At 40.6% G+C, this 72,089-nt stretch overlaps 1 pseudogene; it reads right to left on the minus strand.

The window, feature by feature from the left end:
* Positions 1-36,322: 36,322 nt before the first annotated feature.
* Positions 36,323-36,439, minus strand: LOC126471778 (5S ribosomal RNA; annotated as a pseudogene).
* Positions 36,440-72,089: the final 35,650 nt, after the last annotated feature.

A 72,089-nucleotide genomic window follows, 5' to 3' on the forward strand; every position in this document is an offset into this window, starting at 1 on the left:
TGAAAGTTTCGCCTGTACCTACCATCACCCATTTTTCTTGTTTTATCAATAACGAGAAATTGAAAGTTTCGCCTGTACCTACCATCACTCAGTTTTCTTGTCTTATCAATAACGAGAAACTGAAAGTTTCGCCTGTACCTACCATCACTCAGTTTTCTTGTTTTATCAGTAACGAGAAACCCATACTGTGAATGATTCGAGCAATCAGCACTTATCTTTACAAAATCATTGAACGACATGTCAGTTCCTACATTTGCTTGATAAATGTGTTTTAAATTCAGATTGTCTTGTTTGAAGGATATAATGAGGTTTGCATTATTCCTAACCAACTGTTCCGGGATTCTGGAATATGTTTGGCTCAAATAAAATACAGACGACCGAAACAGATATATTTTCGAATTTGGTTTTCCACAGCAACATCGTCAAATATGAAGTCAGTGTTTGTCTTTGCTTTTTCAGGCGGGGGATATCACCGCTTTCACTGAATGTCGTGTATGTAACACTATCTACACCGCGCAATATCTCCTGTAATAGCTGATACTTGGGCTTAAACAGTGTTTTGGAAAATAAACAAACTTGTTCAAATGGGACTTCATCTACATGTGTTACCAGCGTCATGAGGACATTAGTCTTGCCACAATTTGATGGACCTACAATAATTGCTCGCATATTATCAGGAAGGAGTATTTTTCTTCTTCTTCTTGTTCAGATCTTGTTTTGAATCTTCACAGGCCCAGTCACCGACAACAAAGTCCTTGTGATGAGGATGTTTCACACACACTGCCGTGATACTAACTTCGCCAAGTACTGACAAGTAGTTGGCATATGTACAAAGATACACTTAAAGGGATGTTAATAGTGTGTGTAGCTACTACAGTTCCATCACTTAATCAACTGAGCTATATTGGCTACACAGAGAAATCGGCTATATATATTTTACCCATGAAGAGTAACTTGATCATTCATTTCATCAGTGACTGGTGAGGAGATGTTTGGGGTAACTGTCTGCTGCTGCTGTATCATTATAGGTGTAGCATTGAAAAATAATGATATTAATAGGCGTAATACTTGGACCATAATGAGAGAGGTATCAAATAATACACAAAAACAGTTTGAGGTTATACATATATTATTTATTGAAATATCATACATCAGATGCAGTATTCCAAAAAAATCATCAGACTCTTTATCTTCTTCTTCACACCTGTACAGCAGGAGGACGACGGTTCAATACCGCGTCCGGCTATCCTGATTTAAGTTTTCCATGATTTCCCTAAATCGCTCCAGGCAAATGCCGGGATGGTTCCTTTCAAAGGGCACGGCCCACTTCCTTCCTCGTCCTTCCCTCATCCGATGACACCGATGACCTTGCTGTCTGGTCTCCTTCCCCAAAACAATCCAACCCCCCTGTGCAGCATTTCCGAAATAAAGCTTTTTGTTATGCAATACATTCCACGCGTATCTCCATCAAGCCTATAACTGGAAAAAATTTACCACAACTGAAAAAGTGTTGACTAATTAGCTGGCTTATCAGTTAGTTCTTATGACTTAAATTTTATCATTTTCCTCTGCTCTACCTGCTGATGCCCAACATTACAACTTATAATATGACAAAACTAGAAACATAAAAGAGCACAAGCGAACCTTGCCATTTTTTCGGTTTTGTTTTAGGGGAACAGCGCGTGTCTCTGTTGCATTCAGTTCTGCCCCGCTAATACATTTTCTAGGTACAAACAAATAAGTAAATGCTTCTTATCTTTCTTATCCTGTTGTGAAATTCTTATCAGTACATCTTTCTCATTTAGTCCCTAGACCTCAGGACATAAGGATGCTTGTTTATTAAAGCACGTGCTGGTAAAAGCTTATCTTTCTTCTTTCTCTGCTTCGTTCTTCAAGTGGCTCTGAGCACTATGGGACTTAACATCTGAGGTCATCAGCCCCCTAGAACTTAGAACTACTTAAACCTAACTAACCTAAGGACATCACACACATCCATGCCCGAGGCAGGATTCGAACCTGCGACCGTAGCAGTCGCTTGGTTCAAGACACAAGCGCCTAGAACCGCTCAGCCACCGCGGCCGGCGCTTCGTTCTTACGACACCTTTACCTGTCAGAGCGACTTTAGGGTAGGGGCAGTCGGTGCTGCTTGAGGTGGCACAGCTGGGCCATGATATGGCATTAGATGACCAGAGTGTACTATTGTAGTACGATCAAGTAACTGAATTTAGGCATTCATTGGGGAGGTAATGTGCAATAGAGGGAAGCGGCCCTCGTACCGAGGAGTTAACTTTTTAGTTCGTCCCTTTTTTACCACAGGATTTCAGAGCGATACCAAATCACCAGGTTTATAATGAGGGAGTGTAGTACCTTTGTTGCTGCGTTCTATCTGTTTTTGTGTGGCTTTAAAAAAAACTGCGTTTAAATTGGATCCTTATGGCCTTGAGACGGCGGCTAGCCTTTTTACTTCGCCTATGCTGACGTGAGAAGGCAATTTGTCAATCTCAAATGGTGAATTCATGGGTCTCCCGTAGACTACTTCGTATGGGGAGTACCCCGTTGTCTCGTGGACACGACTATTATATGCTGAGGCGACAAATCCAACATATCTGTCCCTATGTAACTGAGTCTTCCCTATATAATATAATAGCATTCGCTCAACAGCTTTGTGCATTCGCTCTAGGCGCCTGTTGGCTTTTGAAAGGGATACTTCACCGTTTTTTGATTCGTAACATTTTGCAAATTTGTGCAAACAGTACTGACATAAAATTAGAGCCTTGGTTGGTGAGTATTGCGTCAGGACTTCTGAAAGGCAGAACCAAGTGACTGACAAAGGTGCAAGCAACAGTTTCAGCGGTCATTCCTCAAGTGGTGTGAAAATTACACTACTGGCCATTAAAATTGCTACACCAAGAAGAAATGAATATGATAAACGGGTATTCATTGGACAAATATATTATACTAGAACTGACATGTGATTACATTTTCACGCAATTTGGGTGCATAGATCCTGAGAAATCAGTACCCAGAATAACCACCTCTGGCCGTAATAACGGCGTTGATACGCCTGGGCATTGAGTAAAACAAAGCTTGGATGGCATGTACAGGTACAGCTGCCCATGCAGCTTCAACACGATACCACAGTTCATCATGAGCAGTCACTGGCGTATTGTGACGAGCCAGTTGCTCGGCCACCATTGGCAAAAATGGTTCAAATGGCTCTGAGCACTATGGGACCTAACTTCAGAGGTCACCAGTCGCCTAGAACTTATAACTAATTAAACCTAACTAACCTAAGGACATCAGACACATCCATGCCCGAGGCAGGATTCGAACCTGCGATCGTAGCGGTCGCTCGGCTCCAGCTGTAGCGCCTAGAACCGCACGGCCACTCCGGCCCAGTCGGCCACCATTGACCAGACGTTTTCAATTAGTGAGAGATCTGGAGAATGTGCTGGCCAGGGCAGCAGTTGGACATTTTCTGTATCCAGAAAGGCCCGTGAAGGACCTGCAAGATGCGGTCGTGAATTATCCTGCTGAAATGTAGGGTTTCGCAGGGATCGAATGAAGGGTAGAGCCGCGGGTCGTAACATATCTGAAATGTAACGTCCACTGTTCAAAGTGCCGTCAATGCGAACAAGAATTGACCGAGATGTGTAACCAATGGCACCCCATACCATCACGCCGGGTGATACGCCAGTAAGGCGATGATGAATACACGCTTCCAATGTGTGTTCACTGCGATGTCGCCAAACACGGATGCGACCATCATGATGCTGTAAACAGAACTTGGATCATCCGAAAAAATGTTTTGCCATTCGTGCACCCAGGTTCGTTATTAAGTACACCATCGCAGGCGCTCCTGTCTGTGATGCGGTGTCAGTAGTAGGACGAAGTATGTGTCAGAGCACTCTGCATTGTTGCCAAATTTAATCAATATGGCGGAGATGACGTCATCCAAGATGGCCGATTTTGGCGGGAAAATAGGAAAATTGGGCTACGTCCACTAACCTAAGCCTCTAGAAAAAATAGGCGCGAAATTCAAATTCCAACATTATAATGCATCAAAACCGTACTTGTCTTTATTAATATTTATCATTTATTATTATTACTTGGCTGCCTCCACTAACATAGAATCAAGGTGTCCAATTTCCGCGGTCAGAAAACCATTTCCTTTACACCCACAGCAAAAATCTGTCCCAACTTCAAATTCCAACACCATAATCTATCACACGTACGAAATAGCCCACATTCCCACTCACTTATATTTTTTCACTGCTAACCTATCAAAATCTAGTCAAATAATAATAATAATAATAATAATAAATTGCACTTGTACTAACGTAAGTCACCTCCTATGAATTGCTAGGAAAAGAGGATGGAAGTCTTTATTTCATTAAGTACGCTCATCATACGTTCTCCATCTCACTTAGTACACACATCTTGGAGATGGCAGCTGCACCCAATGCGCTCACCAAGACGTTCACACAAGAACTGGTTTAGCTGAAATCGTCGCCAGCAGAGGGACCTACTGCTACCCGCCACGGTTGCCGAAGGTACGGGAGCGACTGCATACCCCCACGTCACGGCCGGTCCAGTGTTCTCGTCAACAACAACAACAACATATTTTCCCGGACAAGGGAGTCTCCCCCCTGCCCAAAGCAGCACATTGAAACCTGCACATCTCTACGAAAGAAAGAAAGCCATGCCACACGTTTCCCACCAATTTTCTTTCTGCAGGACACATTGCACCCTGTCCATACCTATCTCACGACTGCCCTTGTAAAAACCTGTTTTGCTCACACATGCTGACGTTCCAACTGTCCGTTGTCTACACATTCGCGCCAAAATTGTTTTTCCCGAACAAGTTAGTACCTGCAAGACCAACCGTTCACCATCTACCACGTGTATTTCTCGGACAAAGAACGCCCTGCCACTCTTTTCTCGCCAAAAGCTATTTCCTTAAGACTGGAAACTTCCACAGCGGCACGTGTGTTCGGCCCTAACTTAACTAATCACCCTATTCTCATTATCCAAAAATATCCTTCCATTACCAACACACTCCTGTATACGTGAGCGATCGCACGTCCCTATTCACGTGCGCAATCAATTTAATTTAACACAAAGTGCCCATCACTACTTAATTAAATCGACCAATTAATTAACGCCTCTCGTCCGAAAATGCAAAGTCCACTTCGACCTTGAATCAATTTTCGTCCACCTGCACTTCGAAAGAAATAGTTAAACTCTCTACTGACCACTACGTCCCCTTACCGATCCATGTTTATTCGCTAACATGTACTAATTGTACTCCACTTCTAGCAAACAAAGCCACTAACCTAAGTCACCTTTGCCTCTCTCTCTCCTGCCACGAGCGCGAGGCCGCCAGCGTCATGGTCTCCACTTTTATACTCTCGTCCGACGTACTCCTCTGTAAATATTCTAACTATGAACCGAATACTGTCGTTCAATCCACGCCATCTAGACATGGCCAGAGCACGCCTTCCAGTACCTAAGCCGAGAACATCGCTCGCCCAGCATGTAGTTAACCGCGAAATACTGCAGTCCATTGTGCGCTCATAGCTACTCCCCTACGCAAGTCGATCTAATGCGAAGTTCGCAACTCAGATCCACATCTACACAAAATAAGAACTCAACCAAATTCTATAGATCTGCTCACAAATACTTAACCTTCTCTTTACCAAGAAAAAAAATAGCTAACGATAATCATCTCCATACTTTCTAAATCATGTACTTCAGCCTTACTAACGCTGTTCTTAATATCGTCAACATCCAATTACACCTATATAACATACTTTTAATAATAAATCACCCATCCTAACACACTTTATAATTTCAAATCCTCAATTCACTCTCCATTCTAAATACGATCAATCATTTTTCTATAATTTAATAAAATGCTCTGCTCTCCCCCATGTCCTGGAAGCATCTGCGTAGTTCAGCTTTCAGCCAACAGAGTTGCTAGTGAACTCATTCACCACTCCCACAGAATCCTCAACACCCATTCGTTCACCCTACGATCACGTGATACTACGTCATCACACTTAGTTAAGGAGTCACCCCCTGCTCATCTTTCTCACTCATCCGTTGTCCACCGCATCGTTCGTTTTTTTTTGCCATTAATTATATATCTCGTTTTTATAGTGGACCTCGTACATTTTATCCTGTATTGCGAGGAACAGACAGGAACGCAACAGGCTTCCCAGCCTCCTGTGCTCGATGGACTGCCAGACTTGCCTTGTGAGTATAATTTTAATTCTAGCCTGTTCATCGTTTATATTAACCATTTAAAAATTCGTTTTCTTATTTTGTACTTGTTATTTTTTTATTTGTTTCTAGATCACTTAAGGCAAATCCAACTCCAGTTGGAAGCACAGCTTGGGGGGGGGGGGGGTGGTCCATGTAGTGCCCTACATAATTATGTTCAGCCCCCAGCTCCTTATAGCCCAGAACACCACCATCACTCCTGTAAGTATAGAGAAAAATAAATCGATCTCTATGATCTTTCACTCTAGCTAACCTTTCAAAGTAACTAAAATTATATCTCATTCTGTTACAGAAAATGCTATTCAGGACCTCGATTCTATCGATAGGCAGGTCGAGGCCATTCAGCAACAGTTCCAACAGCACCCTATTTGTAAGTAAAAAAAAAAAATACCTATCTCTAATAATATTAATGTACTTATGTCTTTCTTTAACAATTCCATTTATATATATCTTGTTTGTTATAGGTGATTGTAAGTCCTTATTGGATGATGGAGTCGATGAATTTTTTGAGGGGGCAATAGACTGCCCAGATCAATTATTCATGCCCTGGAGTCAGTGCCAGAAAGGTAATTACTCACTCTCATTATAACCATGTTTGTGTTCGTTAGAATTCATCGCCATAGACAGTGTACTTATTTTACTTTATCTCTACAGCGGCCGACTCCCAGCTTGCGGTCGCACGCGTGACTGTCGCAGCTAAACTGGACTGTCAACAATGCCCGCGGAGACGTGCGTCGCCGGCTAAAACGACCCTGGTCGCTGCGCGCGAAGCTGCGTCTGCCGTCGCCAAGGTCACGCAGCCAAGCGCCTCCCGGCCGCCACATGCATCACCTGCACCTCCAGCCGCCGCACGGGAAGCGGCTGCCACTGCGGTTTCCAAGGTCACAGAGCCCACCCCCGGCTGCTCTCACTGGGGCACGCCCGCTGGTCCCTCACAGTGGCCAGCACATGCATCACCTCCATCGTGCGAGGTACAGCCCACCTCACCTAGTTATAGCTCTAGTATTAGTGATCCTGTGGCTAGTGGCAGTTCTCTCTCCCGCCCTTTTAGTGAAGGAGATCAGGTCGGCGATACCATACCTCAGTTGCAGTACTCGGCGATTGTGGATGCCTTTGAGGAGCGAATCTGGATCACTAGGATCGAAAACCTGGTGGTGGGGTACGGCGATCATGTTGGATTTTTAAACGCATGCCCCCTGTCCTAGAAACCGAGCTCCTCAAGTTTGTCCAAAATCCACGTTATCCCGCCGTTAAGTGCAGTGCAATGCTCTGCATTGAATTATAACCCCCCCCCCCCCCCCAAAGTTCAGTCTGGTGATGGAGAGACCAGCATTCATTATCTTCGGGGGGGGGGGATAATGGCTTTATAACACGCAGCACATCAATCGCCGAGTGGTTTCGTAAATCCACCTTGAGTGTCATATTGGGCCGGTTTTCCGAGATGGAAGTCAATGGCTCAGCTAAGGCACTCAGCCGAATTCTACACCTGGACATCCAAATACATGTCCACGATCCGTTAAATGGAGGGTCCAGCTATATTAATCTCCCTCAAGATATTGCTACCAAGAGGGCGTGCATTAATGTCCAAAATAGGAAAGATCACGCTTGTTTTGCATGGTCAATCCTGGCTTGCGAAAGAAAACATAATTATAGATATTACCCTTATCGTCTGGGTACATGCGAAGCCAGTAATATTAACACATATTATAACTTTGATGGTATTGAGTTCTCCGTCAAGATCCAGAACATACCTAAATTCGAGGCACGAAATACCGGAATATCGGTACAAGTTTATGGCCTGGAGAAGAAGAAAAGCAAGTCAGACAAGCAAGACAAGCATATCGTAGTCGGCCCCCTCCATTTCTCAAAATTTGCCGGTGAGCGAGAGCTGCATGTAAATATGCTTCTCTTTTCTGAAGGTGACAATTATCACTATGTCTGGATCAAGGACATGTCCAGACTCCTTTTCTCCCAACTGTCAACTAATTGTCATGTAAAACATATTTATTTAAGGTGCCTCAATTATTTCTCATCTGAACAGTTATTAGCTATGCATCTAGTAGACTGCACCTCCAAGGATGTGGTACGTGTTATCATGCCCACCCAGGGAAACAAATTCATAAAGTTTAGAAATGCTCACCACCAGGAGCGCTGCCCGTTTGTAGTGTATGCCGACTTTGAATGCCTCCTCGCTCCTGTGACCCGCTGTGAAGGCGATCCTACCACCTCACACACTACCTTTACAGAGAAACGCGTACCATATGCGGCAGCGTACCAAATCGTATCGTCATATGACACCAACCTTAACCAATACAAATCTTACGTCGGGGATAATCCATCGATTTGGTTGCTTTCTGAGCTTGAAAAATTTTCACTGGAAGTTGATACGCTGTACAGCGGCAATGTTCCCATGACCAAATCGAAGGAGAATGAAGATTAGTATAACAACGCCACCGAGTGTCATATTTGGGGGCTGCTGTTATACAGACAAGCGGAAACCCCTCGTAGGGATCACTTTCATCTTACAGAGAAATTCCGCAGCGCAGCTCACAATGCATGCAATTTGAAATACCAACTACCTAGGCACATACCAGTTTTATTCCATAATTTAAGTGGGTAGGACGCTCACTTTCTAGTTGAGCATTTGGTCGATTTCCGTTGGGAGAGAAATCAGGTGAGTGTCCTACCTGAGAGCGTCGAGAAGTACATTTCATTCTCCAAATGAATGACGCCGAGAATTACGCTGCGCTTCCTCAATACACTACGTTTTATGCAGGCATCACTACAGAAACTTGTTGAGACTCTACCTCGTGGGGAAATGCATATCACTTGAGCTGCATTTCCCGACGAGGAAAAATTTCAACTTGTGACTAGGAAAGGGGTTTTCCGATACGAGGATGTGGATAGTATGGACAAACTCGACGAAACCAGGATACCCGACATAACTGCATTCTCCAGCAACCTCACAGGCGACAATAATGAATGCAGAGTATGAGCATGCCGTGAATGTCTGCCGGGAATTCAATATTTCTAATTTAGGAGAGTACGCACATCTTTACATGGACACAGACGTGCGCTTGCTTGTGGACGTTTTCGAGAAGTTCCGGAGTCTATGTATGACCACATATTCTCTGGAGCCCGCCTTTTATTACACGGCACCTGGGTTGTCTTGGGACGCAATGCTCAAGAAAACGAAGTGCAGTATCGAATTATTGACTGATCCTGACATGCTTCTTTTCTTCGAACGGGGGATCCGTGGGGGCCTTTGCCAATGTATTCACAGACACGCAACAGCAAACAACCCACGGAAGGGTGACAGGTTCAAAGCATCCCTTGATTCAAGTTGCATAATGTATCTAGACGTCAATAATTTATACGGGCATGCTATGATGCAATCGCTGCCGATTGGCGAGTTTACGTGGCTGTCCGAAGATGAACGCAAGGGATTAGGTGGAAAAATCGGGGGGGGGGGGGGGGGGGTATGGCCGCCGATTCTGATGTAGGGTATGTTGTGGAGGCAGAATTCACATATCCTATTAATTTGCATGACGCGCATGCCGATTTGCTGCTGTGTTCAGAGCAACTAGTTCCACGAGGAGGTTCCACACCGAAACTGATGACAACGCAGGGGGACAAGCAGAGGTACATCATTCACTATCGTAACCTCCAGCAATGCCTCAGCTTGGGTATGGAGCTGGTTAAAATCACCTGGGCCATCTCCTTCAAGAATGGGTTGATCGTTATGGCGTAAGAAAATGCATTTCCAGACCAAATTTTAAACGGGTCACCGTTTTCAATAAGAACTTTGTTGTTGTGGAGATGGCTAAAACTGCAGTAGAGTTTACTTAAACCTATCTATGTTAGGATATGCATACTAGACCTATCCAAACTCTACATGTGCCGCTTTCATTATGAGTTCGCGAAAACTCATTTTGCAGATCCTAAATTACTTGATATGGGTACAGATAGTTTGATCTATTGGGTGAAGAACTGTGATCCATATGAAGTAATTAGGAACAACACCAATGAATTCGACAAATCTTCTTATGCAGCCAATAATCCTTATGGTATTGTTCCACAAAACAAGAAGGTTATCGGTCTCATGTAAGACGAGTCAAATGGCTTGCCGATTGTGGAGTTTGTAGGTCTTTGGTCCAAGATGTATGCATAGAGCACATTGGAAGGTCCCACTCAGAGACGGGCTAAGGGGGTACGATGCATGGCATCACGAGCTCTGTCTATCGAAGACTATTTGCAGTGCCTACGTGGTGGTGTTCACGGTGCTGAGCTGCAGCCGCCGCATATGGTCCGGCAAACTAGTATTCGATCGATAGCGCACGAGGTGTACACTGTGCTGCTGTTTAAAATCGGTCTGTCGCCTCATGACGATAAAAGGGTCATCCGTGATGACGGCATTGAAACTCACCCGTACTCACACTATTCATTTGTAGCGAGAGAAGGGGTGGGGGACCCTGATTGAGAGGGAGAAAGAGATAGTGAGTGAGAGAGAGAGAGAGAGAGAGAGAGAGAGAGGGAGAGAGAGAGATGGCGAGAGTGTCTGCAGAGTAGTAGTATGTCCATTTTATCATAGTGTAAATACTGGATGAGGGTGTTTTGTAGTGTGTATCAGCTTGCATACTTCCGTGTATATCCGAGTGTGTGAATGTGTACGAGCCTGTGTTAAGTATGTAAATATAAATATTATTTATTCTACAAAAGAAAAAAAATCATGAAAACAGAAAAAAATTAAAAAAACAGAAAACTAAAATTAAAATTATTAAAAAAGTTTTTATATATATTTGTATATATTTCTTGACAAGTATTACTAGTTAATGCATATATGAGCAAAAAGATAAAATTTTAGACCTTCAATTCCTCCTTTTATAATGAAGAAGAAGAAAATACAATTTTACGCAGTTCATATCCGCTTCGATCTGAGTAGTTGTTATAGATTTTAGTTCGTACGTTTCACCTGCCACTAGCCATCCAGTCAGAACTAGTTTTAAGTATGTGAGTTCCATAAATTAATTTTATTATATATGTTCATTTTATTGGATCAAATGTTTATAACGACACATATATGTTCACCTGGTTGTTGTAGTGGAAAAAAATGTTTAGACCAACTTACTTGAATGAAATTTATTTTCAATTGGTCTTTGTAGTGGAAAATGTTTTAGATCCACTAACTTGAAGTAAAAATAAGTTTGCCATTAGTTAAAAAAAAAGTCTTTCCCGTGGAACGTCACTAGCTATACTATTATTTACCTTGTAAGATACTGTAAGCAGCTTGTGATACCTCTGCTTTAGTTGTAATAAATATATATAGTTATCTCACCACACTGCTTATGAATAATGTAAAGCACGTATCTGCAAAAGAGCAGAAATTTCATTTTTTATGTTAACAGAAATAATGTATCTGCAAACTCATATAATGTGAAACAAACTCTACGATTGTACTGATATTTCGCAAACACCGTAAAAAAAATTATGATTTCGAAAATAAACTAACTTATTTTATTGTAAAAAGAATTTCTAATGGTCTAATTATTTCACCCGCAATCATGATCTTTTTTTCTATTAAAAAATGATAAATATATACAAAACGTTGATAGAGCCACAGTGCACTGCATGGAAAGAGGTATAATGTTTTTACTGCTTTAAAGACAGAAATGTGAATGACGAGTCCTGGACTTCGTCCGCCGGTTGCTAACAGACAACAGCACTCTCTTTCAGGTCCTGTCACTTTAAATGGCAGACGTCTGATGAAGTGGACCCTACCACTTTCCCTCTTTCAGGTCCTGTCACTTTCACCACCGAGCAGGCGAGGTGGAGGTAGGTAAACTGGCTCAGACAGCTCCTGTGGAATGCGCTTCACGCACAGTATCACCAATAAACTTACTTCTATGGATGTAGGTGTCACAGAAAAAAAACAAAAAAATTCTTATGGAGAAAAAAAATTATTTATTTATTTGTGAGCCATTTTAAAAGTAATTTTACATTTTCACATGCAGACACAAAACTATTTTTTTCTTCTTCACACGTTCACTGTCTAAGTTGATGGATAGGTGGACAATGGTAGAATTCCAGGTTCTGGATAGCCGCATATTTGAAGATTCGACGCAGCAAGCTAATCTTCTCATCGCCTTTAACGAAGATTATTGTCTCCTTGTGATCAAATACTCTCAACACTTGTAGCAAATGTTTATGAGATGCCAGGGTCATCCCACTGAATACCATGATATAATTTTGTTAGCCACATTGTGCTTCTGACTGTCTTATTGCACTTGACGTCTTTCAATGGTTTCGGCGATTCAACTCTTGATGCAAACGTTCCTATTACTCCATCACATTGCGTGACTGCTATTAATGCACATTCTTTAATTATGAATCGCCTGCACTCATCATAGTAAAATCCTTGAACGTCAGCTATGATCCTCACACCTTCAGGTAACATCGTGATCTGCCCTAGAGCTAGCAGAGTGTGTATTAATTTATAGAACTCGTTGCACTACACCAGTGAGCGGACAGTAGTTAACGAGACGATTATGCAGAACGAGAGCATATGCCGAAGTCTGATCAGGTAAGTTTGCTGAAGATCCAAATTCAGTCCGTACATCTACAGGCCCTGATTTAATTATCTCTTTCTGTTTTGAACAGTCAATCAAGATTATTGGCGTTAGCTTCTTGAAACTCTGTGGGCTGAGTAGGCATCCTTCATTTTCAACACCTTCGTAGTAAGATGCTCGGAATCTCGCATACATGTCAAATGCCTGACTGTATACAATGCTGTCCCTCTGTAGATGTAGATTCTCATATGGGTAGTATTCTGAATTAAAGTAGACTCTGGCGTTAGTTAACTTGCAGTGGTCAAATTCAGTTGAGACCTTTGATACATTAGCACGCCTTTGAGTTTGAAATGCGAATATGATGAATTGAGGTGCTTCCAACTGCACTGATGTTTTAATAGACCAAGTATGTCTGGACGCTGTAGGTAGGACTGGGTATTCATAAAGCTCCCCTGTTTGGAGAGTTAGTGGTAGGTAGGTGCCAGCATTCAGAACTTTTAAGAGCTTCAAGTGCTCCTCGCCAGCAACGGTGATGTGAGGCATTTTCCAAGATATGCTATTAATCGTGATTTGAACATTCTCTGCAGCTGTTTGAGAGAATGAATTCACATCACTTGCACTCCTCACCAAAATAAGTTCTTGTTTAGCGTCGATAATTATTCGCTGCATATCCTCAAAATAACCCATAAGCATTTTTAGTGGCACGCACGTGGTAAATCGGCTTTGTCCACCCTCCCCATCCGCTGCATCTATGAACCACTCAGCATTTTCCAAACTGTTTGAATCAGAGGGTGAGGCTGAAACATACGTCTTAAGGGTTGATATAATACCGACATTGCGTGTGCGGTCGATTTCAATTCCATAGAGTTCATAATGTATCTCTTGAAACAGGAATGCTACAGCATTTCGAGTGAGCTTCGAGAGCGCTACGGTAGCCCCGTCAGCTTTCTTAAATGTGTAGTTCAGATAGAGGAAGCTCTTACTAGGCAGTGTTACCGTGTCCTGATGCTGGATAACAATCCTAATTTCGTCATTTTTGTTGAATGTGCTTGAAGTGTAGGGTTTGTGTGAGTGGTATTCATGACGAATAATTCGGTCATCATACTCTACTGACTGAGTTACGTTGAGCGACGTCATTCTGCGGTTTTAAACCTGCTGAAATAAGGAATTCGTAATTAATGCGTGTTATCAACTTGCCCTTCCACGTTGCACTGACGGGTTGTGAGCTTGATGTGCTAGCTTTATGCCTTATTGCAATGTCGCCTTAGATGCAGCCGTACAATGATCTCTTCTCCTCTAAAGTTAAAAATCTGATTATTCTGGTCCACAATACGCAGTTCAAGGTAGTCCAGTGTCTGAACAGTCACCGGGAGATATATAGCGTTTGTGGGGGCTTGAACTATTTTATACCTTGTGCCGACTAAAGGAAAGAATCCGTAAATTGAGCGAATCAATTTATCGTTCAGGTATGAGTTTGTGGCAATATTAGACTCAACGTGGATTGTACCTACTAGGAGTATATCTACAGCATGATCTGATGCGTAAAATTTACTGGCGTCCTTCACCAAAACACGATCCTTCGCAACACCTAGCAGTGGACCAACTGAATGTCTCTGTGTAAAGTCGATCGTAGCACTCTCTGTCCGTATTTCAGATTTTAATGGTATTAATGTTTGCCCATAGTTCAATACCTTTTCTGGACTGTTTTAAGAGTTCGTTTAAATCATCAATATCGCAGGCACCAGGTTGTATTTGTAGAATCTCCTTCTGGCCGTCAATTACAAGATGTAGTTTATTGTTCGTCTGTGTGATATTTGGAATGCTGTTATACGTCTCTAGACCAATTAGTGCAATACTCCAGTCCCCTGCACTTAAATCAATCGGCGGAAAGCAATATGCGCGTAATACTGATCCTCGCTCTTTTAAAATCAGAATATACGACATTGCATCTAGACATCAAAGTATGGTCATCTCTTCAATGACAGCTCTTTTATACATCGCACGCATGATCTGATGATGACACATTCTACAGGGGGGGGGGGGGGGGGGGGGGGGTTTCGCCGTCGCTGTGCTGCGTAACCCAAAGATGACCACACAGGTACGTGTTAAAGTCCTGATATCGCCGGAAATTGTAGAAGGCGCGTCTTTTGCTGGTGAAGTAGCGTTGTAATTCTTCAGGCGGCTGTAAATCGCCGAATGAATCGAAATCTGACCTGTATTTGGACTTTTCTTAACATACGCCACCCAGTGGGTCCCTGGACCCCCAGCAGCATCTAAGTTTACAATTCCACACTCATTATTCCTCCACATGATCTTCGGTAATGTATCGCGCATAAAGACCCCTCGGAACGCGCGAATGAGAAGTTTTTCTTTAACAATTTTATCTAGATCTTTATTCGTGAGCGCTCGGTCAGGTAGGATAACTAACGGACTTTTTTATTTATTTATGAAAAGACCTAGTCTTATCCTGTATGGCTTCAAGTAGAGTCCTTTTCCGATAGCCGCTGCCTCCATAGTGCGATTATGTCTTTTGGCTTCCTCTAGTTGGGCTTGTGCATTCTGGGCGTTTTTGAGCGTTTTGGCGACAGCTGCAGCCCCGCCTGTAAGCGACCCTACAGCGGACAAGGCTGCAAGGGCTGGAACGAGGAACGGGATAATTCCACCTGAAGTCTTTGGTAGTGGTAGGACCCTAGGTGGTTTAATTGAAGTGTAGTTCTTCTTCTTGTTCTTCTTGTTCCCACCGTTCAACACACGTTTTGCCGCACACATCGAAGTGAGAATACAGTTTTTCAAACAACCAGGTTTGTTCTTCACACTCAAAGCTGTTCGAGTTGCATTCATAATTCGTTTGAAATTCATCACGCCCAAGCCCAACTTAACTTTTCCACGCACTGTTTTATCAACTACGTATGCGGCAACGCGTTGACCTATTCCTAGATCTTTTCTTCCCCTTATTTGCTTGGCTGTATCTGCTAATATTCGGTCAGCGACGTGACGTGCTGGGAGATCCTTATATGCAGCGTATGTGAGGTCGTGCTCAAGGCAGGCTTCGTCTAGTAGGTTAATAGCTGTATCACTGCGTGCCAGGCGTTTCTGAAGCTTTGTTCCAGGCCCATAGAAGTTATATCCGGGAATGTTCAATTCAACAGGCAATTTGTCGAGAATACCACCTCCACCTCTTATTATGGCGTGCCTCCTGTGATGCATGGTGCGCTACTGATGAGATAGAGGTCCACGCACCCTGTTATATACTAACTCGTCAGCGTCAATGTAACTGTTTTCTGATTATGGAAATCCTAACCATTTAACTAGCGCTCTATTCCCGCGACGTCTTATCACGCGTTCGATGAGAAATACACCTGGTTCAGAGCTCTTCTGCAATTCCTCCGTGTAAAAGCATCCTGCAGTTTCTTCACCCTTGCCATCCTTTAAAATATATGTCCTAGGGTTCGATCTCTGCACTTTGGATACTGTGAATATCTCCGCCGACCAGTTTGGTAAGTACGATTTCTCGAACGCTGTCTCATATTTTGAAATACGAACTAAGTCGCCTACATTGAAAATCTGTTTGCGCAGGTCCAGCATTTTAATGTGGAAATATACTGTGTCCATTAGTGAATTATCGCGAACATCGATCGGTCTCATTTTTATTGTACTATGTTTGGTTCGATTATACCGTGCAGTTATCTGTGGGAGGATATCTAGCCACTTGTACGAACCGCGAAGATTAAAATGCATCCACATTTGAGCTTTGACAGTTTGTAACCTCCCACTCACTTATCGATCTTATTGACAGTGAAAAATTAAACCGCGTGCACCTAATGGAAATTTGGGAAAAGCAATCGTCACCGAAGTTAATTAGTCGGTAAGAGGGAGGAACGGGTTATATCTAAATGAAAGGAAAAATGCAAATGAAATTAGTGGAAATTAATTTTGAGAAAAGGGTAAAATTAATAATGAAAGTAACAATTAATTGGCGTTAACTAGATATTTGAGATTTGGGGAAAACTACGGTCGCCAGTCCTATGGACAACTACTATAATAACTGAAAATGAAAGATTAATGCACATATAATTAGCACTAAAAGCGTGGCAACTGAAGGTTGACACGTGTTGTGTGAAAACTGAATGTTTGTCAGAAGTAATAAATGTCACTACACTCTGACTTAATTTAGGAAAAGAATTTAAAAAACTGGAAAACTGAAAGTTAATTTAGTGACTGAAATGAATAGTGAACTTTGTTTCTGAAGCACTACGAAATTCAATAAAATAAGGTTAGTCTTGGGCTACCTCAACAATAATTTCTAAAGCTACTTGAATCTATGCAATTTAGAAATAAGAGATTTAACTTTGAACTTGAACTAAATGATTCTGAACAATTAACAATAGTATAATTTAGTATGTACCAAGCTGAGCTGCAGTCACAGGTAAGCTGAAATATATCAACAAAACTCGCACTCTTAATTTGCGCTTGTGTAATCTAAATATTGTAGCCAGCTATGAATACTTTAACTGAACTTTGAAATTAAAGCAGTGAAATGGAATGATATTACTTTAATGCTCGCGTTTGAATTTCAACGACACTCGTGTTCATTCCGGAAAAGGAAGGGACCCTGCTTGGTAATGCAATTGGGACAATGAGTAACAAAGGTTCATGCTACGTTGCTGCAATTTTGTGAGGCAAATTGAACAGATTGAAAAGCTGAGATCTGCCATACAGTTCTAAAACTTAACGTGCTTCCAGTCTTCCTTGTTGGTTGATTGAAGGTTTGAAGTCGTCGATCGAGGAGGTGGCGACAGTCACTCATTGGCGGCCGTCGCTGTTGCAGAAGCTGGATGTTGGCGCGCCTTCTTCTCGGCACGGTCACCAGGCGAAACGGACTCTTGATGTGCGCCAGCTAATACTTCCCGTCCGCGACACTGTGACAGAAACTATCATAGCAAGTCGAGCGCAATTACATGCTGCCAAACCCCAAAAGCACGGCAACTCGCGGGAGCGTCACACAACACACCTGCTCCACCGCTCTACCCCAGCCAGACTCCCTCTGCCCGCGCTCCATGCGTCAGAGTTAACACTACCAAAGAGCCTACACAACCTATCGATGTAATCGTTCGATAGCATAGTTTTCCCTAGGCAAGACCCAGCGTAAAAAAACAAATAGTATTTACAAAACAAACCAATTATACATCGACATAAATGTGTATATATATATATATATATATATATATATATATATATACACAAATAGTAAAACAATTACAATATATAAAGACACAGAAACGTCATATCTTCAGGTAACAAAATAAGGAAAAAAATTTATAGTACAATAGATGGAAATAGGAGGATATGCATTTCTGGTGTTAAATGTTCTGTTCAACCGCTTGACAATACTAGCTTTAAGGTGAGTAAACGTGGAGTAGTGGTGTGTGCCATACCGCTCCATCACAGTTTTGAAATATTCATTGTAAAACTCTCCACCGTGATCGGTTTGAAGATTGGCTGGGCATCGATTCGTTCCTGTCTGCAGCAAACGCTCAAACACCACAGCAACATCTCTACCGGTTTTCGTTTTCACAGGTAATGCCCATGCGAATTTAGCGTATGTATCAATAACCATTAAAATATATTTGAATCCATTATTATGAGGTGAATATCGATTCATATCTACAAGATCAGCTTGCCACAAGTCATCCAGTCCTTTAATCATGACATGCCTATGAGAGTATATTTTGCATGCTGGCTTGTGTAGTTCTCCAACCACGGTCTCCATACTTATTCGATGATACCTCTCTCTCAAAGCTCGGAGATAATGGATACAGCCTCATTCGAATGAGCTGTATTGCCCGCAACAGCCGAAGCCATCAACAGTTGAAGTCTGTCTATTAGTTCATCTGGGTCATCGTAACATATATACTGCGGGACTTGATTGCTCACTCCTTTATGATGAAAGTCTACATCCTCACCGACGCTTTTAGCTTGCTTATTGAGTAAAGGTTGTATAATGGTCGTGTATTTAGAGTTTTCAGTCTCTTTCAGTGTTCCGTCAGGATTTTTATACAGATCAGTCAAGTTAAGTATTTCCCGATAGACTTTGCGATCATCAGCAGAGTATTTTAAGTTTTTTGATGGCCTTAGGAAGATTAGATTCATTAATCCAGATATTCTTTTAAATTCTGTATCCACTATGTGTATTGTGCTATCGGATAGTTATAGTTTGAGAGCCTAGCATGTGCGCTCATGCCTTGCTGACAACAAATGTTCTATCTATCTTAACGGTCGGATACAGCGATTGGATCATTATTATGCAAAGCTATCTTGGTGATAGATTCGGTAACAGGTTTAAAAGTTTCGTTTAGTGTTTGCTCACAATCTATATGTCCCAACTTAAGCAAACGTAATTTCTCTTGAACTGCTTTGCGCCCCTGAATGACTTTATGCTTTGTCGACATCTCGAAGGATACTAATCAGAGCTTTGAATATCACGTGGTTTTATATATGCTTTGTTGTACTTCTTCTTCTCCTTTTTTCCTACACCACCTTCTTCAATAACAATGGCCTCGGCTTCTTTCTTGCTCTCAATTGCACTAATTCTGTTCTCTATCCGGATTTGGTTAATGGAAAGAAGTTTCTGGGTGTTCTTTAATTCCCTTGCAACTTTAACTAATCGGGACTCAAGATTTTTAAATTTGAAATCGGTGTACATGCGGGCATTCTGTCTTTGCACACCTAATCTCTCAGACTGAGCTTCCGCCATGAGTGCGAATTTGTTCACGGTGAAGTATTAACTGATGGGATAAGCCATTCTCGTACGTTTATATATGGAGAAAGTCTTGGAAGTTCCTGCTATACCTACCGTCATTCAGTTATGAGTTTTATCAATAACGAGAAAGCCGTATTGTGAGTGGTCCCAGCAATCAGCACATATCTTTACAAATTCATTGTATGACATGTCGGTCCCTACGTGAGCATGGTAAATGTGCTTTAAATTGAGGCTGTCTTGTTTGAATGCTATAATGAGATTTACGTTGTCCCTCACCAACTGTTTTGGGATCCTGGAATACGTCTGGCTCAGATAAAATACATCAACACCCATATGACGGCCGAAGCAGAAATATTTACGGATTTGGTCCTGCCTTTCAACAGCGACATCGTCGGATATGAAGAAAGTGTTAGGCGTTACGTCTTCAGGTGGGGGGATGTCGTCGTTTTCACTGAATGCTGTGTGCGTTACACCATCTACTCCACCTAATATTTGAAGCGGACTCCATCTATGTGCATTAGCAGAGCCATGAGGAGATTTGTCTTACCACAGTTGGAAGGACCTACAATTATAGCTCGTATGCTGTCAGGCAGGAGTGCTCCATTCTTACTGGTCTTCTGGTCTTGGTCATCATCACAGGACCAGTCACCTACAACAAAGTCCTTGCAGCGAGGGTGTTTCACCCAACCTGCCATGATACCTACTAAAAGTCATATACATTAAGGTAGGTGACATTTTGTCTTGACAAATAAAAACAAATTTAAGATTATAAATATATTTATCTATAAAGATATTTACAAATATGACAATCATGAGAAGAAATCAATTTATACTTTTTTAAAGGGTGCAGTAGAAGTACAGTATTTGGAAAATAGCTGTTTCTTGTACGCTTTAAATTCCGCGCGTATAGCGTGTAACGTTACAGGTGCATTGCAATAGTCCGGTATTCCATGAGTAAATTTGACTTCAACATTTCTAATACATATTCGAGGAATAGCACAAGACTTGGGCACTGCAGTTATACAAGCACTAAAACAATGTTCTATATCATCTGTGTGGATGCTGCATGTGTAAAGCCAGTTAATGATATCACTCCATACTGCTTGAACATATGGACACCATCTATTTAGTCTGTCTATCGCCCTAGTTACAGCCATGTGTAAATTGAACAAGTTATCAACAGTCGAGTGCTGCATGGAAATACTATAACCGTCAGCACTTTTCATTCCTAGTGTAGCATCATGGTACATTGATAGAATACTCACAGTTAGACTGCCACAGTACATGTCCTGGTAGGACTGGGATGGATAATAGTCAGTAGTCATATTATTCTTGATCTGTGTTTTTACATGACAGAGTTCATCCCACTCGTAGTCAGAAAACTTCACTTTAATATTTTTGAGCACATTTTCGAGCACTAACACAGTTGACAGGCTACCGTATTGTGAAACTTCAAGTCCTACATGAATACGTTTCTAACCATTACTATTAAGATATAGGTTGAGGCGAATAGTGAAGGTTGAGATGCACTGGCCACAGGTATCTTCTCATCGACAACATCCACACATGCGTGGTTAGCCTGCTGTTCTTGAATTGATTGCGGCAGGTCTCTTGGGCAATAATTGGTGGATGGTGCGTAAGAAGGAGCCCAGCGCTGTGAAGCCCCGTCAAGCGCAGCCTCCAGCACTGACATTAACACCTCGCTATCCTGCTCCAGCATGGTGAGATGCCCCACTACAGGGTCCTGTGTGGACGTGTCTGAGGCATTCACGTGTGTGGACCGGGACAGGTTGGAACCTGCTGATGCTGAGATCACAGGTGCAGCTACAGGATAGGACAGTTTTGGAACCTGCTGATGCTGACGTGACGGTTGCAGCTGCTGCAGGACAAAGAGCAATATTGATAAGAATAATTGATAATAATAATAATAATAATAATTTTCGGAATTACTTTTCTGCTGCTTCCTCCTCCTCCTACTCTGCTCCTGCTGTGGTGACTGACGCTTCATCTTGACTGACCGACTGACTGGAACAGAGATCAAGGAGCTGCTGAGTGCCCCTTATACAGAAGCCAACTACGTCATCATGATGCTGTGCTCCTATTGGCTGAATGACGTGACCACGTGACCTACCAAGGTGCCCTCTAGTGGCGAACTCGTGAACTAGATCAGTTCTTCGGTCTGCTGGATTGGAGGCAGTCGTGTCTTGTGGTCCGAAAGCTTATATGTAGGCTTCAGAAAAGGCAGACAGTTCCAGCAGTAGCAGATGGTTCCATGAGATGGGTAATGCATTTTTAAAGCATCTCACGGCAAAGAATTTATTTACAGGACTGTATTCTTGTTCCTGTTCATATGCTCGAGCATTAATGCAGGTTTCCAGTCCACATGTAGAAGGCTATGGAGGCAGTCCTCGACTGTATGCTTGCAAACTACACAGCTGTTAAACTCATCGTGGTCAGACACCAATAACTCATCGATGGAGAACATTTGGTATGACTAGGAGGATGGTCTTCAATGATATATATTGCTTATACAGATATGTTTAAGACAATGCTAATTGGCATCGACTGGTCGTCTCTTCCGTTTTGGGAGAGTGAATGCTTGATGATAAATATGCCGTCAGTTTGCGCATGCGCATGAGTATATGCTGCTTACAAGATGAATCCTGGTTCCATCTGTCTGCATTACTGAAATCCGCTGAACAGAATTCTTGTGCTTATTCCCCCAACACTCATCCATTATCATACTCTTCCATACGTCATGTAGCGAACTGTGGCTACAGTCCTCCCCTGAATGTCTACATGTAATGCAGCTATTGAAAGCTGCTCTATCCCCAACATTCATGTCCATGATCGAACACATGGCGATGGTTTCACAATGACAGCTCAGCAAAGACTGATTGTAGGGCTCTTCTATAAATGCAGTAGGCTTTGTTCCAGCCATCTAGGTGTCGAGGTCCTTATACATGATACTGATTAGACCTCTGATGACGTACGCAGCTCTCGTCTGGGGATATGCAGCTCCCACACGACTGCGCCGCCTGCAGATCATACAGAACAAGGTGCTACGAATCATCAGCAATGCTCCACGCTACACACGCACCGTGGATCTTCACCATGAATACCGCCTTGATACCCTCAAGGAAGTATTCAAGAAACACGCCACACGACTATACAGGAACTCGAGACACTCGAACAATCCTTTCATCCTCACTCTGGGAAACTACGATCACAACCACAGGTGGAAACACAAGCGGCCAAAGACACTGCTAGCTAGGGCATAACCACCTATGGTAAACTAACATACGCAAACAGCGACAAACGCCGGTAAGCCCCTGCATATCAGCAACACTGACTGGCAACTACCAGCTGCTATTAGAGCCAACCAACAGGCCACAGCAGGGACACCGACGAGCTCGCCCACAGACGCACGAACAATCTGCCAACACTCCCTCACACTGTGCCTCCGGTATATGACCTATCGGACACAAGACCGATAAGAAACCTAACTGTTGCAGGTTGCAGGACGCTGAACGAGGACTCTCTACCAGCACCCAGCGCCAGCCGCCGAGCAGCACAAACGCACAACATCAAGGTATCGACATGCATGATACCCACTACTAACAAAGCCTATCCTTACACAACCTATCGCAGGCAGCAAGACAACCGCTACTGCTCTTGCCGCCCGACCTAACTTTCGCAGAGGTTTTTTTCCCTTGGCTCTTGCTTTGGCACTTTTTTTTCCTCTGCCCTTCAAACCGCTACCCTTCGTCAGATTTCGACCAATCTATCTCCAGATGAGCGCGTATTAATGGTTAATCCTAACCAGACGTACGCAGACATCGCAGTACCCACATCCTGCGACACCTCACTTTAGTGAATACTAACCCTTATGCAGAGATGGCAGTAGACCTTTTGTGTTAGCCATCATGCCGGTGTGGGCGTGGAGGGGCTCCACCTCTTTTTTTTTTTTCCAGCCATCTTGAATGACGTCATGGTAGCGCTCCCTGGTGGTGGAGATATGAACAAAGCAACTGCAGACACACATTCATGACATAAATAACAATAAATGATAATAAATAACAATGAATGATAGTAAATTATAATAAATTATAATAAACACAAGTACGGTTTAGCATGTGTTATCCTGTTGGAATTTTAATTTTGCGCCTATTTTTTCAGGAGGCTTAGGTTAGGTAGCTCAATTGACTTATTTTCCCGCCAAAATTCACAATTCCCGAAATTTTTTCTCAAAGGTTAGGTTAGTGGACATAGCACAATTGGCCTATCTTCCCGCCAAAATCGGCCATCTTGGATGACGTGATGCGCTGTTGCCAAGTCTACATGCTGCCATCTTGGATGACATCATCGCCACCATCTTAAATAAATTTGGCAACAATGCAGAGTGCACTGACACATACTTAGTCCTACTATTAGCGTCAAGGGTAACCACAGCCATGGTCTCCGAGCTGATAGTACATGCTGCTGCAAACGTCGTCAAACTGTTGCAACCAGCAATTATGCAAAAGAAAACTTGTACGAATAATGTCTAGTACCATACAGTTCCCCTATACCCAAAGACACTAATGCTCTGCTATCAAAATGAAACACTGCTACTGTGTGGAGTTGCCTGGGAGGGGAAGGACTAGACCAAAGTAAGGGTTGAACATCATTCATGACTAAAAATATTTATTGAACAAGGTATGCTTAAAAGATAAATCAAACCAGTTAAGGAAAATTTACTTGTAAGCTTTCAGCAGGTAATTAAAAACACGTTAAGAACAACAAAAAGCCTCAAAACAGATAAAATTTCATAAATGTGCACATCCCTGAACATGTGCTACAGTATTTACTTTGGATGCAAGTAAGACTTTAATACACTGTCATTCTGTCCCACATTGTATTGTTGAAAGCACAGGAAACCTAAAATGTTGTATATGGTTATGAAAATCTCTATGTTCAAAGACAAAAAATGAGCTTCTCACTTAACAATCACAGTTATGGAATTAAATACTTTCAGCAACCCACATTACACAGACAAAGAAATCTGTTGTATGTCCTTGAGAATTATAATCATTTATCACTAAGTTTCAGTTCCTATAACGAGATACCATGTAATTATTAGGGCACATAACTTTTGTTTGTACAGACTCTTGTCACAAAAGAACGAAGCAAAAATTTAATACAGTATCTATACTTCAAAACAACAGCTACAAGAAGAAAAATTTGTGCCACAAACAATTTAGTAAATCATCTTATCGTATTTTCTGATAGGCTGTTTACTGAATTACAATTGCTTGGTATCACTGAATGTTCCACAACACAACTGAACAAAGAAATGAAAACTTAGTAAAATAATGAACTTAAAATTTACATTGTTCCCCAAAAAGACACACATATACATTTCAAAAAAATACATACTTTAAAAAAACCAAGACAATTACAATGTTGCGTAAAGGAATTTTTTGGCCCATAGGAGTACTGTTGATCAAGAGGCAGCGCAACCAGCAACTTCAGAAACCAACCAGATGTACCCAGGTAGTTACCCAGGGTAAATCAGATAGGGACACCTCCCAGCCCGAGACAATTCTTCACATGGCGCTAGTAACAGCTAGTATTACCTGGCAAGTAAAAGTTCAACAAATAATCAGATCATAAATGATCTGAAACCCCTTAATCATGGAACTGAACACAATGTGGCTAACCAAAATCTCAACAAGGAGTAAGAAGAATGGCCTACCAAATGCAGTTCTACAATTCAGGGGCGGCCACGCGGGGCGTAAGATCAAGATGAATGGATATATATGGTTGGCAAACGACAGTACCTTAAACATCAAAAATTTGCCACGAATCCTTTTCTCTGAGAAGTAACAAGAATGAAAGACTACAAAGGCAACAACACAGTACGTCTTAACGACAGAAAATCACAAATTTACGCTGGTAAAACAAGCAGTTGGTAGAAACATGTGCAGGCCTCTTCACTCCCACTCAACATACCCATAACCGGGGCTTAAGCAAGCAGGAAGATTGAGCTAGTATTATTATAGTTCTAATAGCAGTGATGGTGGGTATGGCACATATGCAGACAGCGGCACACTGTGGAAGGCAATAGGAAGGAACATTTTGAGAATATCATGCTGTTCCTAAAGTCAGTCAACAGACTTAGGTATCACACCACAATTCTAAGACAGCACATTTCCCACTTAACCAAGTGGCCGCAACCACGGACTTCCGCAAGAGGAATAGTCTCTGCCACCTGGTGTCCTCCGGAGCCCGCAGGATGAAAACATTTCCGGACAAGTGAAGAGCCCTTCCTGCTCTGCTGCCTGCCATCGAATAAATCACTCCTCACACTCGCTTCATTTGCAGAATGGTTCAAGTGGCTCTAAGCACTATGGGACTTAATACCTGAGGTCATCAGTCCGCTAAACTTAAAACTACTTAAACCTAACTAACCTAAGGACATCACACACTTCTATGCCCGAGGCAGGATTCGAACCTGCGACCATAGCAGCAGCACAGTCACTTCGTTTGCATGTGACCCATCTTTCAAAAGACGAAAACCGAACTTCGGAAACCATTTTTCGCTGTCGTTTTACATGTTAAGGTCTGTTGCGGATTTGCCAGCCCAGTCAAATATGGCCTCTGAAAACAGCTGATCCAGTTTCTGATTCAGTCAACACAATACTTATTTCTCATCACTTAAATATTACAGCAAGACAGCTTCATGCTCACTCTAACATTTGTGCTTCCCCTTCAGTGCACAGTAAGTACATATTAACCGAATATTCTGAAAACAAGACGTAAGTGGACAACCCAAGCACGTTTCAAAACCGGTTGCGTTTACATGGGAGCGAAAATCGACTGCGAAATTGGAAAACCGGCAACTAGAAGCAGATTTCCAGAATCTATTTTGAAGTGTTTACATGACAATATTGGGGCTAGGCTGGTTCTGTTACAAAGTACCGTTATCCAAGATGGCTGCCATGACGTCATTCAAGATAGCGGATGGCGTGAATTTCAAATTCCAACAGGATAATGCATCACACCAAGAAAAATGGCGGGAAAAAGGGACATGACTTTATTATTTAACCAATTTCAAGCAAATGTGTTCGCCACTGAGTCTGGACTGCAACTGGCTTAGTTCATATCCAGGCCATCAGAGGTCGCCACCATGATGCTGCGCAAGAGAGAAAGCTGGCGACCTTGAGTCATCTACTGACGTCACAGCCCCGCGAGCAGCCGAGTGCTCCCTCCATACACGCTGTAGACATAGTATTTCGTAAATATTCTAACACTCACATCCTGCAGCTAATGTATAAATTACCCAAGTACTTAATTTCATTTCAGTTTTAATGTACCACTTTGATGTTCAAGGAACAAATGACAAGTTTCACATTTTCCCACTACGGGTGCTGTGGTCCTTCATGACATACCACCCCCCACCACTAGAATGCTGCTCTCCTATTCGCTACTGCGTTAGTCACTTCACTGTACGTCATAAAACCTATATAAACCAGACCACAACCCAACTCGCCCTCACTCTGCTCCTACACTTGGCCCAGTGCATTTATCGTCATTAGCAAACTTTCGATATGAAGCGATCAGGATCCACCAGCAGCACCGACAGTGCCAGTGGAAGCAGCAAACGATCCCGCTTCGAGGAAGTCCCATTACCTGGTAAGTACATTTTCAGTGTTCCAATATCTGTACTCTATGTATGAGTGCTACATCCGTTTATGATCGCTCTCTATAAAGATTGTTGCATATTTTAACGGATTGTGAGTATTCTGTGTTATGTCTGTAGTCCAGTGCTCTCTATAAAGATTGAGCTTACTAGCGTTGTGTGTCTCTATGTTCTGTGTTGTATCTGTTTTGGACTGCGTTCTATACAGAATGCTGTGTCATTTAACAGATTCTATGTTTGTCGTACTTGTTATATCTGATTTGGACCGCAATCTATACACAATGCAGTGTCATTTAACAGATTCTATGTTTGTGGTACGTGTTATATCTGTTTTGGATCGCATTCTATACGGAATGCTGTGTTATTTAACAGATTCTATGTTTGTGTGTCTATGTGTTATATCTGTTCTGGACCGCAATCTATACAGAATGCTGTGCCATTTAACAGATTCTTTGTTTGTGTGTCTCTATCTTATATCTGTATTATAGCCCATTCTACTCAGATTGATGTGTCATTTAACAGATTTTGTCTTACGTGTTATATTTGTTTTGTAGTGCTCTCTATAAATGTTTCATTTGTTTCCTTTTTTGCCTATATGTTCTGGTCTGTTGATTTCTGTATCATTGAAGTCACTGCACATTTTCCTTTCCATACTCGATATTATACTCAGTCTTTTCCATCCTTCTAGATTTCATCCCTCAAGTGCTTGCCGCTCTAGACCAGCAATTCGAGATGGAGAGGGCAGAGTTGGGGTTGGGTTGGGTTGTTTGGGGGAAGAGACCAAACTGCGAGGTCATCGGTCTCATCGGATTAGGGAAGGAGGCGGAAGGAAGTCAGCCGTGCCCTTTCAAAGGAACCATCCTGGCATTTGCCTGGAGCGATTTAGGGAAATCACGGAAAACCTAAATCAGGATGGCCGGACGCGGGATTGAACCGTCGTCCTCCCGAATACGAGTCCAGTGTGCTAACCACTGCGCCACCTCGCTCGGTGAGAGGGCACAAATGCATCTCGAATGTTAGTACATTTCTATTAAAAACGTAGTTCTTAGATCAAAACAATTTAATCTAATGTGTGTGTGTGTGTGTGTGTGTGTGTCTATATACATTTTCCTTTTGTATACATTCAGTTTTCATATTCTTGTCTTTTCTTTGTAGATGTCCCTAATTCAGCGCACAGGGAGGGGTGTACCAACCAAAGCGTACAAGGCAACGGCAGTCAAACGACGTCCGCTCCAGGGGGCACCCAGTTTTTAGGGGAGGAGGAAGAGGAGCTCGACCTATTGATAATGATATGGATCAGAATCACGTAATGACCCCCTTAGAATACTCAGCAGTAGCTAGGGCTTTTGAAGGGTGGGTCTCATTCACTAGAATTTAGAATCCGGGCAGGAGGTATCGTGACCCTGTTGGGTTTTTACAAGTGTGCTCCCTGTCTTGGAGATCAAGCTCCTCAAAGTCCTACAAGATCTGGGGTTTAGCAACATTAAATGCAATGCAGTGTTATGCTGTGAATTGAGTCACCCACCTAAACATCAAGGTGAGGCGGAGACAAGGACTCTGCACTATATATGGGGTGATAATGGTGCTATTTCTTGGAGCACATCGATTGCTGAGTGGTAGCGAGAATCCACCTTGAGCACTATTATGGCCCTATTTTCCGAGATGGAAGTACGTGGGTCCTCTAAAGCACCCAGCAGTATACCACACCTCTACATCCATATACATGTCTATGATCCAGTAAATGGAGGGTCCAGTTATATTAAACTCCCTAATTATATTGAGAAAAAACATGCGTGCATTAATGTTCAAAATCAGCATGATAATGCTTGTTTTGCATGGTCAGTCCTGGCTTGTCGGAGAAATTACAATTACAAAGTCAAAGATATTAAGATACAGTATAACTTTCATGGAATAAAGTTCCCTGTAATGATCCAGGACATACATGAGTTTGAAGCTCAGAATACCGGGATATCGGTCCACGTTTAAGGCCTGGGGATAAAAAGGACAAATCAGACGAACAGGACAAGCATACAGTAGTAGGTCCCCTCCATTGCTCAAAATTTGGAGGTGAGCGAGAACAGCATGTAAACATTCTGCTCTTCTCTGAAGGCGATAATTACCACTACATGTGGATCAAAGGCATGTCCCAACTCCTCTCCACCCAACAATCAAAAAACTACCATAAAAAGCATATTTGTTAAAGGTGTTTGAATTATTTTTTGTCTGAGTAGTTATTAGTGACACATCTATTAGACTGTGCTTCCAAGGATACGGTATGTGTGATTATGCCCACTGAGGAAAATAACTTCATTAAATTTCAAAATGCTCACCACCAGCAGCGTTTCCCTTTTGTTGTGTGCGCCGATTTTGAATGCTTGCTGGCTCCTATTACTTGTGGTGAAGGGAACTCAGTAGCCTCACACACAAATTTCACACAAAAACATGTACCGTATACGGCAGCATTCCAAATCGTATGTGGATATGATTCTAAACTTAACCATTATCAGTCTTATGTAGGGAACGATCTAGCGGTTTGACTTCTTACTGAGCTTGAAAAACTTTCATGGGAAGTTGACAGGCTCTACAGCACCAACATTCCCATGACCAAATCAAAGGAAGATGAGGAAATGTATGAAAAGACTGGTCTTAGATAGGCTGGCGGAAACTCCTTGCAGAGACCACTGTCATCTTACGGGTAAGTTCTGTGGAGCAGCTCACAACGCATGCAATTAGAAGTATCAGTTACCTAGACACATACCCGTTTTTTTTCATAATTTGAGCGGGTATGACACTCATTTTCTCGTTGAGCACTTAGCTAAGTTCAGTACGAAGAATGATCAAGTCAGTGTCCTCCCTGAAAGTGTTGAGAAGTACATTTCTTTTTAAAAACGAATGACGCCAAAAATTACACTCCACTTCCTTGACTCTATACGCTTTATGCAGACTTCACTCCAGAAACTGGTTGAGACTTTACCTCAGAATGATATGCATATCACTCGATCTGCATTTCCCGATGAGGAAAAGTTCCAACTTGCGACTAGGAAAGGAGTTTTCCCATATGAGTATGTTGATAGTATGACAAAACTCAATGAAACCAGGCTTCCCGACATATCTGCTTTTACCAGTACTCTTACAGGCGATGCCATAACCACTTCAGATTATGAGCATGCCATGAATGTCTGGTGGGAATTCAACATCCCCAATTTGGGAGAATATGCAAGGTTATGTATGGACATGGACATGCATTTGCTTGCAGATGTTTTCGAAAAGTTCCAGAGTGTATGTATGACTACGTACTCTCTGGACTCCGCCTTTCATTACATGGCACCCGGGTCATTCTGGAACGCTATGCTAAAAAAAAACGGGCCACAGCACTGAACTTTAGTCTGATCCTGCAATACTTGTGTTTTTTGAGCGAGGGATCCGTGGGGGACTTTGTCAATGTGTTCACATGCACGCCAAAGCAAATAACCTGCGGATGGGTCTCGAGTTCAACGCATCCCTTGATTCTAGTTACATTTTGTACTTCAATGTGAACAACTTATACAGGAATGCCATGACGCAACTGCTGCCGGTTGGTGGGTTTAGTTGGCTGTCCGAAGACGAATTAAAGGGATTAGGTGGACAAATAGTGGGTCTTGCAGCTGATTCTGATGTAGGGTATGTGCTTGAGGCAAACATAGCATACGCTAATAATTTGCATGGAGAGACAAGCGACTTGCCATTATGTCCAGAGCAACAAATTCCGCGAGGGAGCACCTTCCCTAAACTGCTGGCTACTGTTGGGGATAAGCAGAGGTACATCGCTCATTATCATAACCTCCAGCAGTGCCTCAGATTAGAGATGAAGCTTGTTAGAGTCACTCGGGCAATCTCCTTCAGCAATCCCCCTGGTTGAAGAAGTGTATTAAACTAAATACCGAAAAGAGGGTGGTCGCAAATAAAGATTTTGAAAATTATGCAGAATGTGCGAAATGAACGCGATGTTGTCATTAAAACCTCACGGGAAGGGCGTTATGGCATGAGGAAATGTATAACCAGGCCAAATTTTAAGTGGACCACAATCTTCAACGAAAACTTTGATGCTGTGGAGATGTCGAAGACTGCAATAGAGTTTATGAAGCCCATCTCTTTGGGGATGTGCATACTGGATATCTCCAAATTCTACATGTACCGATTCCACTATGAGTTTGCGAAACTTCATTTCGAAGAACCAAAGTTACTTTATATGGATATACAGACAGCTTTATCTACTGGATCAAGAACTGCAATCCATATGAAGTAATTATGTGCAGTGGTTAACAATTCGACACGTCTTCTTACGAGGCCAATAATCCTTACAGTATTGTTTGACAAAACAAGAAAGTTATCAGTCTCATGAAAGACGAGTCGAATGGTTTATCAATTGTAGAGTTTATGAGATTGAAGTCCAAAATGTACGAATATTGTACAATGGACGGGGGCACCCAGAGGTGGGAAAAGGGTGTTAGATGCATGGCATCTCGTGTTCTTACGGTCGAGGACTATTTGCAATGCCTGTATAGTCGCAATGTTGAAGGCGCTCGTCCACACATGGTTCAACAAACTAGCATTAGATCACGAGGTCACGAGGCGTTCACTGTGCTGCAGTCTAAAGTCGGATTGTCTCCCCATGACGATAAAAGAGTCATTTGTGAGGATGTGGTGGAAACCCTCCCATACTCACACTATTTACTTGAAACGAAAGTAAGGGTGGGGGACTCTGGTTGATTGATAGAGACGGAATCAGCATGTGAATGCTGTGAATGAGGATTATGCGTGGAAATAGTATGGCTCTTTTATCATAGTGTAAATAATGGATGAGAGTGTTGTGTGGTGTGTAGCAGTTTGCGTGTTTCCTTGTATGTCTGAGTGTGCGAATGAGTGTGGGCGCCTGTGTTTATTATATGTGTGTGTAAATATATATATGTTAATTATTTTTTGAAAGAAAAATGATAAAAATGAAAAAAAATGTTAAACTGAAAAAAAGTCTATTTATGTAAATATTTTTTGACCAGCATTAGTATGTAATATATATGAAGAAAAGATAAAGTTTCCCACTTGAGTTGTACCTCCTATATCAAGAAAAAATAAACTTTGCACACTTCATATGTGCTTCCGTTTGATTGGTTATAGAGATTAGATTTTAGTTTGTAAGTTTCACCTACTGCTAGCCATCCAGTCAGACCTAGTTATAAGTACGTGAGTTCCACCAATTTAATTTTTTATATATGTTCACTTGCTTGTTGTAGTGGAAAAATGTTTAGAGGCATCGACTTCAATGAAAAATATACATATGTTCACCTCGTTCTTGTAGTGGAAAATGTTTAGAACCACTTACTTCAGAGAAATGTTCAACCCCGGTAGCTGAGTGGTCAGCACGACAGGCTGTCAACCCTAAGGGCCTGGGTTCGATTCCCGCCTGATCAGAGATTTCCCCTGTTCAGGAACTGGGTGTTGTGTTGTCCTAATCACCATCATTTCATCCCCATCGACGCGCAAGTCGCCGAAGTGGTGTCAAATCCAAAGACTTGCACCAGGCAAGCGGTCTACCCGACAGGAGGCCTTCGTCACATGACATTATTATTATTATTCCGAGAAATATATTTTCATTTGCTCGTGGTACTGGAAAATGTTTTAGAGCCACCCACTTGAAGTAACTACGTTCGACTTTACTTAAAAGTGTTTTCTTTTTTTCGGGTGGAACTTCACTAGCGATAGTATTTACGGTGTAAGATTGTAAGATAGTGTAATTAGGTTGTAGTACCTCTGCATTAGTTGTAAAATTACACACACACACACACACACACACACACACACACACACACACACACACACACACACATATATATATATATATATATATATATATATATATATATATGTATATATATATAATTTATGTTAGGAGAAAGCTTATATTTCTCAATGATGCAAAATGTTAAATATGTATCTGCAAAGAACATAAGTTTGATATTTTTCGTCAAAAGTCAATTATTTATCTGTAAACTCATGTATAAATGTGGAAACTGTATCAATTCAATAATAAATTCACTTATTTTATTGTAAAAATGTCGAATTTTGTTATTATTTCACCCCTCAATAATCATCATTCTTTTCATTACAAAAATATTATAAATATATTTTAGTGTGTCTACAAGACGTGGATACAGCCATATTGCAATGCACAGACCTATAAGGTTTCCTGCTTTAAAAACAAATCATTTCTGAATGACATGTGCTGGACTTCATCCAGTGGTCATGAACACGCAGTGTGCCTCAGCACTTTCTTTCAGCCCATGCGCTTGCAGCTGCGTGGCTGGCATCTGACGCATCGCCACGCAGGTGAGGTGAAAGCTGGTTTGTTATTGATTCAGGTAACATTACTCAGCATGTCAAAGCTGAGGTATGTGTCTCAGACAGTTCCATTGGGATTCGCTTCATATACAATATCCCCCAATAAAATTACATTCTACGGACATTGGGTGTCATAGAAAGAAAGAAAAATAGCAAATTTTATAAATGATTATTTATTTGTAATCCAACTTAAAAGTAATTTTACATTCTCATATGCAGATACAAAAGCACTTTTTTGGTAAATGTTCTTCAGTCGATAGATAGATGGACATCTGTACAATTCCAGGTCTTGAATAGAAGCAAATTTAAATATTCCACACAGCCAGGTAATCATTGCATCACCTTAAACGTAAATGATTGTCTCCTTGTGATAAAATACTAGGAGCACTCTCGCCAAATCTTTGTAAGACATGCCAGGGTCATACCAGTGAATTCCGTGATAGAAGTGTGTTAACCACATTGCACTTCTACCTGTTCTAATGCACTTCACATCCTTGATTGGTTTTGGCGATGCAACTCTTGATGCAAATGTTCCTATTATTCCATCACTTTGTGTGAATGCTATTAATGCACAGTATTTAATTATGAATTGCCTGCGTTCATCACACTAAAATCCTTGAACGTCAGCTATGGTCCTCACACCTTGGGGTAACATCGTGATCTGCCTTAGAGTTAGCAGAGCGCCTATTAGTTTATACAACTCCTTGCACCACACCAGTGAGCAGGCAGTAGTTAACAACATAATCATGCAGAACTAGAGCACACGCTGCAGGGTTGTCTGGGCAGTTTGTTGAAGATTCAAATTCAATCTGTACATCTACAGGCCCTGTTTTAATTATCTTTTTCTGTTTTGAACAGTCAATCACTATTATTGGTGCTAGCTTCTTGGACTGAAAAGGCATCCTTCATTTTCAACGCCTTCGTAGTAATATGCTCGGAATCTGGTATACAAGTCAAATGCCAGTCTGTATATATTGCTGTCCCACTATAGATGTAAATTCTCATATGGATAGTATTCGGAATTCAAGTAGACGCTGGCGTTGGTTAACTTGTGGTGGTCAAATTCAGTTGAGTCCTTTTATGCATTCCCATGCCTTTGAATCTGAAATCCGATTATGACGAATCAAGGTGTTTCCAACTGCACTGATGTTTTGATAGCCCAACGATGTTTGATGCTGTAGGTAGGACTGGGTATTCAAAACGTTCCCATGATCAGAAGGTTGGTGATAGATAGGTGCCAGCATTCAGAACTTTTAAGAGCTTCAAGCATTCCTCGTCAGCAACAGTAATGTGAGGCATTTTCCATACTATACTATTAATCTTGATTTGAACATTCTCTGCAGCTGTATGAAAGAATGAATTCACATCACTTGCACTCCGTACCAAAATAAGCTCCTGTTTAGCTTTCATAATAATTCACTGCATGTCCTCAATATAACCCATAAGTATTTTTAGTGGCACGTAAATCGGCTGTATCCACCCTCACCATCCAGCGCATCTATGTACCATCCCGCATTTTCCAAGCTGAAACGTAGGTCTTAAGGGTTGACATTATGCCAACATTGCGTGTGCGTTCGATTTCTATACCGTTAAGTTCATAATGTATCTCGTGAAACAGGAATGCTACAGCATATCACGTGAGCTTCGAGAGCGTTACCACAGTGCCGTCAGTTTTCTTAAATGTACAGTCGAGATACAGGAAGCTCTTGCAAGGCAGTGTTATGGCGTCCTGATGCTGGATAACAATCCTAATTTCATCATTTTTGTTAAATGTGCTTGAAGCGTAGGGTTTGCGTGAGTGGTATTCATGACGTATCATTCTACTGACTGAGTTACGTTGAGCGACGTCATTTTGCGGTTTGAAACATGCTGAAATAAGGAATCCGTATTTAAGGCGTGTTATCACCTTGCGCTTCCGTGATACACTGACGGGTTGTGAGCTCGGTGTGCTAGCTTTATACCTAACTCACATCCCGCCTTAGATGCAAGCGTACAATGATCTCTTCTCCTCGAAAGTTAACTAGCTGATTATTCTGGACAACAGTACTCAGTTATAGGTAATCCAGTGTCTGAACTGTCACCGGGAGATATATAGTGTTTGTAGGGGATTGAACTATTTTATACCCAGTACCGTCTGTAGGGAAGAATCCGTAAATTGAGTGAATCAACTTATCTTTGAGGTATGAGTTTGCGACAATATTGCACTCAACGTGGATTGTGCTGACTGGAAGTATATCTACAGCTTGAACCGATGCGTAAAATTTACTGGCGTCCTTCATCAAAACGTGATCCTTTGCAAAACCTAGCAGTGGACCTATTGAATCTCCCTGTCTAAAGTCGTTCGTACCACTCTCTGTCCGTATTTCAAATTTAAGGGTACTTAAGTTTGCCCGTAGTTCAATACATTTTCCTGACTGTTATAAGACTTCGTATAAATCATCAGTATCGTAGCACTCCGTCTTCAGGCCACAAGTGGCCCATCGGGACTATCCGACCGCCGTGTCATCCTCAGGTGAGGATGCGGATAGGAGGGGCGTGTGGTCAGCACACCGCTCTCCCGGTGGTTATGATGGTTTTCTTTGACCGGAGCCGCTACTATTCGGTCGAGTAGCTCCTCAATTGGCATCACGAGGTTGAGTGCACCCCGAAAAATGGCAACAGCACATGGCGGCTGGATGGTCACCCATCCAAGAGCCGGCCACGCCCGACAGCGCTTAACTTCGGTGATCTCACGGGAACCGGTGTATCCACTGCGGCAAGGCCGTTGCCATCAGTATCGTAGGCACCAGGTTTATTTGTAGAATCGCCTTCCGACCGTCAATTTCCAGATGCAGTTTATTGTTGCTCTTTGTGGTATTTGGAATGCTGTTATACGTGTCCAGACCAATCAGCGCAATACTCCAGTCCCCTGCACTTATATCAATCGGTGGAAAGTAGTTTGCACGTAATACTGATCCTCGATCTTTTAAAGTCAGAGTGTACGACATTGCATCTAAACCTCAGATGATGGGCGTGTTACAATGATGGCTCTTTTAAATGTGTGGATGTTTGCACACCGGTTCTGATGAGGAAAGGAGAAAGCATGCATTCCAGACTTCTCACTGCTTGGTCTAAATATAATGCACATTCCAGAGGTTTTCTGATGCGGGCAAAGGCTAATTTGCCATGGCTGTGATGAGGAACATAACGCAGAGATGCCCACACAGGTGTGTGTTAAAGTCCTGATATCGCAAGAAATTATAGAAGACACCTCTTTTGCTGGTGAAGTAGCGTTGTAATTCTTCAGGCGGCTGTAAATCCCCAAATGAATCGAAATATTGTACTGTATTTGCACTTTTCTTAACATACGCCACCCAACGGGTCGCTGGATCCCCAGCAACATCTAAATTTACAATTCCGCACTCATTAGTCCACCACATGGTCTTCGGTAATGTATCCTGCATAAAGACTCCACGGAATCGAGGAATGTGAAGTTTTTCTTTAAGAATATTAACCAGATCTTTATTCGCGAGCCCTCGATCAGGTAGGATAACTAACGTACTTTTTTTTTTATTTATGAAGAGACCTAGTCCTTTTCTGTATCGTTTCGAGTAAAGACCCTTTCCGATAGCTGCTGCTTCCATGGCCCGATTATGTCTTCTGGCTTTCTCTACTTGTGCCTGTGTATTCTGTGCGTTTTTGACTGTTTTGGCTACAGCTGCAGCCCCACCTGTAAGTGAACCTACCGCCGACAGAGCTGCAAGGGCTTGAATGGGGGGCAGAATAATTCCAACTGATGTCTTTGGTAGTGGTAGGACCCTAGGTGGTTTAATTGCAGTCTTCTTCTTCTTCTTCTTCTCCCCCCGCCCCCCGCCCCCCCCTTCAACACACGTTTAGCTGCACACATCGACGTGAGAATACAGTTTTTGAAACAACCGCTTTTCTTCCTCTTTGCCCCCAAAGCTGTTCGCGCTGCATTCATAATTCGTTTGAAATTCTTCACCCCCAAGCCCAACTTAATTTTTCCATGCGTGATTTTATCAACTACGAATGCAGCAACGCGCTAACCAATTCCGAGATCTTTTCATCGTCTTATTTGCTTAGCTTTATCGGCTAATATTCGGTCGGCAACGTGGCGTGCTGGTAGATCTTTATTTGCAGCGTATGCGAGGTCGTGTTCAAGGCAGGCTTCGTCTAGTAGGTTAATACCTCTATCACCGCGTGCCAGGCGTTTCTGAAGCTTTGTTCCAGCCCACAGAAGTTGTATCCCGGAATGTGCAATTCAACAGGCAATTTGTCGAGAATACCATCTCGACCTCTTATTATGGTGTGCCTGCTATCATGCATGGTACGCTACTGATGAGATAGAGGTCTACGCTCCCTCTTATATACTAACTCGTCAGCGTCAATCCAACTTTTTCTGATGATGGAAATCCTAACCGTTTAACTAGCGCTCTATTCCCGCGACGTCGTATCACGCGTTCGATGAGAAATACATCTGGTTCAGAGCTCTTCTGCAATTCCTCCGTGTAAAAGCATCCTGCAATTTCTTCACCCTTGCCATCCTTTAAGATATATGTCCTAGGGTTCGTTCTCTGCACTTTGGATACTGTGACTATCTCCGCCGACCAGTTTGGTAAGTACGATTTCTCGAACGCTGTCTCGTGTCTTGAAATACGTACTAAGTCTCCTACATTTAGCCTCTGTTTCCGCGGGTCCAGCATTTTAATGCGGAAATATACTGTGTCCATTAGCGAATTATCGCGAACGTCGTCCAGTCTCATTTTTATTGTACTATGTTTGGTTCGATTATACCGTGCAATTATCTGTGGTTAGTTAGTTAGGTTTAAGTAGTTCTAAGTTCTAGGGGACTGATGACCTCAGAAGTTAAGTCCCATAGTGCTCAGAGCCATTTGAACCATTTTTTTCAACCTTTAATCATAACATGCCTGTGAGGGTATGTTTTGCATGCTGGCTTGTGCAATTCCCGAACTACCGTCACCATACTTATTCGATGATACCTCTCTCTTGAAGCTCAGAGATTATCGAAACAACCTCATTCAAATGAGCTGTATTGCCCGCAGCAGCAGAAGCCATCAAAAGTCGAAGTCTGTTAATTAGTTCCTCTGGCTCACTATAGTTTATATACTGTGGGAGTTGATTGCTCACGCCTTTATGCTGAAAGTCTACACCCTCAACAATGCTCTTAGGTTGCTCATTCAGTAAAGGTTGTATAATGGTTGTGTATTTAGAGTTTTGCGGGTTTCTCAGTGTTCTGTCAGGATTTTTATACAGCTCAGTCAATTGTAGTATTTCACTATGCACTTTACGATCATTGTTAGAGTATTTTAAGTTTTTTGAGAGCCTTAGGAAGATTAGATTCATTAAGCCAGGTGTTCTTTTAAACTCTGTATCCCTGATGTGTATTGTGCTATCGGATAAACTTATAGTTTGAGAGCCTAGCATGTACGGTCTCTCCCTGCTGACACCAAATGTTCTATCTATCTTACCCGCCCCATACTGGTTGGTGAATTCTGTGACTGGATCATTATCACGCGAATCCATCTTACTGATAGATTCGGTAACAGGTTTAAAAGTTTCTCGTAGTGTTTTGTCGCGATCCATATGTCCCAACCTCATCAAACGTAATTTCTCTTGAACTGTTTTGTGCCCCTGAATGACTTTATGCTTTGTCGACATCTTGGAGCATACTAATCAGAGCTCTGCATATCACGACGTTTTATATATGCTTTGTTGTTGTTGATCTTCTTCTTGTTTCCTACACCTCCTTCTTCAATAACAACAACCTCAGCTCAGTTGCACTATTTCTATTCTCTAGACGATTTTGGTTAAGCGCAAGAAGTTTGTGAGTGTCCTTTAATTCCCTTACAATCTTACTGAGACTTCCCTCAAGATTCTTAAATTTCATATCGGTGAACATGCGAGAATTCTATCTATACACACCTAACCTCTCAGACTGAGCGTCCGCCATGCGTGCGAATTTGTCCATGGTGTAGTGTCTACTGACGCACTCAGCTATTCTGTACGTTTATATATGGAGATGTTTGAAGGCTATAATGAGGTTGGCGTTATCCCTCACCAACTGTTTTGGGATCCTGGAATATGTCTGACTCAGATAAAATACGTCAACACCCATATGACGACCAAAGCAGAAATATCTACGGATTTGATCCTGCTTTTCAACAGCCACATCGTCAAATGTGAAGACAGTGTTAGGCTTTGCCTCTTCAGGTGGGAGGATGTCGTCGCTATCACCGAGTGCTCTGTACGTTACACCATCTACCCCATCTAATATTTTCTGCAGTAACTGGTACATGGGTTGAAAGAGTGTTTTGGAGAAGACGAAAAGGTGCTCGAAGTGGACTCCGTCTATGTACGTTAACAGAGCCATGATGACATTTGTCTTACCACAGTTGGGAGGATCTACAATTATCGCTCGTATGCTGTCAGGAAGGAGTGCTCCATTCTTCTTTTTCTTATTGGTCTTCTGGTCTTGGTCATCATCACAGGACCAGTCACATACAACAAAGTCCTTGCGGCGAGGGTGCTTCACCCAGCCTGCCATGATACCTACTGTGCTAGGTACTGGCATGCAATAGGCTTTTATATGATAAATAATATGTGTGTGTAGCCACTATAGTGCAGTCACCTTACCAACTGAGCTACAACGGCTACACAATAGAATGAACTCCAAGTGGTATATTTAAAGGGAAGAGTGTCACATATAATTATGTACATAAACGTATACTAACATGCATTAACATATGTCACATTTTTGTCTAGAGAAATAAAAAAGACAAACAGAATTTTAAGATTATAAATATATTTATTTCTTCAAGATATACAATTATGATCAGCGTGGAAAACAATAAGTTCATTCTTTATGAAGCAGTGCAGCAGAAGTACTGTATTTCGAAAATAGCTGCTTCTTATATCCCTCAAATTCAGCACGTATATCTCGTAATGTTACAGGCGCATTGCAGTAGTCTGGTATTCCATCAGAAAATTTGAGTTCAACATTTTCAACACCTATTCAAGGAATAGCACAAGACTTCGTCACTGCAGTTATACAGGTACTAAAACAATGATCTATATCTTCTATGTGAATGCTACATGTGTGAAGCCAGTTAATGATGTCACTGTATACAGTTTCAACACATGGGCGTCCTCTATTTAGTCTCTCTATTGTACTAGTTACTGCCATGTCTAGATTGAATAAGTTTTCAATAGTGGAGTGCTGCATGAAAATACTATGAACCTCAGCACTTTTAATTCTTAGTGTAGCATCGTCATACATTGATAGAATACTCACAGTTAGACTGCTTAGTACATGTCCAGGTAGGAGTGGGATGGAGCGTATTCGGTAGTCATATGCTTCTTGATGTACGTTTTTAGACAACAGAGTTCATCCCATTTGTAGTCAGAAAACCTAACTTTAATATTTTTGGGTACATTTTCGAGCACTAGCACAGCTGACAGGCTACTGTCTTGTGAAACTTCAAGTCCTACATGAAGATGCTCTGAACCACTAACTGTTAACACATAGCATGACGTGAACAGTAAAGGCTGTGGTGCACTGGAGGCCGGTATCTTCTCATCCACAACATCCACACCAACACAGTTAGCCTGCTGTTCTTGCACAGATGGTTCTACATCTCTTATGCGATGATCAATGGATGGCGCATACAAAGGAGTCCAGTACTGTGAAGCCGCCTCAAGCGCAGTTTCTGGCACTGACATTAGCACCTCGCTATCCTGCTCCAGCATGCTGAGAATCTTTACTACAGGATCCTGCGTGGAAGAGTCCAAGGTCACCACATGTGCGGGCCCCAACAGGTTGGAACCTGCTAATGATGACATCAAGGGTGAAGCTAGCAGACAAAGAAGAATATTCGTAAGCATATGCTGCTGCTACAGAAATAATAATAATAATAATAACAGTAATTTTGCGAAATAGATACTTACTTTTCTACTGCTTCCTCCTCCTATTCTGCAGCTGCTGCTACAGAAATAATAATATTAATAATAATAATAATAATAATAATAATAATAATAATAATAATAATAATAATAATAATAATAACAGTAATTTTGCAAAATAGATACTTACTTTTCTGCTGCTTCCTCCTCCTATTCTGCAGCTGCTGCTGCTGCTGCTGTGGTGACTGACGCTTCATCTTGACTAATTGACTGATCTGAACAGAGATCGAGCAGCTGCTGAGTCCTCCTTATATACCATCCACCTATGTCATCATGATGCCATGTTCATGTTGGCTGAATCGTGTGATCACATGACCTATCGAAGTGCCCTCCAGCGGTGAGCTCATGAACTAGATCAGTTCTTCGGTCTGCTGGATCGGAGGCAGTTGTCTCTTGTGGGCTGGGAGCTTATATGGTGCTTTTAGAAAAGGCAGACAGTTCCAACAACAGCAGATGTTTCCATGAGATGGGTAATGCATCTTTAAAACATCTTGCTGCAACGCATTTATTTGCAGGACCGTATTCTTCCTCTTCATATGTCCAAACATTAATGCGCGCTTCCATTTCGCATGTAGGAGGCTATGGGGGCAGTCCTCGACTGTATCCTTACAAAAAACATAACTGTTAAACTCATACCGCTCAAACACCAATAACTCATCGATAGAACACATTCAGCATGGCCATGAGGTTGGGGGGAGGGGGTGAGCAGATGATTATAAATGGTATATACGGAGTATACGAATATGCTTAGACTGAAGCGAATTGACATCAACTGGACTTCTCTTCTGTTTTGGGAGAATGAATGCTTCATTATGAATACATCGGCAGTTTGCGCATGCGCATGAGCATGTGCTGGTTACAATATGCATCCTGGCTCCATTCCTCTGCATTGCCGAAATCTGCTGAACAGAATTCTTGTACTTATTCCTCCTACACTCCTCCATTATCATACTCTCCCATATGTGATGTAGTGAACTGTGGCTACAGTCCTCCCTCGAAGGTCTACACGTAATGCAGCTATTGAAAGCTGCTCTGTCCTCCACATTCATCTCGATGATTGAACACATGACAACGGTTTCATAACAACAGCTCAGCAAAGACTGAATGTGCACCACCAATTCCAGTCATCTGAGTGGAGAAAAAAAAATTGTCGCCATCTTGGATAATGGTACTTACGTCATCAGCTGACGTCAAGACAATGTCCTCTGTGTACCAAGCCATGTGGTGAATACACTGGGTGCAGTCATCTTGAATAACAGTACTTGCATCATGATCTGACATCACGACGGCGCTCTCTGATGATGACGATATGAATTAAGCCAGTTCCAGTCCAGACTCAGTGGCGAACACATCTGCTTGAAATTGGTTAAATAATAAAGACAAGTCCATTTTTCCTGCCATTTTTCTAGATGAGATGCATTATCATGTTGGAATTTGAAATTCACATCATTTTCTGGGGGGGGGGTGGAGGGGAGGGGGTTTAGGTTAGTGGAGGTAGCCCAAGTGTCGTATCCTCCGGCCAAAATGCTCCATCTTGGATGATGTCACAGTGGCAGTCTCTGGTGGCGATGATATCAACTAAGCCAGTTGGGATCTAGAGCTTCGAATTTGAAATTCGTGCCATTTATCAGGGGGGAACGGGGGCATGGCACTTTCACCCCAAAATTCAAACTTCCCACCAAAATCCACCATCTTGAATGACGTCACAGCCACCATCTTGGATGACGTCATCGCCGCCATCTTGGACGACGTCATCGCCGTCATCTTGGATAACGGCACTTTGGAATAGAATTGGCCTAGCCCCAATACTCATGAGCACCCAGAAATGGTATTGGGAAATCGGTTTACGTAATATGGTTTTGGGAGCTTCATATAAATTGTGTAAATGACACTTACTTACACCAGAATGGCACGCCCTCGATTAGAGGCAAACATGCCATGCGGAAGGTGTACCGCGAACTATCGACATGGTACGACTCTGTCATCATTAAGCAAGGTGAATGCGGGAGAAAGTAGGATGTTGTCCCACTCCTCCTCGAAGGTGCTCTCTCGTAATTTCAGTAGTAAACTCTCTGCGATGGACAACGCCTCTCATGTAATGTTTGAAAATGGAGTTCTGACAAGGGAACCTCCCCATCGCACCCCCCTCAGATTTAGTTATAAGTTGGCACAGTGGATAGGCCTTGATAAACTGAACACAGATCAATTGAGAAAACAGGAAGAAGTTGTGTGGAACTGTGAAAAAATAAGCAAAATATAAAAACTGGGTAGTCCATGGGCCATATAGACAACATTATGGAGACTGGGAGCTCAGGAGCGCCATGGTCCCGTGGTAGCGTGAGCAGCTGCAGAACCAGAGGTCCTTGGTTCAAGTCTTCCCTCGAGTGAAAATTTTACTTTCTTTATTTTTGCATAGTTATCATCCGTCCGTTCGTTCATTGGCGTCTCTGTTCACTGTAATAAGTTTAGTGCCTGTGTTTTGCGACCGCATCGCAAAACCGAGTGATTAATAGACGAAAGGACGTGCCTTTCCAATGGGAACCGAAAACATTTGATCGCAAGGTCATAGGTCCACCGATTTCTCCACAGGAAAACACATCTGATATATTCTATACGACACTGGTGACGGCATGTGCGTCACATGACAGGAATATGTTGTCGACCCACCTAACTTGTACACTTGGCGAATGGGTAAAAAGATTCTTCTATCTTGCCCGATTTAGTTTTGCTTGTGGATGTGATAATCATTCCCAAAAAAGTGATGAATATATAAGAGTTTGTCACATAAACTGAAAATAAAAAATTAAACTTCTCACTCGATGGAAAATTTGAACCAAGGACCTTTCGTAACGCAGCTGCTCACGTTACCACGAGACCACGGCGCTCCCACGCTCTTATTGCTCTTGATATTGCATATCTTCCCATGAACTACTCAGTTTGTATATTTTGCTTATTTTTTCACGGTTCCACACAACTTCTTCCTGTTTTCTCAATTGATCTGTGTTCAGTTTTTCAAGGCCTATCCACTGTGACAACTTATAACTAAATCTGAGGGGGGTGCGATGGGGAGTTTCCCTTGTGAGCATCTCAGTAACGCAATCGCGCTGATCCAGCGATCCCGTGACGAAAGACGCAGATCCTTGTTGCATCTTCTCTGTCTCTTTACCAGTTCCACCCCGTAAAGATCCCATGCTGATGGACAGTCTTCAAGAATCGGTAGAAGAATTTCCTTATAAGCCACTTCCTTAGTCGATGAGTTACATTTTCTTAGGATTCTTGCTGTGAATCTCAGCCTGGGATCTGCTTTTCCAACTATTTGTTTTATGTGGTCATTCCACTTAAGGTCACTCTGGATAGTTGCTCCTTGTTATTTTAGGTAGATACCATTTCCAGCAGATTTTTGTCAATAGTATAGTCGTACAGTAGTGGCTTTTTTTTCCTCTGTATGCACAATATTTTACGTTTATTTACCTTCACAGTCAATTTCCAGAGACTGCAACGTTCACCAGTCCTCTACAGGTCATTCTGCAAATAGATATTATCTTCTGGCGTTGCTACTTTGTTGTAGACAACGGCATCATCTGTGAACAGTTTTAAACACCATCCGAAGATTTCTATTAGATTATTTACATAAATTGTAAACAGCAACGATCCAGTCACACTACCTTAGGGTACATCGGAAATTACCTTTACATCCTTCGATTTTATTCCGTTAAGAGCGACGTGTTGAATTCTTTCTGCAAAGAAGTTTTTAATCCATTCGCAAATCTGGTCCGATACTCGATAAGCTCGTATTTTATCTACTAAACAACAGTGCAGGACGGTGTCAAGAGCCTTCGTGAAGTCAAGGAACACGACATCAACTTGAACAGCGTTGTCTACAGCGCTATGAATCTCATGGAGGAACACAGCGAGCTGAGTTTCGGAAGATCTCTGTTTGCGGAACCCATGTTGGTTTGTACAGAGGAGATTTTAATTCCCCAAAAACGTCATAGTTCTTGAGCAGACAACACGTTCCATAGTTCTACAACAGATTGACGTGCACGATGTAGGGCTACAATTGTGTGCATCTGACCTACAGACCATCTTGAAAATTGCGAATTAGCAGCATTTTCTTCTAGTCTCTAGGTACCCTCCGTTGTTCCAGCAGTCTACTATAAATTGCTGCTAGAGGGGGAGGAAGTTCGTTCGTGTAATATTTGTAGAATCTTATAGATTACTCTTCTAGTTTTGACGCCATTCAACTACTAAACGATTGTAGCTATTTTTCTATTCCGCGATCTGTTATCTCGATATCAGCCATTTTGATGTTCGTAGGATGATTGAAAGGAGGGACTCTATTACGATCTTCCTCGTTGGAACAATTTCGGAAGCCCGAATTCTGTATTTCGGCCTTGTTTTATTCATCTTTCGTTTCGGTGCAGTGTGGTCTCTGAGTGAATGAAGCCGACTCGCAAGGGTCTGGAGAGGAGCGTCGCGCCGCGGCTACTGTTTGGAAGCGTGTTTTTGAATACACTTTTGGAGAATAATGAGAGGCCGTGGTATGGGAGGAAAGGGGCTCGGCAAGGATGGCCCCAAGCGGCACCGCTGGATGTTGCGCAACGACATCCACGGCATCACGAAGCCGGCGATCCACTGCCTGGCGCGCATCGGGCGGCGTGAAGCCCATCTCTGGTCTAATCTACGAGGAGACCCGTGGAGTGCTGAAGATGTCCCTGGAGAACGTAATCCGCTGCGGTCACCATACAATACGCCAAACGAAAAACGGTCACCGGCGTGGAACAGGCGTACACCCTGAAGAGACAGGGCAGAACCTTGTACGGTTTCGGCGGTTATACGTTGGTGCGCTGTGGCTCTTCCACTACCAAACTAGCCTTCACACTCGCATTTGGCGGAGGTGGTGCTTTTGACTGCTAGGACGAAAACCTCGTAGGGTTTTTACTCAGATCGGCTGACAAAATTTTACTTTACTCTCATTGTTCTCCTTAAGGGGGGATAGGACGTCAAACGGGCCGACTTGAAGCAGGAGAGGAACCACAGGACATTTTATTTTCTACTGTCTATACTTTTTCAAAGAAATTCATAAAACTTTGTCAGCATGACCAGGAAGGATTCAGGATTCACACTCATAGCAGTGGAAGTGCAAAAACATAACAAAATAAAAATTTTTTTTAGATATGAAATTTCATCATTTTTTCACTTACTGTTGGCTGTATTTGTATTCATAGGTACATTTTTCTTCACAAGTAAGAGAGATTCTTTGATGAATTTTGCACAGCATACAAACCATTCTTGCAGGTGTATGAAACTCTAGAAATTTCCAAATCTATTAAAAACTGTGGTAAAAATTGAGATAATTAACTACAAAATTTGATTTTTTTCTAAACATAAAGTTTAAAACGTAACAGATCATTCATTTTTTCATAAATTAAATAGATTATAGAGTTTCAGACACCTGTAAGTATGGTTTGTATGCTGTGCGAAATTTATCGAACAGTCTCTCTTACTTATGGAGAAAAGTGTACCTATAGCAACAATAGCAGCCAATAGTAAGTGAAAAAATGATGAAATTTCACACGTAAAAAAATTATTTTGTTATGTTTTTGAACTTCCGCTGCTACGAGTGTGAATCCTGAATCCTTCCTGGTCATGCTGACAAAATTTTATGAATTTACTTTTAAAAGTATAGACAGTGGAAATTAAAATGTCCTGTGGTGCCTCTCCTGCTCCAAGTCGGCCCGTTTGACGTCCTACCCCCCCTTAAGCTCATTTTCGCTTCGTTCGGCGTTCGTTTGTCAGGAAGGTTTATACTTCTCTTGAATCTGAAAGGAAGCTCTCTTTGTTTACTTAGCAGTTTTCTAAGCCGCTATTACACCACAATGGTCTTTCTCATCTCTTAAGACATTGCTCGGAACATCCTTGTCTAAGGCATATTGAATGATGGTTTTGATTTTTTTCTATTTGTGGCCCATATCTTCGTCCGCATCACTGAATATTTGATGCTGACTGCTCAGCTACTCTGCAGTTTGTATCCTTTCGCTCTTACTCAGCAAAAATATCTTTCCACCTTTCTTATCATTCTTTGTACAGCCCATACAATCATAGTACCTACACAGATTGTGTAACTGATCGTGTTGATTAAGTTTATCGAATTTATTTCGTGCAGTAAGTCAGACTATAATAAGAAACAATCAATACGAGAGCAGAAACGTGGCACGTACTCGGACCGCGGCTGTCGTGCGGCGGCCGGTGACGGGTGGCAGATGGTCTGTTGCCGGTGGCGAGTGGCTGCTTTGGGGCGAGGAAACTCTCGAGCATGAACCGTTCTGATCTGACGCAACCACGAGCTCTTCCACACAACGGCCTGAAGCACAGGCTGCTTGTTCCACATGTCAGTGTAATGACAAAAGAGCAAGTGACGGAAGGACATGTACTTTGTCACCTTTTCCGTGGTTTTCCTAAATCACTTGAGAAGAATGCCAGGATGATTTCTTTGCAAAGGTCACGGCCCATTTGCTTCCCCATCCTTTCCCTGTCCTAATAACTTCGTTGTTGATGGAACGTAGAACTTGAATCTTTGTTTCTCTCCACTTTAGTCTACATGTCGCTTACAGTGTCTCTGTAAGATTCTTTCAAGGCACTAAAACTTTTTGTCAACAATACTCATGTTGATCTAAAGTTGAGAAATAACGCTATTCGTTTTGTCTTTTCTGAGATTCTTCCTTCAGCTTTAAGCTATACTTTCACACGTAGTTACTGGGATTATTTTAATACACCATTGTACGCTTCTACAATTGCCTTAATATCGTGTACGACAAGTTTAAATCAATGAAATGATACCGCACTAGTAATCGATGTCTTTCCATAGTGCGGAAGATTTCGAATTTGCAGTTGATTATTTCCCACTAAGATTCGAGATAGGAGTTACCACGTTCGTGTACTCGCAAGGCAATCCTTATATTCTTTATTCTATTTGTCTTATGTCACAAAATTAAGTGCGCTCACTCTGTTAATAATAAACTATCGATTGCAAATAGATGATATAAAGAAAGAGGCTTTCAGAGTTAACAATTGTAGCCAACGGATGTAAGTAATAGCGGGTGACGTATTTTCAGTCAAACATTATTATCTTTGCCAACACGTGGACAAGTTTAAAGAATTTGTATTAAACGGCGTTTAGTGACGAATGCACCCACTAAGCTGCGTAAGTAATTCGTTAATACTTTCTTTCAGTGAAGAGTCTTCAGAAAGATTTCTTTTACTAGACATTAGTGGAGCTGAAATGGCGCGTTCCAGTTGGCTCATGTTTTTCTAGCGGCAACGACAATTTTGTAACTAACGAAGCGTGCGCAGAGCTAAGGAATCGGTTTAAACATTTCATTTATCACATGCAAACCGTAACAAATTATCTATTACGGTGTGTTTATTTAATGCTGTTCCTAAATTCCTGAGGCTTAGTGGCCGATGATAATATGAAAGTAATATTTTTTGTATTGAAAGTGTCTCCGAATAGTATTCCATTGTTCCGCCATATTGTATCTGACTTGTTGGTTTGCCTCTTTTTTTGTAGGCTTGCGTACATCTGTTATAAGTAGTAATTAATGTTGTTTTGAGTTAGCTCTTCCATTCTCAGTCAAGTCCTAAATGTCCGCATGTCGAAGTTCATATTAGAAAAAAATAAGTTTCGTGTTTAGATAATGAACATTGTTTTTCTCTCAGGGGCACTTATCGAGTTTAGGTGGACAAAATTTTCGAAAATATTTTTTCTCACTTTTTGATCAGTTAGACTAAGTTGATCTAGAAGATGTTATTTATTTCCATCCCCGATGAAAACTTTTTAATATATCGAGAGAAAAATTTTTTTTAATGAAATTTTTTTTCTAATTTTTTGACCGGACCACGAATATGTTATTTGCAAAAGTCATTGAAGCTTTGGATCAAACACATTTCACAATTTGATTTCAGTGTAACACTGTTGGAACATTTCAGACGAAATTCCGAAAGTTACTTTTGATAGAGAGTAACAACTTATTTTGTTATGAGAGGCCAGAGACTTCCTAAATGGAAAGTAAAGGTTTTAGTTACTAGTTACCAAAAACTTTCTCAGTATTTCTAACCTAGCTGCACTGTTGCTGACTATAAACTGTTAACAGAGCAGCAACTTGAATTGTAAGGTGCTGGTAGCCATCATGGCGGTTTGCAGAACAGTCACCAATCGTTCTTACATTCAAATACCGTAATTCATGCCTTCATTACTATAGTTTGAAGCAAAATACGCACGGCTTTACTTAATGTAGATAATGGCCTTAGCGGTAAAGAGAAGAACATGTATAAGGTTTACCACAATTTATAGGATAAATGTGCTCATGGCGTGTTTCTTACGTGACCTGGGAAATAATAATAATAAAAAAATTTTATCATTCTCCTGTCGATGATAACAAGTGGAAAAGTTTTTCCTCATACTCTCCGCAGTTTTTGTTACTTTATCTATTGTTAACTTAAAAACGATAATAATACAATTATATTTCAGAGCATTGCGGTACCATTTAATTGTTTCGCTAGCTTTCGATGGCTGCCTTTCTCGAGTCAACGGCAACGAAATTGGTCTAAACACAATCCAAATAAAGAAATGGTTCATTTATTGTATATTTTGTTGCATAGACCCCATAATGTGATATAACTCTCAGGGATACGAAACTATTCAAAATGAACATCACAAACGGCCATTCACGATCAGCTAACGATTAACTGTAGGAAGTCATTTACCCTACTTTGCTACATACGTGAAAATGCTGTAAACGTAATATTCATTCATTTTCTTGCTTCTTTATTTAACATGAGGTGTCTGATACAAGAAGATAAAGCATTTGTGATCACAACCTCCAGCGAGTCTTTTACGTATGTTATATGCATCCTTAACTCCACTTAGTCCCCATCTGTAGCTGAGTGGTGCCGGCACGGTAGCTCAGAGTGTTTGGTCAGAGAGTTGGTTGGTCTCTGTAATAAAAAAACTGAGTAAAAGGATCTACAATGACGTCCGCAACGAAATAAATAAAAAATATATAAAAAAAGGCTGCCACGGGGACGACCCAGGTTCGATTCCCGGTACTGCGAAGAATTCTTCCTTGACAGGAGCACTCGTTCATAGTACACGCAGGCTTGTGATGCGATTGACGAGTAGCGGCTCCAAGATCTGGAAAGTCGGAAAAATGGCTACGGGAGTGGTGTACTGACCATATGCCACTCCATACCACGTACGATCGGCATACCTTGGCCTTTCAGGGCCGATATGACGAACTCTATCATTAACTCTTATTAATTCATTTGGGACACATCTCCAGTATTCTAATGATGCATGTCCTGCAGTGCTTTCCATCATGAGAAAATGCCTGCTCCTCTCTACTTTTCACTTTTTTCCGAAAGCTCCTTGATAGTGGAAATTCTCTCTAGATAGCTGTTTGAGTCCATTATGAGTTAGTGTGCACGTGTATGGAAAAGGCAGCTGTATGTGGAAGATGTATGCTGTGGATAACTGTCTGTAACTGGACTCTATGCAGGGTCTCAGTTGTGCTCTGGAGCATCCGCATTAAAGGTCTCTGCCGTTTCCTGAAGCCAGCTCAGTGAACCTTTACTACGATTCCTAGAAATGCTGTCTATTTTCTTCTGTCTGTTTTCTGCTCCAGTCTTAGTCAATGTGGAGTTGTGCTTTGTCACTTATGACCTCGTTATCTACAGAACATTCAAACATAGACCAATCTTCCTGCTACAGGCGTTCGAGATAGAGCACGACTACTTGTTTCATTTATGGTACTTAACACTTTTGCCCTTCTCAAATATATTCATCAAGTCTGCTTATCATTATTGTGAGTAGAATATCAGAGGTGCAATGTCTAGTCTCTATGTGACCATGACTATAAACATTGTATGTGTCTGTTGGCAACAGTTTTTACATATGTAAATTCTAGAGCCCAATTTTTTTTTGGTAGGTTTGGAGGACAAATTTTTAACAAAAGCCAACAAGGGCTTAATAATTTTTCACGTTATTCAATTATGAGAAATAATTTGGCAAGGCATGTATTGTAAAGAAGTATACAGTTAATTTAATTATGGTTTTCTCTTACAACTAATGTTGCATTAATAAATTATACATCTATTGTTTGCATGAAGCGTTTGTATGGCAAGGTCTGTTTGTAGGAGAGGGCGGCAAAATTTGGATTTGGGCCACTGGATATTGAATCCAAACTTACCCTGTACTTCAGTCCCGAGGTGACAGACTGGCTAAAGTATTTTGGCTCCATGTTTACATTTGACACGAACTTTTAATTGCGTAATAAATTTCCAAGTTACTATATTCTGGATTCACATGTGCAGGATTTTCTTTCAGCATAAGCTCAGATTCCTTCTGTAGATGTCTTTGTCAACATTTGTGAAAGATCAAAGGACAAATGTCACACAACCAAGTATGATAATGAAACTAAAGACATATATGAATTTTCATTACACATTTCGTATGAAAGCATACATTTGTGATAGTTTCTCCCAAAAAGCTATACCCTAATAACTGTTATTTATTAGCTGATAGTCATCTGAATAGAACTCTGTAGATTAAGAAATAATCCTGTTGTTTGATAATTTCATTGTATGTGTAAAGATATCCATTATGTTGCTGTTGGTTATGGAAGAAATTGGGTTGTCCATAAGTATTTATTTCTGAGAGTTCTATCCAGAGGTGGAAGTGTAATAATTCCTGTACAGTAGATGAGAAATAAAACTTACGAAGATTAAGGAAATGGCACAAAAGGAGTTAACATTTTTAGTTTGAGTTGTGACATGAATTACAGATTATTCTGTGCACACTAAATTTTATATCATAGCTTGACTGTATGAGTCTAACGTTACTGAGTGTTTGTGGTATTTGTATGTATACCTTACATGAACAGGAAGATAATAGTGCTGTGACAAAGAATGTCATTCTCGTTTCAGCATTAAGTTGGGAGACTTATAGTACCCACTTAAAATCTGTTTATTTGTTTTTAGTAAGGATATGTAAAGTTTTGACTTGAGAATAATACTTGTAGTTATTGATTCTGTCAATGAGATGAGACATTTAGCATCTAACATATATATCTAAAAGTTATTTCAGTTTTCAGGTGTTTCAGCACCACCAACCCTTTCAAAGTTAGTCTTTGAAAGGGCAGACTTCCCTACCATGAAATAAGCATTTGATCCTGAAAGTCAGTGATGTGGGACAAATTTAACTGTAGATAGTATATCAGGTGTACCTCCTAAAACTATCAGGTGCATTTTCTCTAATGTTTCTGCAGTTGTTTGCAGTTTAATTTTTGCAATGTGTAGCTAGAGTCAGCCCAAACAAATACTGCTCATCACGTCCTTCATGTAATGCTCAGAGGAAGGCATTAGTGTGTTTCCTATTACAAATAAAACTATTTTTGAAGTGGAATTTTATGTGCCAGTGTGACAAAGTGGACGCAATTAGTCTAGTGTGGTATTTGTTTTAGCAGTACGTATTTCCAGGAACAGTAAAACCTGTACTCCAGCGGTACTCCTGACCTGCGCTGACTGTCATCACCATGCAGTTCCGTGCTGCTCAGTCACTGCTGTAGTACTGAGTCTTCATGTTTTTCTGTCCACTTTGGTACTTTTCACTAAAACAAATGTTGCACTAGACTAATTTGGTACTGTTCTACTGAACTGGCATGTAAAATTCCACATTAAAAATAGCTTTATTAGTATTGGAAACCAAACTGGCACTTTCAGTTGACACTGGGTGTTGCATGAAGGATATGATGAGCAGTATTTGTTTAGGCTAACTCCAGTTACACATTGAAAAAAGGAAATTCCAAATATCTGCCAAAAGATGTGAGAAAATGCACTTTATGACTGTTAGGAGGTGCACTCTGTTAGTAATTAAAGGATGTGAATGCTGCAACAGAAAACCTAAATGTACAAGTCAATTATGCTGGCATAACATATTGTCTGTTACTCATTGTCCTTGGCAGACTTCCCTACCATGAAATAACAATGAACTACCACAGAAGGGCAGTGACAAATATTTTGGCAGTAATTATTTCAAATGAACAATGAAAATGCACTAACTGTTGTGTACTAAAGAACACAAAGAGACATATTTTCAATAACACCAACGTCAAAGAGAGCAGCTGAGTGCATACTGAATCCAATTTTCATGTTGTTCTTAGTGTTCTCAAAGTCTATCCACATCACACCATATGTTAATGACTGTATTTTCAAAATTTTTAGATACTTCTAACTTTAATACAGTGTTTGTTATGTACCTATTACAACTATTCCCTGATGATACTTGTTTGTCTAAGATATCAACTAATGTACTGATTGCTCCTTATGAGCAGTCATGACAATTTGGCACTGATTCTCTGTGGTACAGTGTACAACAATATACATTTAGCTACTGTAAGATCAAGTTAGTAGATGCAAAAAGATGGATGAAAGGTTCATGTATTTTATTGAGATACAATCTTAAAATAATACACAGCTAAGCTATGAGAACTAATTGGTTTCTTTTAATTTATGCAGATAGTGGTGTATCTATTTGGTCTCTTATTTTATTATTACATATACTTACTTCCACTGTTGCTTTACCACCAGGTTTTCTTTCTTTCATTTCAATATATATATCTGGATGACCCACCTTCTACTGTGTAAAGAAAAACAAATTTTGATGATGAGGTCAATGAGATCAAGTTTTTTTATGGTTGTTTTGAGCTTATGAGAAACTTAAACATATTGGCTGATCAGTAATTGACATTTTCACTTGTGCTGATTAGATTATGTGTTCAAATTATGCATAGAAATTGCACATTACACCATATGCAGTTATCAGATACAGCCACAGCTTAGCTACATGTTTAATTCCAATTCCAAATAAATGCCAACCAACTTACGTTGAGTATGGAATAAAGAACACTCAAATTTTGCGACCACCCATTTAACAGTTTCATAGATTAAAAATTTAAGGAATGGACATAGTCTTTAGAAAATGTTCTCAGTGTTCAAGCTGCATCAATTCAAATACAGTTCTCGAGCTTTTGATGGCTATGTCCACCATCATCATCAGGGTTAAAATGACTGACTGCTAGGGCTGGCATGGTTTTTCACTTACATAGCCATGACTGTAGTCTCAGGCACCAATCAGAGACTGCCAAAATGATGTGTGTGTGGAAGGTGAGTTGGACAACTCATAGCAGCTACAGCCTGCCATGGGACAGAGTTATGTGAGACAGCATGAGGGCCTGACGCCACATTTGAAACTCCTGCTCCCATCTCCCTACAAGCTTCAAGCAACCATTGTTGCTTACTTTTGACATCCACAGTCCATCCCAATGCCCTACTGAGTGCATAACCCTGGTCTCTGTTAAAAATGTTGCTGTTCATTGAAGTCTCAGTCTTTTCTTTTATAACAGAATCCCAATATGTTGACACATGAGCCAAGACTATCATGTTTTCAAACTGTATTTTGTGTCCGTTTTCCAGGCAATGCTTACATGTGGCCGACTTGTCAATCTGCCTGTGTTTAGTATGTCACTTGCGCTCGGAACAACGCTCTGCAACTCTGCGAATTGTCTGACCTATATGGAAGTTGCACACTTCCATTTGTCAGTGCCATCTACCATGGCAACAATCTATTTCTGGATATATGTTCATAGGATCTTTTTTCCTCAATTTCCAGTCAGTAATCCATCCATAGACTTTGTCTGTTTTATTAATGTTCTCCATGTATACTGTGAGAAAGAATATAAAGTGCAGAAATAATTTGTGTAATGTTTTAAATACCCTGTTAGCATAGTAAAAACCGGCTGCAAGAAAGAAAACAAATCCACAACTTCACAGCAGAGCACAGCATAGCATTTTCTTTCTCAAAGTCAATACTAAGGAAAAAAGCTTTACATTGTTGTTTGAAAAAATATGTCACCTACATCCATCTGAATGTTTTTTAGAGAACTGTCTAAAAATTTGAAGTAAATTGATCAAGAACTTTTCCAGATTTTTGTAAACAAAGTTTCCTAATTTTTATGTGTAGCCTATGTTTGTCTGAGTGTATTAGAGTGACACGTAAAAATTTGAAGTAAATTGGTCAAGAACCTTTTGAGATTTTTCATAACAATGTTTCCCATTTATATATGACATATACAGGTTGTTACAAAAAGGTACGGCCAAACTTTCAGGACACATTCCTCACACACAAATAAAGAAAAGGCGTTATGTGGACACGTGTCCAGAAATGCTTAATTTCCATGTTAGAGCTCATTTTAGTTTCGTCAGTATGTACTGTACTTACTTGATTCACCGCCAGTTGGCCCAATTGAAGGAAGGTAATGTTGACTTCGGTGCTTGTGTTGACATGCAAATCATTGCTCTACAGTACTAGCATCAAGCACATCAGTACGTAGCATCAACAGTTTAGTGTTCATCACGAACGTGGTTTTGCAGTCAGTGCAATGTTTACAAATGCGGAGTTGGCAGATGCCCATTTGATGTATTGATTAACATTGGGCAATAGCTGTGGTGCGGTACGTTTGTATCGAGACGGATTTCCAGAACGAAGGGGTCCCAACAGGAAGACGTTCGAAGTAATTGATCGGCATCTTAGGGAGCACGAAACATTCCAGCCCATGACTCGTGACTGGGAAAGACCTAGAACAATGAGGACACCTACAATGGACGAGGCAATTCTCCGTGCAGTTGATGATAACCCTAATGTCAGCGTCAAAGAAGTTGCTGCTGTACAAGGTAATGTTGACCACATCACTGTATGGAGAGTTATACAGGAGAACCAGTTGTTTCCGTACCATGTACAGCATGTGCAGTCACTATCAGCAGTTGATTGGCCTCCATGGGTACACTTCTGCGAATGGTTCATCCAATAATGTGTCAATCCTCATTTCAGTGCAAATGTTCTCTTTACGGATGAGGCTTCATTCCAACGTGATCAATTGTACATTTTCACAATCAACATGTGTGGGCTGATGAGAATCCGCACGCAATTGTGCAATCACGTCATCAACACAGATTTTCTGTGAACGTTTGGGCAGGGATTGTTGGTGATGTCTGGATTGGGCCCCATGTTCTTCCACCTACACTCAATGGAGCACGTTATCGTGATTTCATACGGGATACTCTACCTGTGCTGCTGGAACATGTGCATTTACAAGTACGACACAACGTGTGGTTCATGCACGATGAAGATCCTGCACATTTCAGTCGAAGTGTTCGTACGCTTCTCAACAACAGATTCGGTGACCAATGGATTGGTAGAGGCAGACCAATTCCATGGCCTCCACTCTCTCCTGACCTCAACCCTCTCGAATTTCATTTATGGGGGCATTTGAAAGCTCTTGTCTACGCAACCCCAGTACCATATGTATAGACTCTTCGTGCTCATATTGTGGACGGCTGTGATACAATACACCATTCTCTAGGGCTGCATCAGCGCATCAGGGATTCCATGCGACGGAGTGTGGATGCATGTATCCTCGCTAATGGAGGACATTGTGAACATTTCCTGTAACAAAGTGTTTGAAGTCACGCTGGTACATTCTGTTGCTGTGTGTTTCCATTCCATGATTAATGTGATTTGAAGAGAAGTAATAAAATGAGCTCTAACATGGAAAGTAAGTGTTTCCGGACACTAATGTCCACATAACATATTTTCTTCTTTGTGTGTGAGGAATGTTTCCTGAAAGTTTGGCCGTACCTTTTTGTAACACCCTGTATATTTTTATGTTATATATATCAAAAATATGATAGACTATGTCTGTCTGAATGTTCATTAGGGTACTGTAAAATACATGGTTTCTAAAATACAGAGTTCTTAAAAATACCAGCCACAAAATGCAACCTTCAGCAACTTGAATTGTCTGTTCATTGAGGTTTTGTGGCCTTTCATGTGAAAAATCGTTCATGCCATAAAATCATTCCAGCTGAACCAGTTACTACAAATAATGAGGAGACTGAATGATAGGATGCAACCAAAGATAAAGTGTCCACTGCCATAACAACCTTGCTGATGAACAGGTCCCAGTTTTCACTCCCCTTACTCACCACCCACATTGTGCTGTTGCACAAGAAAATCATCCCTACATAGTTGTAAAATATGGTGGGAAGTTATATCCTGGGCACAAGCTTTCCACTCTTGATGAGACAGGTGAGCACCAGTATGAACCATGAACAAAGTAGAAAAATTATGGGCGTAGTCAAATCCTTCTGATATTGGATTTTATAAGGCACTCCAGATTGCTCATCATAAGGATCCATCATGAGATGATCTGAAGCAATGAATTTCCTTGTTCTGGTCCCTTGCTTTTATGTATGTATTCATGTTTTTGTTGTTATTATTATTATAACAAACATCTGATTTGTTTTTGACATTTTTATCTGAAAGTTTGTTTTTTGAAGTGTTGTGTGTTAAAATTGATAATTTGTAGCAGGAAATATATGTCGGTTCCATTAAAGGCATTACAACAGTGTGACACATCCACTATGGATAGGTTTATATGTAAACTGAGGAGTGTCACATTTTTGTATGACTTTCACTCACAACACAGTGACACACAAAACAAATTCCCCATCTATAAGACATAGATATTTTGAAAAGATGAAATTCAAAAGAAGAGATTTGTACCTGTGTTGAGTAAAATTCTCAGCCTTCCATGTGAAATATTGAGGTGTATATTTTGTCCATTGTCCAAAGCAATTTTTCCCAATAAAGTTAGTTGCTTGACATAGGTATTCTGTGTGAATCATGTGGTATTAATAGTTTCTGTAACTTGTGAAATGAACTACATTTCTTGATATGAGGAGCATTCATACGTATCAGTACTATACTTACACATTTCAGTTCAGTCACAGTTGCTGCCTGGGATACTGCTCTTCATAAATCAGTACTCTAAGACAGATTTAACTCTGAAATGCTATATTGACATTATGTTGAAGTATGTAAATTATGCCCATTGTAATTTGTGATGCACTATGTTGTCTCTTTTGTACTCCAGGAGATAAAGGGTGGCATTGTTGGTTACGCAAAAATGAAAATATTTAACTAACTACAACTTCAGCCAGATTTTAATACATTTGCAAGTTTTCCCAAAAGTTATGTGGCATTGCACTTAGGGTCCACTATTCCTGAGAATAATATATAACTTTCATAGTTTTCATACCATTAGTTAGACAGGAATTTTCCATAGCTTTTATTGTGACTGTATAGTTGAAGTGTGGGCTCATTTGTCAGTGAGAGATGATGTATGTATCCAAGAATAATATAGTTGTGCTTTATAATCTTCCAGGGAACACTAGGATCTGTAAAAGAACATAAAAAACAGCAAAACAATGTATAAATGACATCTACAGAGATTGAAATTCACTTTCATTTCAGTTAAAAGTTGAAATACGTTGTTATAGTGCCTACATATAGTCATAGTCTTTTTATTCTATGAGTATGGATTTGTGGAGTTTTGCCTCTAATTTACCATTGTATCACATTATACGTTTTCAATTAACACAGTTACCTTCAGATTGTTGGGACGGTTACTCTTAACTTTAAACCCATAATTTCAGTTTAGTGGTTGGTACTCACCCATGACATAGTCACAGCACAAAATTGGGGGGGGGGGGGGGGTTGTGACAGGTGATATATTAAGGCTGCTGTACACGGGGCGAGAAGTGGTAGCCAGTTCTGGCAATCAGAAGTGGACGCCACCAGTTTTACCAGCCAGTAAGCTTACACACAAAGCCAATAATGGCTTCCAATATTTTCTCATCTGTGGCCACCAGTGTGCCATCACAGGTGGTAGAGTAAACATTGTTAAGTGTTTCCTGGTGAAAAATATGGAATGTGACAGTGATAGTGAGTTTGAGGAGGCTTTTAATGAAGTGGTGGATGAAATTGTTGTAACTTTAAGTGAGGAGGTGAGAACCATTTTAAATCAACATAGAGTGTGGGTAAAAGCCTGGGTAGGTTGGAGATAAACCCTTGGAGCGTCATCCACTTTGTTTCGTGAACTGTTAGTGGAAGATCCTTTAGAATACAAGAGACAGTTAAGAATGACTGTTGAACAATTTAATGAGCTTTTGAGCATAATTGTACTACAGGTAGCCAAGAGAGATCCTATTATGAGAAATGCAATAACTCCCAAACAGAAACTAGAGGTTACGCTGCGGCATTTAGCAACTTACGATAGTTTTCAGTCTCTAGCATTATTATTTTGCATACCAGCCACCACAATTTCAAGATTCATTCCTGAAGTTCTCCAGTCAATCATAAGTGGATTAAAACAGTACCTAAATGTGAGTTTTACTGGTTGATTATTGTTTAATTTGATAAAAGTAGAATTTTAGAAAGTCGTCTAGGCATACCTTCTATTAATTATGTAATTATTTTAGCTGATTATTTTATCAGTATTACTTAGAAACAAAAAAATCTTTATCCATAGTCTACTATTAGGATACTTTGTCAAGGTAAATAAAAAGTTCATCCATTTTTCCTAAGGTATTATAATTGACCCAAAACTTTTTACATGCTTTTATATAAGCATTAACTCAGTCTTTATTTCTGGAGAAGTTACTGAAGTTTTCTGTATAGCATATCATCATCTTTGAATAGGTCTGAGTCCAAACCGGAAAGGTCTTCCTCTTCATCTGACACATGAGAAGAAGTACTTCCATATGGTGATGCAGAAGTAACTAGTGAATCTGGTGGCAAGTATTTTAGCTTCTCATTGGTGATAAGGCTCTGGAACTTTTCTTGCAAGATTGCAGAGCTTCTGGCAGGAAGTGTTCTCAATTGGCCAGCAATATGTTGGCCAAACAGTTTGTACTCATCCACAACTGTTTTTGAAGATGATGGTCTATCTATTGCAATTTTTTGTAATTTGTTAATTGCACTTTCAACTTTGGAAAGTATTGAAATGCGTCTTTTCTTTGGAGCTGGCGTCGCAAATTAGTCCTCTTGCGCCGACGTTCCAGTTGCTTTTACTGTGCTCTTCAGTATTTTCTTCTTCATTTTCTTGAGGCTCAGTAAGGACACTAATGAGTTCCTGTTGTCCATCATCACATTCATCAGTGGAACTTTTCTGAAAAATACAAATGTGACATTACAGAAATTTTGCGATAATTTGCAGATTTATATAGTATATTGTTTGGTTTTGACAAAGACTAACAAATCAATAAATTATATTTTAATGTTTATTTATTTATTTTTTTGAAGGTACCTCAAACTTTGGAAGAGTGTAGACATACACAAAATAGTTTTGAGATCAAATGGAATTTTCCATCCTGTTGTGGTGCATTGGATGGTGAACACATAGCCATCAAACGTCCACCTGGAAGTTGTGCAGAATGTTACAACTACAAAGGGGGTTAGAGCATAATACTGTTGGCTTTGGTTGACGCTGATTGTAAATTCATTTATGTAGATGCGGGAAGAAATGGAAGGGCTAATGATGGAAGTGTGTTTAGGCTGTCTACTTTGAAAACAGCTTGAATTTGCCTCAGGAATACATTATTATAGCAGATGACGCATTTCCCCTGTATACAAATTTGATGAAACCATTCTCAAGAAGAAACTTGTCCTTAGAAGAACGCATATTCAACAAACGGTTATCTAGAGCACGAAGAGTTGTTGAGAATGCTTTCGACATATTAGCAGCTAGAGTGCTGCATCCAGGACTATGGCGCACACCTGGAACGGAGCTACCATCCATAAGTAGTATTTGTAGAGCAAATGCCTACTCAAAGCAGGCATCAGAAAAGAGGAATATAAGATGGCTGCTTACTTCAACAAAGAAGGACAAGTCCCATGGCAAATGAAGGCCATCGGATTGTAAATATGGTGGAATATGTTTAGTAATTAAAACTTCTGATTTTGCCTACTTTTGTGCAACTACTTAGTTCTTTTGCTCTTACAAAATTAGAATTTTAATTATTTCTAATAAACAGCTCAATCTCAAGATGTAGATGCTAGTAAACACTTTTTAGTAAATAATCAATAAAAAATTAATTATCAAATTATTAAAAAAATTATTTCATTTTGCCCTTTGAAAGTTTTTGCTTACATTGGAAAATACAATTCAACATTTACACGTATTAACAATTCTAAAAAGCCAATTTTTTGCTATTTTTGTATTTAGTAATTTTCAAGCCATGTACTTAGAATAGAATATGTTAACTTACCAAATTTGATTGAGAGCCTCGAGTTACAACGACGCTGTTTAGAAACATGTCAGCCGTTTTGAACCAAGGTAGCTTCAGCGTATAAACATCATCAGCCCCAGCTCCACTTCTTTTTGACAAGGTAACTTTTAGTAACTCACTTCTGTATGTTGTCTTGATAGTCTTTATTCTAGCTCTCAAAAACGCAACATCGAGAACAACTACATCCTGACTTTCAAGGTCTTCTTTCAGTTTCAAAATACTACTTTCCTTTTGGTTTTGTTGGAGTAAACTTCATGGCGTATATTCCACAGTAGTTCATAGTTTTGGAATGTTTCTAAAAATGTTTCAATATTATCAGGCCCCCACTTCACGTTCTTCTTAGTACCGGTATCTCTGTTTGCTTTTGAACAAGACATATCAAGTCACTACACGACAGCACGGCACAACTGCTTGATTTAGGCTCACTTAAGAACTGTCCAATAATGGCTGCCGGTAGATCACGTGACCTGCTACTGGCCGCCTCATCAGCCACTAAAATCAAACATGTTTGACTTTACTGGCAATACCATGCTTAGAATACTGTGATAACCCAAATGTTAAAATCACAAATACCAATGCAACATGGCTGGACTGTTGGGAAAACTGAGAACAACATCAAAATCTGGTTCAGTGTGCACACAGCAACCCCATTTAATGCCTGCACTGTTAAATACGTATTATGCTCACACTATATCATGGCAGTTTTAGGTGGGGAGTGTTTTGAACTATCATTGCTTAAGATACTGGTAGAGGTCAGGCTTGAACTACGACTGTCAGCTGCAGGAAACGACTATGCTGTAGCCACTATCAAATACTTTGTGTGTTCCATGTTGTGGCTTGCTTGTTTTCTTTTCTTATTTTTAAATGAATGGAGGGACTAATTCTGGTGCATAAAGTGATTCAAATGAGACTCGCACAAGAAAAGTACCAGCAACCCCTATGATCATTATGTCCGTTCTGCTTTAGTGGAAGCATAGGATGCAGATGTACGATGGCAGCCCTTTGGAAGGGTGGCAGGGCTTATTCCCCGGCTGCAGCCGACTGCCACAATATACTATCTGCATACCACCTTGTGTTCTTGAGTACATTGGTCTCAGTGCATTGAAATACCTATAACATTGGTCAACTGAAATAATAACTCCACTAAAAACAAGAAGAAATATGACTGTTATTGCACATCTGCATCACTGCATAATTATACAATAAGCTAGATTTATGGCAATGGTTAACACTGAGAGACAATGTATTAATTCAATAGTTATAAGTACACGAAAGCTTTTCACACTGTAAATCAACCTTCTGATAAAGTATATGATACCACCAAGTAATCCATTTCCAGTAGCTTGGACCTATCTCACACCACTGCCTTCCACAATAAAATGTTATTCTAAAGGCTGCTGTACACAGGGCCAGTAGTGGCATCCACCATAACTGGCCAGTACTGGCCGCCACCAATTATGGTGTTACTGGCCTTGTGTATAGGGGTATTGGCGCCTTCCAGTAAAGAACAGAACAATAAAAATATTATCATTATATGTTCGCATCCTGCAGAGCCTGAAAACCCTTACAGTGCATTTCTTTTTCATGTAGCAGACAACTGTGAGATTTGCAAATCACTTATGATCACTTTAAAATACATTGGCTGTTGGAATCTGAATTATTGTTTGAGAATTGTGGAAAATGATTAGCAGCAAAACAAAGTGACTTTTTTCATCCATTGTAAGTTCTGAGTGTATAACATCCTCCTGCTACAGTAATGTTTAATATTGCATGATAGGTACTAAAGGACGTACTGTTGCTAAGTTAAGTTTGATACACAGTTGTTATGATATGAGATTTATCTAACAAAAAGGAACAGTGTGAGAATTAAATAAGTTGACTATTAAAATGTAGTCTTTAAGATGCTAATTTTAATGAAGGGGAAATTTGAGAGCCACACTCACCATGTCCTTTCTGTGTACGGTTCTGTATTAGCATAGTAATTTGTGCTTTTCTGTCATAAGACTATAGCATAATGTTAACAAGTGCATCAGTGAAGGGGTGCTGCTTATGGGATAGTACATGTATTAAGAAACTTCTCTTATGTTTCCCTGATGGCACATTGATATGTGTTTACAGGTAATGACATCATTCCCAATGGATCCTACAAGTTGTAGAACAATTTGCATGCCAGGGCCTTTGTCAAAACTACCCTTTAACACAGAAGTTAATTGTTTGAAGTATGTAACCTGAGTCATGCCCAAAGATTATATGTTTTTGCTTTATAATATGATACAGAATATTTAGCAGCTGTATATGAACATTTGACGAAACAGCTGAACAATACCTCTAAGAAGTGTTTCCCAAATATGGAAAATGACATCATACGAAAGAAGCAGGTTAACTGCAAGATCATTTTAGAAGTCCACATGTGTACATTACTTCCATAGGGAATGAATTCACTTTTATTTCAGCTGAAAGTTCAAATAGTTTCTTATAGCATCTACACAGAATCATAGTGTTTGTATTCTTTGGATACGGATCTGTAAGGTTTTGCCTCTGGTTAAACTTGCTGACTACCACATGATATGCTTTTAATTAACACAAATACCACCAAATTGTCTGCAAAGTGTCTCTTACCTTATGCCCATGATTTCAGTTTCGTTGTTGGCAGTTGCCCATAAGAAACTCATAGTGCAACATTATTGTGGGGTTTTAACTGTTAACTTTTTAGAATAAAAGTTGGATGTGAAAGTCAGTGGCGTGAGGTAATTTCAAGCTGCTGGACATAGATTATTTGTTGGAGTCATAATGTTATCAAAACTTACATCTTGTTATAGCTATTGAGTCAATACATAGTCTCTTACTCAGATTCATTGCCAGACATCTAGCATATGCTATAGTTATGCACTTCTGTGTATGTGGAGTAGGAGGTTTTTCGCTCTTGTTTTTAGTGTAGTTATTTAGTCAGTTGGCAAATGATATAACTGTGGGAATGCCCTGAGAGCAATGTACTCCAGAAGATAAGGAAGTGTGTATTTCACAGTGCAGACATTAAATGGGGAAGCTGAGTAGATTTTGAACCAGATTTTAAAGATGTTCAAGTACATTTTGAAATAGATTTTAAAGATGTTCTCAAAATTCCCAACAATCCAGTCTCAATGCACTGGTTTTTGTGAACTTGATTTTTGGTTTATTAATGTGTGGTGAACAATCTACACTGTATATTATGTTATCAATTCCAAACTGTTTCCAGTGCTTCTTTTTGATTTCATAAGAGATCTTATATGATGATTGCTCAGTTGAAGGACTCATGGTTCTCAATACTGATTTCTCTTGTTGCAGTGAAGAGACATATACACAGAGCTGCCATGCAATAAGTTAATAATCACAGAAAAGTGACTGGTAGACAATAAATTGGCATTCCAACTTGTATAGCTTGGATTGAGGAGCACCTGTATGTTAAAAGTTATGTCCTGTTGTGTATAAAACCTAAGCTCTATTCAAATGGGCCTTGAGGGCTGAGTGGTATCTTCAGTCCATAAGCATCACTCGGTCCAAAAATGTGGGTGCATGTGTTCAGCACACTGCTCTCCCAGCCATTCTCAGGTTACAAGACTAGAGCCTATAGTTCTCAATGCTGTAGCTGATCAATGTGCATCTCAAGGGCTGGGCATGCCAGCTTTGCCAAAAGGGCTCAACAGACCACAGTGATCAGAATGCAGCATTTTCGGAGCAATGTAGATCTGAAAAGATAAGTACGCTCCATAGCTTTCAAAATTCTTTTCTGTAGTTGAAATGAGGACTCATTTATCTGCAAGAATTGTAGTTCCTATAAAGAAATGCATCCTTTTGCTCTGTAATCTTATAGAGAACACTGAGTAGCTATAAGAGAACATTTGCAACAAGAAGTGTCCCACGGTATGCTGTAGATGAATCCTGAGTCGCACATTGTTGCTAATGGATAGTTTTATACAATCATTTCCTGTGATAATCCTTCTGTTATGGGGTGCAGCAGTATTTTTGGCATTCATGTGTATATATTACATCTTTTCTGAATTGCTTTAGGATTTGTGTAGATCTTCTGATGAGTTTAGTAGGCAACTAATGACAGCATTGTCTCCAAAAATGAAGTGATTGAATATTAAATATGTTTACTGTGAATGTTTAGTCTTTGAAGAATATGATATTTTTGGGTAGATGGTCATTTTAATGGCACTGGCATTTTTAGATCCATCAGTACAGTGTCCGTGCAGTGTAATGTTCTCTGTTTGCATAGTAATGTGTGCTTTTCTGTGACGAGATTAATAGATAATTTTAATAAGTGTGCGAGTGAAGACACTTCTTGTAGGACAGGACATACAGTAAGAACTTTGTCAAATGTTTAGCTAATTGCACATTGATTTCTGTTCCATGTACTGATGTCATTCCCAATAGATCCTCATAGTTGTAGTACGAGGTGCATTCAAGTTTTAAGGCCTCCGATTTTTTTTCTAATTAACTACTCACCCGAAATCGATGAAACTGGCGTTACTTCTCCACATAATTGCCCTGCAGACATACACATTTTTCACAACGCTGACACCATGATTCCATGGCAGCGGCGAAGGCTTTTTTAGGAGTCTGTTTTGACCACTGGAAAATCGATGAGGCAATAGCAGCACGGCTGGTGAATGTGCGGCCACGGAGAGTGTCTTTCATTGTTGGAAAATGCCAAAAGTCACTAGGAGCCAGGTCAGGTGAGTAGGGAGCATGAGGAATCACTTCAAAGTTGTTATCACGAAGAAACTGTTGCGTAATGTTAGCTCGATGTGCGGGTGCGTTGTCTTGGTGAAACAGCACACGCGCAGTCCTTCCCGGACGCTTTTGTTGCAGTGCAGGAAGGAATTTGTTCTTCAAAACATTTTCGTAGGATGCACCTGTTACCGTAGTGCCCTTTGGAACGCAATGGGTAAGGGTTACGCCCTTGCTGTCCCAGAACATGGACACCATCATTTTTTCAGCACTGGTGGTTACCCAAAATTTTTTTGGTGGCGGTGAATCTATGTGCTTCCATTGAGCTGACTGGTGCTTTGTTTCTGGATTGAAAAATGGCAACCATATCTCATCGGTTGTCACAACCCACAAAAAGAAAGTCCCATTCGTGCTGTCGTTGCGCGTCAACATTGCTTGGCAACATGCCACACGGGCAGCCATGTGGTCGTCCGTCAGCATTCGTGGCACCCACCTGGATGACACTTTTCGCATTTTCAGGTCGTCATGCAGGATTGTGTGCACAGAACCCACAGAAATGCCAACTCTGGAGGCGATCTGTTCAACAGTCATTCGGCGATCCCCCAAAACAATTCTCTCCACTTTCTTGATCATGTCGTCAGACCGGCTTGTGCGAGCCCAAGGTTGTTTCGGTTTGTTGTCACACGATGTTCTCCCTTCATTAAACTGTCACACCCACGAACGCACTTTCGACACATCCATAACTCCATCACCACATGTCTCCTTCAACTGTCGATGAATTTCAATTGGTTTCACACCACGCAAATTCAGAAAACAAATGATTGCACGCTGTTCAAGTAAGGAAAACGTCGCCATTTTAAGTATTTAAAACAGTTCTCATTCCATCTGCCGTACGGTGCTGCCATCTCTGGGATGTATTGACAATGAACGTTGGCTTATTTTAAAACAATGCGCATGTTTCTATCTCTTTCCAGTCCGGAGAAAAAAAATCGGAGGCCTTAGAACTTGAATGCAACTCGTACTACGTACACACCAGGGCCTTTGTCAAAAGTAGCTTTTTCCATAGCAGGCAATTGTTTGAGGTAGGTATTTTATGCGAGTCATGTGATATTAGTAGTTTATGTAACTTGTGAAGTGTGTTGGAGTTTCTGAGATGAAGAGTACTCGAGTTGTATCTGTAGGTTTTTGGACAGTTAAAATTGTGACCTTGTTTACTGCTCTTAGGAATTTAGCATTGTTGGAACAACGAATATCTGAAACGATAGGAATATCCCATATCTTTTAAAATTCCTTTGTGTAGTTGAAATGAGGTCTCATTTGTTAAGAAGATGTGTTGCGCATATCCAAGAATCAATTCTTTTGCTTTGTAATCTTATAGAGAACAGTGAGAAGCTATAGAAGAACATTTTGCAACAAGAAGTACCACATATGTTGTAGTTGTATCCTGGGAAGCACATTGTTGCTAATGGACTAGTTTTATGTTTGATTTTGTGAGGTTACTGTTATTGAGCGCAGGAATATTTTAGGTGTCCATTAGTGTGAATTACAATCACAGGAAATGTAATTCACATTCATTTTAGCTGATGGTGTAAATACAAGTTGAATCCAGAAAGCATGTTTGAATGACAGATAAAGAAACAAAAACATATTTAGAAATATTTAATGGAAAATTTACATACATTCACTGGCTACTTCTCAACAATGTCACCAACATTGCTGAGGCATTTTTCTTAACACTGCGTGATTAGTTGTGTGCTTATGTGACAGGAGTATAATCTGACACAGAATATTTAGTAGCTGTATATGAAAATATGACAAAACAGTGACACAGAATATTTAGTAGCTGTATATGAAAATATGACAAAATATTGAAACAGTACTTCAAAGAAGTGTGGGAAATGATATTATCTGAAAGAAGCAGGTTAAGTGTATCATTTCAATCACTGTAACATTAAGTGTGGCACATTATGATCTAGATGTATGCTGCTTGGATATCTTTGCTAATGAAAAAGTTTCATAGGCTCAATTAAATTTTAATGCCTAATTTTACTAAGGGCAAGATCATTTGATGAGTCCATATCTATACATTACTTCCATAGGTAATGAAATGCACTTTCATTTCATCGGAAAGTTGAAATAGTTTCTTACAGTGTCCACACAGATTCTTGGTGTTTTTATTGTGTAGCTATTGATCTGTGAAGTATTACCTCTAGTTAAACTTCATGACTGCCACATGGTAAACTTCCAATTAACACAAATACCATCAAATGGTTTGGAAAGTATCTGTTACCTCATGTCCATGATTTAAGTTTTGTTGTTGGTATTTGCGCATAGAGACTAACATCAAAAAATTTTCATGGGGCTGTATCTGGGGATATGTTAGAATAAAATTTTGTTGTGAAAGTCATTGGTGTGAGGTTGTTTTAAGCTGCTAGAAATAGATTATTTGTTGGTATCATAAATGTTATCAAAAGTTGTGATTTGTATTGAGTAAAGCTTTCACCTTGTTATAGCTACTAAGTTAATACCTTATCACTTACTCAGTTGTCTTCACAGACATATAGTTTGTTCTAGGTTATGCACTTCTGCGTATGTGGAATAGGAGGCCTTTTCATTCTTGTTTTTTAGTGCAGTTATTATGAAGACTTTCTCAGTATTCCCAACAGTCCAGCCTCAATGCCCTGAATTTCGTGATGTTAATTTTTGGTTTATTAAAATGTGGTAAACCATCCACAGTGTATATTATGCTATCAATTCCAAAATGTCACTTGTGCTTCTTTTCATTGTGCTTCTTTTCATAAGAGATCTTAAATGATGATTGCTCAGTTGGAGGAGTCATGTTGGTCATTACTAATTTGTATTTTTGCAGTGAAAAGTCATGTACACTGAGATGCTGTGCAATAAGGTTACCAACACAAAAAAGTGACATGGAGAGAATCAATCTAACATGAATAGCTTGGATTGAAGCACAGTCATGTGATAAAGGTGATGTCCTCTTGTGTATAAACAACATTCAATTGAGTCTTGGGGACCAAGTGGTACCTACTGACTTCTTTGTCACCTTCAGCCCATATGCATCACAAAGTGTGAAAATGTGGGAGCATGTGGTCAGCACACAGCTCTCACAGCCTCTCTCAGGTTATGAGACTGGCGCCTATGGTTCTCAATGTAGTAGCTGACCAACATGACATTCAAGGGCCGGATGCACCCCATTTGCCAAAAGTGCTCAACAGTCCCCAACAATCAGAATGAGGCATTGTTGGAGTAATGTAGAGCTGAAATGATAGGTGTGTTCCATAGCTTTTAAAATTATTTTCTGTAGATGAAATGTGGTGTCATATGTGAGTAAGATTTCTCACACATTTCCAGGAATTAATCCATGTGCTTTGTACTCATATATGCAACACTGACTAACTATAAAAGAACATTTGCAACAAGAAATGTCCCACAGTATGCTGTACATGAATCCAGAGATTCACATTGTTGCTAATGAACTAATTTTATGCAATCATTTGCTGTGATGAGCCTACTATCATGGAGTGCAGCAGTATTTTAGGCATTCATATGTGTAAATTACATCTTTTCTATATTGTTTTGGGATTTGTTTAGATCATCTGTGAGTTTACTAGATAATGAATGACAGCATCTTCTGCAAAAATGATGTGATTGAGAATTAAATATGTTCTCTTTTAAAACGTAGTTATTGAAGAAGATGATTTCTTTCAGTAGAGGATCATTTTAATGTAAATGGCAATTTTAGTTCTATTCCTATAGTGTCCATGCTGTGTAAGGTTCTCTGTTTCTATAGTAAATTGTGTTTTCCTGTCATGACAGTAAAAGATAATTTATTTAGTGTGTGAGTGAAGAGAGCTTCTTGTAGGACAGGACATGCAGTAAGAACTTTCTCATAGGATTTGGTAATTGTAAATTGATTTCTGTTTACAGCTAATATTGTCATTCCTAATAGATCATCATATGTGTAGTATAAGGTACACACCAGGTCCTTTGTCAAAAGTACCTGTTCCTACAGAAGGCAACTGTTTGAGGTAGGTATGTCATGAGAGTCATGTGATATTAGTAGTTTCCGTTAGTTGTGAAGTGCATTGCAGTTTTTGAGATGAAAAATACTGCACTTACAAGAAATATAACTGTATGTTTCTGGCCAGTTACAATTGATACCTTGAAATGTAGATGTGAAGAGATGGAAATTTTGCATAGATTTTAAAATTTTTTTGTGTAGCTGAAATGAGGTGTCATTTGTTAGTTAGATGTGTAGTGCATATACAAGAATAGCTCTATTTGCTGTGTAATCTGGTGGAGAACACTGCGTAGCTATAAAAGAACTTTTGCAAATAGAAGTGTCACATGGTCTGCTGTAAATGGACTAGTTGTATTCGTCATTGATTTTATGTCCTACTGTTACAGAGTACGGGAATATTATACGTGTTTGTATGTATAATTACATTCACAGGGAATGTATCCACCCATGCATGAACCATGGACCTTGCCGTTGGTGGGGAGGTTTGCGTGCCTCGACGACACTGATAGCCGTACTGAAGGTGCAACCAGAACGGAGGGGTATCTGTTGAGAGGCCAGACGAACGTGTGGTTCCTGAAGAGGGGCAGCAGCCTTTTCAGTAGATGTAGGGGCAACAGTCTGGCCCTGTAACACTAACCAAAATGGCCTTGCTGTTGTGGTACTGCAAACAGCTGAAAGCAAGGGGAAGCTACAGCAGTAATTTTTCCCGGGGGCATGCTTGGGTAAAATATTCCGGAGGTAAAATAGTCCCCCATTCGGATCTCCGGGTGGGGACTACTCAAGAGGACGTCGTTATCAGGAGAAAGAAAACTGGCGTTCTACGGATTGGAGCATGAAATGTCAGATCCCTTAATCAGGCAGGTTGGTTAAAAAATTTAAAAAGGGAAATGGATAGGTTAAAGTTACATATAGTGAGAATTAGTGAAGTTCAGTGGCAGGAGGAACAAGACTTTTGGTCAGGTGAATACAGGGTCATAAATACAAAATCAAATAGGGGTAATGCAGGAGTAGGTTTAATAATGAAAAAAAAATATAGGAGTGCGGGTAAGCTACTACAACAGCATAGTGAACGCATTATTGTGGCCAAGATAGACACAAAGCCCACACATAGTACAATAGCACAAGTTTATATGCCAACTAGCTCTGCAGATGATGAAGAAATTGATTAAACGTATGCTGAGATAAAAGAAATTATTCAGGTAGTGAAGGGAGATGAAAATTTAATAGTCATGGGTGACTGGAATTCAAGAGTAGGAAAAGGGAGAGAAGGAAACATAGTAGGTGAATATGAATTGGGGCTAAGAAATGGAAGAGTAAGCCACCTGGAAGAATTTTGCACAGAGCATAACTTAATCGTAACTAACACTTGGTTCACGAATCATGAAAGAAGGTTGTATACATGGAAGAAACGTGGAGATACTAGGTTTCAGATATATTATATAA

The sequence above is a fragment of the Schistocerca serialis genome, chromosome 3 (assembly GCF_023864345.2).
Source record: "Schistocerca serialis cubense isolate TAMUIC-IGC-003099 chromosome 3, iqSchSeri2.2, whole genome shotgun sequence".
NCBI lineage: Eukaryota > Metazoa > Arthropoda > Insecta > Orthoptera > Acrididae > Schistocerca > Schistocerca serialis.